At 53.0% G+C, this 60,948-nt stretch overlaps 4 protein-coding genes across 5 annotated transcripts; all 4 read right to left on the reverse strand.

Moving 5' to 3' along the window:
* Positions 1–2,165: 2,165 nt before the first annotated feature.
* On the reverse strand, positions 2,166–6,579 carry KRT14 (keratin 14). Its single transcript, XM_077853183.1, has 8 exons — positions 5,942–6,579; positions 4,625–4,707; positions 3,915–4,071; positions 3,602–3,763; positions 3,381–3,506; positions 3,069–3,289; positions 2,927–2,973; positions 2,166–2,422 (listed from the first exon to the last, which is right to left on the reverse strand). The coding sequence occupies exons 1-8, from the start codon at positions 6,494–6,496 to the stop codon at positions 2,325–2,327; spliced, it is 1,449 nt and encodes a 482-aa protein (XP_077709309.1). The 5' UTR covers positions 6,497–6,579; the 3' UTR covers positions 2,166–2,324.
* Positions 6,580–26,941: 20,362 nt separating this feature from the next.
* KRT16 (keratin 16) lies at positions 26,942–29,873 on the reverse strand. The gene is made up of 8 exons (XM_077853184.1): positions 29,262–29,873; positions 28,716–28,798; positions 28,437–28,593; positions 28,182–28,343; positions 27,965–28,090; positions 27,444–27,664; positions 27,302–27,348; positions 26,942–27,197 (listed from the first exon to the last, which is right to left on the reverse strand). The coding sequence occupies exons 1-8, from the start codon at positions 29,793–29,795 to the stop codon at positions 27,094–27,096; spliced, it is 1,434 nt and encodes a 477-aa protein (XP_077709310.1). The 5' UTR covers positions 29,796–29,873; the 3' UTR covers positions 26,942–27,093.
* A 6,315-nt stretch (positions 29,874–36,188) lies between these two features.
* On the reverse strand, positions 36,189–41,341 carry KRT17 (keratin 17). The gene is made up of 8 exons (XM_077853187.1): positions 40,772–41,341; positions 39,641–39,723; positions 39,103–39,259; positions 38,318–38,479; positions 37,607–37,732; positions 37,294–37,514; positions 37,172–37,197; positions 36,189–36,393 (listed from the first exon to the last, which is right to left on the reverse strand). The coding sequence occupies exons 1-8, from the start codon at positions 41,201–41,203 to the stop codon at positions 36,299–36,301; spliced, it is 1,302 nt and encodes a 433-aa protein (XP_077709313.1). The 5' UTR covers positions 41,204–41,341; the 3' UTR covers positions 36,189–36,298.
* A 1,800-nt stretch (positions 41,342–43,141) lies between these two features.
* Positions 43,142–54,556, reverse strand: LOC144286589 (keratin, type I cytoskeletal 42). Of its 2 annotated transcripts, none has more exons than XM_077853185.1 (10): positions 54,373–54,556; positions 50,992–51,085; positions 49,805–50,347; positions 47,470–47,552; positions 47,190–47,346; positions 45,895–46,056; positions 45,170–45,295; positions 44,689–44,909; positions 43,575–43,624; positions 43,142–43,451 (listed from the first exon to the last, which is right to left on the reverse strand). In XM_077853185.1, exons 2-10 carry the CDS (start codon positions 51,028–51,030, stop codon positions 43,354–43,356), a joined length of 1,479 nt encoding a protein of 492 aa, XP_077709311.1. In that variant the 5' UTR covers positions 51,031–51,085; positions 54,373–54,556; the 3' UTR covers positions 43,142–43,353. The 2 variants fall into 2 exon arrangements, with proteins under 2 accessions (XP_077709311.1, XP_077709312.1); XM_077853186.1 differs by having other exon boundaries at positions 49,805–49,995; positions 54,373–54,523.
* Positions 54,557–60,948: the final 6,392 nt, after the last annotated feature.

Below are 60,948 nucleotides of genomic sequence, written 5' to 3' on the forward strand. Positions count from 1 at the left end.
GAACATTCTAGACTTCAGTATTTCTCATGGATGACTGCTGATAAGCTTTGCTCTTTTTCCAGGTCCATGTGGCCTCCCAAATGTGAACAACTCCCCAGAATCCTATCACACATGAGTTCATTGGCCAGTTAGAAACACCAGTCCCTAGGGTTCAGCATCCCTAGGGATATCATGTGGCCCTCTGTACCAGGGTCCTATCATTCTTAGGGCCACAAAACCATCCCTTCCCAGTATCCAAGGAAAGTCCTTCAAACTCCCTCCTCCCTGAGTTGTCCCTTCATACCTCCAAAACTAATCATTCATCTCCAGAATGGAGCATCCTCCCCCAGAGATCACCCCAGATAAACCCTTCTTAATGCCAAAACTCAGGGGAAAAAACATCACAGAGTTTCAGGAACACAAAGCAGGCCTCTCTTCCCTGGGGTGAAGATGAGGTGAAGAGAAGAAACCAACATCATTTCATTCCAATTCCTAATAATTCACCCTCTTATTATACCATTTATAGAGCAACAACAATGTGCCAACCAGAATGCTAAACTCTTGGTCTGAGTGAGATCATTCAATCTACCATTGACCTTATGTGGTAACGGTTTTCATTTCCCATTTTGTAAAAGAGGATCTTTTCCAAATTCTTCCAGGCTAGTCAAATGTGTAAGCCACGACTCCAACCCTGGGTGTCTAATTCCAAAGTCCAGGCTTTTATATCCCTTGCCCTCAAGAACTAAGTGTTTCTTTAACCCCAGTCCCATCCTTGGCTCCCCCCTAGCAATTTCATTCACAGAGCCCAATGAATGAGCTCTTGAAATTGACACAGTGACTAGTCAACTCTTTCCTAGCTGGAGGCAATGGGCCCTACCCACCTCTGGAATCTTCACTATGCACTCAGGTGAGATCCTCTCCTTCTTCTTCCTTTTCCAGCCCCCTACAGAATGAAGACACTTTCCACCAGAGAAGTCTCCTACAACCTACAATCTGGTTCTTAATGTGCATTCACTTACTGGATTCCCATATTAATTCTAAGAAGTTGTGTTCACCATGCCTACTAGATAAGTGGGGAAAGTGAGACTCTTCAAGATCACAGAACTAACATAGAACAGAGCCAGAGTTAGAATCCAGTCAATCTGTTCCCTAAGCCTTTAAAACTGCCCTAATCATAGATGGAGAATCTCCACCCATGAGAGGTAGCTCATCCAGTATAAGTCACTGTCGTGCCCTGAGCCTGCACTGTGCCAAGCACTGTGCTAGTGGCCTTCATGCATTCTTCCAGCAAATCCTCACAAAACACCCATGAGATAGGTAGTGTCATTGTGCCCACTTTACAGACATGGAAACTGAGGCTTGGAGATGATAATGAACCTGTGCTAATGTCAACTTATAGCAGACAGGATCAGCCCCAGCTCTAGAGGCAAAAGCAGGTGGGATGGAGGGAGACAACCTCTCAGTAAAGTATGAGCTCCTACTGGGTTTGTGGACCTCCACTGACGAGCTTTAGGGGACCCATGAATCTCATGAGTTATGTGCAAATGGGTGTGTGCTTATTGGGTTGGGGGAGGAGAGAAGATCTATAACTTTCAATATATTCTCAAAGAAATCCCTGATGACCAAATTGTTTTTAAAAATCTTGGGATCCCTGGGTGGCTCAGTGGTTGAGCGCCTGCCTTAGGCCTAGGGCATGATCCTGGAGACCCGGGATCAAGTCCCATGCCGGGCTCCCTGCATGGAGCCTGCTTCTCCCTCTGCCTGTGTCTCTGCCTCTCTCTCTCTCCCTCTCTCTCTCTCTCTCTCATAAATAAATAAATAAATAAATAAATAAATAAATAAATAAAATCTTTTAAAAAAAATCTTTAACCTGCCACAGGCACTCAATAATATTGGCAAGTGAATAAATAAACTAATGAATAAATGAGTACGTGAACAAGTGAGTGAGTGAGTGAGTGAATGAATGTTCCTCCATGCCCTTGGAGACACTACAAATGACCTAGGACACACATCTATCAGTATGTTTGGAATGGTGAAAGCCATCCCAGGACCTGAGCCCAGTCCGCCTCCAGCCCTTTCTCCCAATCCCAGAGGCCACAGCCAGGTGTTTTGACAAGTTCCAAAGAGATACTTCCCCCGCTCTCTCCCCACCCCCACTCCTAACAATGACCAGGCAGAGGCGGGAGTTGTGCAACTGAGATAATAAAGCTTTATTGATTGCCAGGAGGGGACAAGGATGAGGCAGGACTCAAGTGTGGAGTGCTTGGGGGGCAAGAGAGGGGATTCCTCAGTGAGATCTGTTCCACATAGGGGAGCCTCCTAGGCCTGAGCAACGCCGAGCAGCCTCAGTTCTTGGTGCGAAGAACCTGCTCGTGGGTGGACACCACCTTGCCATCGTGCACATCCATGACCTTGGTGCGGATCTGGCGACTGGAGGAGGTCACTGGGGAAAAGGAGAGAGAGGGTGTTACCAACAGTGGATAGGCAGTGAACTATCTCCCTGCTGCTCTCTCCCCTGATTATCACTTCACTCACTGCTCTTATCCCAGCACTGATACCATCAAAACATTTTTTTCAGACTAGAGTTCCCTAAGGTCAGGGACAGAGTCTGTGTCCTCAGACTGGGCTCCTAAGAACTCAGACCAGACTGGTTCTGTCCAGATCAACCCAAGTGGACTGGTATCCACAGGAAATGGCGCGTGGGGCCCTGTCCGTGGTGCTGACCACCTAAACTGTGGGGTACCAGGTGACAGAAGTAAAAAGTGGAAGCCACTAGCTCCTAATGCTAAGGAAGATTTAGAAAAATGGCTTCATCTACTCAAGAAGGTTTATAAGGAATCCTGGATGAGAAAACTCTAGCTCAACCCCTCAAAAAGCCACCTCCCTAGACCTGCTGGGAGACAGGAGGTGATGATGAGTTCAGGCTTGAGGAGGAGGAAGGTCTTACCATCTCTGGAGGACTGAGAGCCAGAGGAGAACTGGGAGGATGAGAGGCTATGAAGACAGAAAAGGGCAAGATCATTAGACATATAGGGTAGAACAGGTGAATAGTGAGGGGGCAGGACTGGGTTAGAGGGCAGTGCACTCACTGGGCATCCTCGCCCTCCAGCAGGCGGCGGTAGGTGGCGATCTCCTGCTCCAGCCTTGTCTTCACGTCCAGCAGGATCTTGTATTCCTGGTTCTGCTGCTCCATCTCGCAGCGTAGCTGGGCCAGCTGCTCCTCCACGTTGCCAATCAGGTCCTGGATCTGGGCCAGCTGCATGCAGTAGCGGCCTTTGGTCTCCTCCAGGCTGTTCTCCAATGATGCTTTCTGTGAGGGAGGGAAAGATCAGGGATCAGTGAGGGTAGTCACTCCCTCCCTCCTAGTCCTGAGTCCAATGCAAGCCTAGCAGTTCCCCTACCATGCTGAGCTGGGACTGCAGCTCGATCTCCAGGTTCTGCACAGTGCGCCGGAGCTCGGAAATCTCGCTCTTGCCACTTTGTACCAGCTCGCTGTTGGTGGCCACCTCGCGGTTCAGCTCCTCTGTCTGCAGAAAAGAAAAGAAAAGAAAAAAAAACATTCACAGCAGAAGTTCCTGGAAAGTGGGTCTCCTGGGTCCCTTCCACCCAGGATGATACCCACCTTGCTGAAGAACCAGTCTTCGGCATCCTTGCGGTTCTTCTCTGCCATCTTCTCGTACTGGTCGCGCATCTCGTTCAGGATGCGGCTCAGGTCCACACCAGGGGCGGCGTCCATCTCCACGTTGACATCTCCGCCCACCTGGCCTCTCAGAGCGTTCATTTCCTGCACAACCAAAGCACAATCCACAGTCACGAGCCTCACTCTGGAGGCCAGTTGGGGTTCCCAAGTCAGAGGTGTTCCTGGCCTGAGCATTGCCCTCCCCCAGCTCAATTCCATCCCTTCCTCCCAGCTCATCTTCTATGCCAGCTCTCACCTCCTCGTGGTTCTTCTTCAAGTAGGCCAACTCCTCCTTCAGGGTCTCAATCTGCATCTCCAGGTCAGCTCTGGACAGAGTCAGCTCATCCAGCACCCGGCGCAGGCCATTTGTGTCGGCCTCCACGCTCATGCGCAGGTTCAGCTCGGTCTCGTACCTGGAATGACCCAAGAGAAAAAGAATGAGACACCCATCCTGGCCACATTGAAGGCTTTGTTCTCTGCCCCCTGCTGCTTCTTCCCATAGCCAGCACCCTGTGAGTGGTTTAGGGAGTCAGTCTTGAAAATAACATGGTTGAACACAGCACCCATTGATAGCTCAGATCTGAACATTCCTGGGGCCAGGGAATAAGGCAATTCCTCATGCTGTAGAATTAAGGGAGGGGAGATGCTTCTGGTCTCACAACCAATAGCACACAGGCTTCCAAATGTGACTGCCTCCTGCACTTCGAGGGCAGGTGGGGAAGTAGGGAACACTTCTCCCTAAAGCAATGGCACCCAAACCTGGCTGTGGATCAGAATCACTCAGGCAGCCTGTTAAAAATAACTGAATCAGAACTCCAAGGGTGGGGCCCAAGAACCTTGTATTTTTACAAGCACCTCAAGGGGTTTTCACGTGGCCGTCCTGGCAACTTATCAGCTCTGTTAGGGAACCCAAAAATGCCCCACCCTGGGGGGATTGGACATCCTGAAACAACACTGCAAACTCACTTGGTACGGAAGTCGTCAGCAGCCAGACGGGCATTGTCAATCTGCAGGAGGACGTTAGCATTGTCCACAGTGGCCGTGAGGATCTGCAAGTGGAAAGGATGCAGGTCATCAGACAAATGGACATCACTAGCCTGACTTTACTGCAGCCTGTGTACATCAGGCCTTTGCTTTCCTGCTCTCACCTGAGTCCCCCCTTCTCCCAAAAGCCTTTGCCACAACAGTCTAAAGGACAAATTTCAGTAGTCCAGCTTTGACCCAGGGCTTTGCTGACTCCTGGTCAGGAAAATGGATAGAAAGAGCCCTGGCCTTGGAACCCAAAGCCCTGGAGTTGTGGGTCCTGGTTCTACCACTGATGAACTGCAGGGCCTCAGTTTCCCTACCTACAGAGTAGAGGGGTGACCTAAGGTTCTCAAGACTCCCTCCCTGGTCTGAATTTTCCTCTTTAGGCACAAGCCAGCCCTGCCAGTCTTCACCCATTCCTTTCCAAGCCCACAAGAGCATGGGATCTCAGGTGGGGCTTTCCCAAAAGAGGAGACCCAAGCCAGCACAGGAGATGATAGAAGAAGAGACAGAAGAAGAACAAAGATCGAATCCTGGATTGGCTGGAGTTCACCTCCTTCATCATCTAATTTACCTAATCCACAAGAGGCATCAGAACCAGACACCAAGAAAAGCAGGATCAGTGTGTGTGTGTGGGGGGAATCCCAGGGTAAGGTTGGAGCAGGGGGTGAGGGTGGGGCTGGAATCAGGTGACACAAGTCCCCCAGTCTCCCTCCTGCACAGGGCGTGTAAAGTGGATCGCCACTGATTGTCTCTGGGGTTTTTGCGAACCCCCTGGCTGTGGGGAGGGGCCAGTGCCGGGGCTCATGGGCGGCAGCTACCACAGCCCAGACTAATGAGCTAATGAGTGGTTTGAGTGTCTAGTCTGCTCCCGTTACAGCCTTGCTCCTCCCCTGTGCTGGGGAACAGGTAGCTGCCTCCTGTATGAGCAAGTGGGCACAAGGGTTCTAGCCTCAGCACTGCCATTGATTTGCTGTGTGGCCTTGAGCAGGTCACAGCACCTCTCAAAGCTTTGACTTCTTCCTCCATGAAATGTAAAGGTAGGAATCCCTAGTCTCACATGGTCTGAGGTCTGGAGCCCAGAAGGGCATGAGCGAGGCCCGGGACCCACCAGCCCTCCCAGACGTGTCTGGAGCAGAAGGGATCTGGGTTGGAATCTGCCCTGTCTAGGAATATAAAGATGCCAGCGGCCTGAGGCATTTCTTGCTCCGGAGTGAAGTAGCTGGAATGGCAAGTCCTGCTGCCCAATCCACACACCTTGTTCCTCAGGTCCTCGATGGTCTTGAAGTAGGGGCTGTAGTCCTTGGTCTCAGCGGGCCGCTGCCTCTGGTACCAGTCACGGATCTTCACCTCCAGGTCGGTGTTGGCCTCCTCCAGGGCACGCACCTTGTCCAGGTAGGAGGCCAGGCGGTCGTTGAGGTTCTGCATGGTCACCTTCTCGCTGCCCACCAGGAGCCCGTCACCACCACCGAAGCCACCCCCAAAGCCAGCACCAAGGCCACCCCCGAAGCCAGCACCAAGGCCACCCCCGAAGCCAGCACCAAGGCCACCACCGTATCCTCCACCAAAGCCGCTACCCAGGCCCCCACCAAAGCTGCTGCTGCTGCTGAAGCCGCCGCCATAGCCGCCCCCCAGGCCGCAGGCCCCCCCGGAGGAGTAGCGGGAGGTGGAGACCGACAGGCCCCCGTAGGCACTGGGGGCCCGGCAGGCCCCTCCAGCCAGGACAGAGGACATGCGGCTGGAGCCGCCCCCGATGCCGCAGGAGCCCTTCATGGAGCTGGAGGAGGTGAACTGGCGGCTGCAGGAGGTCATGGTGCCGGGAAGGAGATGAGCGAGTGAGTGAGTGAGCGAGCGAGCAGAGGAGAGAAAGGTGCTCAGGTAAGTTGGAATAGGATGTGGGTGCTTTATACTCCTGAGTAGGGGGCGGGACTGGCACTTTCCATTCCCCTTGGCTTTCATCACTTACAGGCCAGTGCCAACTCCCCGTCAGATCCCTCCCCTCCCCCGCCTCATCACGTCTGTCATATTTTACTGGAAACTCATTGTTTGGGGTGTTTTTGGTTTCTTGTCCCGCCAGGCGTGATTCACATAGGAGGTGTGGGCCTGCAGGCTACACTTTCCCATCTGGCCCTGGGAGCCACAGCCATCAGGAGCCTGCATGCTAGGCTCGGCCAGGTGGCAGCGAGGAGGGCCTCTGCCCCGTAAACCTGATGACCTGTCAGTTTCCCATTAACGAGGTGGGCCTTTGACATCCACCTAGAGGAAGCCCATCACTCCAGGTGGTACCTGGCTGCAGAAATGCCAGCGTGGCAAGGTTACATGAGGCACAGGGATGCCCCCTCAGCAAGATCATCTATAAAGAGACCAGAAGCTCTCGGGGGTCTCTCAGATCTGACCTCTTAGGCTGTGCTGAGCAGCCTGTCACATCCCTGAAACATGCCCCACCAGGCAGGTGGCTCAGGCTTCCACCCTGACACCCCCATTAAAGGGAAATCCAGGCAGCTTTCCCCAGCCCTGGGCACAGCGTCCGAGATCTTCCACACACCTGTGGGTGGGCCCGTGGCATTGGGTGGCCAAGAGCAGGTGGCCAAGAGCAGGTGGCATCACAGGCACAGCCAGAGCCGTGGTGAAAAAGCCGAGTCAGATGGCATCCTGGCTCTGCTATGTAACCCTATGCTGCCTCAGTTTACTCATCTGTAAAGTGGGGATAAATATCATCTGCCCTGCCTAATGCAGAGTCAGCTCTGAGAATCTAAAGTGGTAGTATACGCGAAAGGGTTTTGTAAGCCAAGTGTGGCGCAAAGTCTGGTTAGCATTGTATGCTAGTCTGGGCCCAAAGACGGTGGAGCAACACCCCTGGAACAGGACAGGAAGGCCTTTTTCCTTCTAGCCCCAGGTGTCTCTCTGCAGTAGAAGAGCTGGCCCAGGCACCCTTATGAGCTGGCCCAGGGGATTTCGGGGGGGATGCAGACACTGGGAGTGGACTTGAGGGGGGATCCTGACTCCTGAAACATTGAGGTTCAGGGGACATTTCCAGGGGTCCACTTGGCTCTGCCTTGGATATTTGTATATCGGGGCCCTCAGCTGCCCCACGTCTCCCAGACAACCTCCAAAGCCACACCCCCTCCAGCCACACCCCGCCCACCCGCCAGCCAGCCCCTCAGCTCTACAGACCCCAGCAGGCATGTTGGGAGGAATGCAGTCGTGTCTGGGGCTGTCTGACGCGTCCCATCTCCCCAGACAGGCCCCGACAGCCCCCGCTGGAGGCTCCAATGCTCTTCCTAGGATCAACTGCTTCCACAAAGGAAGCAAAACCTCCTTCTCCCCCAACCCCAACTGCCACCAAAGCAGACACCAGAAAGCACCCCCTCACCAGGGCTTAGGAGCTTGGGAGACAATGCTGAGACAGACACTGGAGGCTGTGGGCTCCCCAAATCTGCCGCCCAAGGACTCTCAAGGATGTGAGTAAGTAAGGGCCCCACCTTGCCCCACCCGCCCCTGACAGACACTCTAATCTCCTTCCAGAGGATGCTCCCCCACCCCGGCCCAGCCCTACAACTTCCCCAGTGAGAGGTAGCAGGGATTTTGGCTGAGGGACAGATGCATGTGTTAGGAGGCATATTGCTGTTGGGTGGGGCAGAGGGGGCACTTACCAGAGAAAAATGCAGCATCAGGGACCTGGGGAGCAGGAGAGGGGACAGAGCCCAACACCAGCTTTCTCTGTGCTGCCCACCCCCCTATCTCCCTCCATTGCAGGAAACCATGGATAAAATCCCTAGAGCACACAGGAAAAGCTCTCCTCTTCTACCCTCTACCCTGATTCAGTGGAACCCAAAAGAGGCTTCTTCCTTGCCAGCCTCCAAGGAAAAACTAAAAGTAAAGAGGGTAGGGAACCAATGACATATGAACTCATACACACAATCTAAGAAGAGAACTTTGCCTGGGTACTTTTCTTCACCCCTACAGACCCTGGAACCCCAACATGGGATATAAGTCTGATCCCCCCCCAACCCCCTCCTGCCAGCACTCAGGATTAGAACTCTGGCCCAGATCCTGAGACTAATCCTTGCAGATATAGAACCAGGCACAAATGGTCTAGTCTGGTGCTCCCAACATTGTGAGGAGAAGTAGCTTTCGAGGGCAGTAGGGATTAATGGGCTGATGCTTGTCTGCTGGGCCCTGGACTCCTAGAAGGCTTTATGTGGACCCCAGTACCTAACCTTCAGTCCAGCTGCCCCAAGAAGGAGAGGGGAAAAGAGGAGCCTAGGGCGGTGTCTCTTGTGGTTGGTAAGTCTCCCTGCCAGCCTGCAGGAGGTGACCAATGCCAATGCAAACAGGTGAGGCAGCAGAGCCAGGCAGCCCCCCACAGAGCCTGCATTGTGTGCTGAGGATGGGCTGGGCACCAGGGGATGGGTTCCTAAAGAAGGAGGGGACCTTGTGGCATCCCAGTCCAAGGAGAGAGGCCCTGCCCCTGTCCCCAGAGCCCAGTATAATAAAAGAGACAGTCTCTGCCCTTAGGAAGCCCGCAGCCTGCAAGGAGAAAGAGGACACACATCAAAATTACTTAAGATGCGGACAAACATAAGAAAAGTGCAATCCAGGCAGTCCGGCTGGCTCAGCGGGTTAGCGCCACCTTCAGTCCAGGACATGATCCTGGAGACCCAGATCGATTCCCAGGTCGGGCTCCCTGCAGGGAGCCTGTTTCTCCCTCTGCCTGTGTCTCTGCCTCTCCCTCTCTCTCCTCTCTCTCTCTCTCTCTCTCTGTCTTTCTTTTTTTTTTTTTTTAATTTTTATTTATTTATGATAGTCACAGAGAGAGAGAGAGAGGCAGAGACACAGGCAGAGGGAGAAGCAGGCTCCATGCACCGGGAGCCCAACGTGGGATTCAATCCCGGGTCTCCAGGATCGCACCCTGGGCCAAAGGCAGGCGCTAAACCGCTGCGCCACCCAGAGATCCCTCTCTCTGTCTTTCATGAATAAATAAATAAAATCTTTAAAAAACAACAACAACAACAAAAAGTGCAATCCATATGTATTAGTTTACTGGGACTGCCGTAACAAATCACCACAAATGTTGTGGGTTAAAACAATAGAAGTATATTCTCTCACTGTTTTGGAGGTCAGAAGCCCAAAATCAAGGTGTCGTCAGGGCCACACTCCCTCTGAAGGCTCTAGGGGACAGCGCTTACTTACCTCTTCCAGCTTCTGGTGGCTCCCTGAATTCCCTGGTCTGTGGCAACAAAACTCTAAACTCTGCCTCCCCATCTTCACATGGCCCTTTATGTCTCAGTCTTTCTCTCTGTGTGTCCTTTTCTGCCTCTTTTAAGGACACTCATTGGGTTCAGCGCTCACCCTAACCCAGTGTGATCTCAATTCTCACCATAATGACATCTACAGAGACCCTATTTCTAAATAAGGTCACAAATTCCAAGGTTCCAGTGGACGTGACTTTGCAGGAGATACTGTTGTACCCACAACACGTGTGACAGACCAGGAGCTATCCACATTGCAGGGGGGGAGGTGGTGAACAGTTGGTGGAGGCATGACTGTAACAAGATGTGGGCAGGGCCAGTCTGGAAGGCTTCTAGGGGCAGCTGGTAGCTCCACGAAGAAAGGTACTAGGGGATGGGGCAGCAGAGAGACAGAATTCTCAGGAGTCCGGGCCACACTTCCCACCACCCAATTTCTCTGGGCCCTTTATACATAGAAAATTGCTCTGGGAGAGAGCCCTTTTTTATTTTTGTTTTTAAATTTTTCTTCTGAAATCATAGAAAAAGTTGCGAAAATAGTACAGAGAATTCATGTGCAACTTTCACCCAGCTTCCCCATTATGGTCATGGTACATAACCATTGTTCAATTATCAAAACAAATAAATTAACATTGACCTTAATGTCCCTTTCTGTTGTGGGATCCCATATTTCATTGGTTGTCAGGTCAGCTTGGTCTCTCCCTGCCTGTGACAGCTCCTTAGTCCATCCTTTTCTTTCATGACCTTGACAGTTTGGAAGAGGCTTAGTCAGCTATTTTGTAGAATATCCCTCAGTTTGGGTTTTCCTCATATTTTTCTCATCATCAGATTGTGGCAAGAAAACCACAGAAATTATGTGTCCTTGTCCAGTGCATCATCTCAGGTATAGTAGACGTATATGGAATGGGTCTTATTGCTGTCCATTGGCCAAGGTACTGTTTGTGGATTTCTCCATTGTAGCATTACTATTTTTCCCATTGAAATTAATAAATACCTTGAAAAGGATAGTTTGAGACTGTGCAACCATACTGTTTCTCTTCAACTTTTTTTTTTTTTTGGCACTAATTCTGCATCCATTAGCAGTGGCAAAGAGCACTTGATACCCAGTGAGCTTGAGAGTGTCATTTGCCTTGGACTCCTCAAAGAATTGTGGCTTTTAGGAAACACTTTGGGGAAGGGAGTCCAGGCCCAAGAAAGAACTCTTATTTCCTCTCTCTTCCAGCCCTAAACCCAGACTGGGCCTCCTCAAATCTTCTCTGTACCCTAAGACGCTCCCAGGCCACTGTCCTTAAAGACATACCAACTAGGGTGCCTGGGTGGCTCAGTGGTTGAGAGTCTGCCTTTGACTCAGATCGTGATCCAGGGGTCCTAGGATCGAGTCCCACATCACACTCTGCATGGAACCTGCTTCTCCCTCTGCCCACATCTCTGCCTCTCTCTCTGCATCTCTCATGAATAAATAAATAAAATCTTAAAAAGAAAAAGACATACCAACTATTTCTGTAATCATTGATGTCCAGAGTCTTTTCTTAGACCCCCACCAACCTGGAGGAAAGAAGGCAACAGTCACAGTCTTCCTCATATCACTGGTAGGAAGTCTGAGGTCCAGAGAAAGTCATAGAATTGCCTAGTTAGAGCCCTCTTAGTGATTTTCAGACCTCTGCCATGGGCTAGGCTTCTTCTCTCCTCTTATCAGAGTTCTGTATCCCTTGCCCTTCCTTCCCTGTCCCTCCACACCCTTCCCTGTCCACCCCTTTCACTTGGCCCATCCCTTTCCCCACCATGTCCCAGCCATCTGTCTGCCTATAGCAAGGGTAATGTCTCCTAGAGCTGAGGGCTGTCACTTCTAGTAATGACATACTGGAGCCTGAGCTGACCTGGAGCTCAATTTCTGCCTCCAGAAAGGCTGAGCTAGCATGGGGACAGTGAGCAGGCTGACAGGTAGGATTGCAGACACAGGAGGCTACTGGGAGCCTGGGGCACCTCCCCGAGGCCCTGAGTCCCCATTCCCCTAGAAAGGTCTGCCACCCACTTGTTTCCCAGGCCAGCCTGCCCATCTGGGCCTTGTCCTTGTGAGAGCCGCACTGACACAACAGATGGGCCAAGCCAAGTGTTTCAGTGTCCATGGCCTTGTCTGTACCTGCCAGCTGCTAAAGACAACAGGACAGAAATTGACTGTTCCACATTATAGATGCAGGAGGCTCAGAGGTTGAGGTAATTCCCAAGGTCCACAGAGAGAAAGCCATTCAGCCAGGATTCAGTCCCAGCTCTGCCTGGCTCTGAGCCTCACTTTTCAATGACATGTCCCCTTCTGATAAAAGATCCCTGAAACTCAGAGCCAAAAAGGGTCTCAGGGATCATTTAAACCAGACTCCTAACTTTACAGATAGGAACACTGAAGCCCCAAGAGGGAAAGGGTCATGTCCAAAGTCCCACAGCAGGGATTGATTTGCAAGTGTAAAATGTTTAACAAGTGCCTCCCAGAAATCTGAGGTAGGCAGGTTGAGAATATGTAGGGTGAAAAGAGCTGTGCCTATACCCCAGAATCACAATTTAGGTTGTTAAGAACATGAAATTAGGTAGCCAAAGTCCAGCAACAGACAGGTTCACTAGCCATCTATTTGCTATCTATTTAGGCAAAGTAAGACTTACCTTTTCTAGCCAATTACCCATAATGCCCACTGAAAACTGAGCTTCACCCCCAACATTCCAGTCCCGTCACCAACCCCTATGTCCCCACCCATTCTCCAGCCTCTGCCTGAATTGCCACTTCTCTCCTCTCTTCCTGCCTAAATTCTTCATGTTATTTAAGGCCAAGCTTTAGTTCAACACACAGATTTAAAATATGTGTGGCAGAAAGTAGATGAAAGATGAACTAAAGGGAAAGAGAAGAGTGGGAGGGAAGGAGAAGAGGGGGAATAGGAAGATAGTAAGGAGGGATCCCTGGGTGGCGCAGCGGTTTGGCGCCTGCCTTTGGCCCAGGGCGTGATCCTGGAGACCCGGGATCGAATCCCACATCGGGCTCCTGGTGCGTGGAGCCTGCTTCTCCCTCTGCCTGTGTCTCTGCCTCTCTCTCTTTCTCTCTGTGTGACTATCATAAATAAATAAAAATTTAAAAAAAAAAAAGGAAGATAGTAAGGAAATGTGAAAGGATGCATGGGATGGATGGATGGATGGATGGATAAGTGGATGGGTGGATGGATGGATGGATGGATGGGCCGGTAGTTGGGCAGATGGATGGATGGAAGGTTGAAAGGAAGGAAAATGGATGGAAATAGAAGAATGGAAGGTGGATAGATGGTGGGTGGAAACATGTGCAAAGGATGGATGGAAAACAGGAAAGGCAGTCATCTCACCCATCCCAGGGTGGGCAAGCATCCTATGGGAGTTCTCAACTTAGCTGAACCTTGACAATGAATAGATACTGAGCAAGAAAGGAAGTGAGGGAGGACATTCCATTTGCTCACCTGAGCAAAGACTCAGTGGCATGCAACTGAGGAAAGTGCAGTATCTAAGAGTTGCTGCTGTACACAGCTGCACTGCCTGACAAAACTGAGAACAGCGGCTGGGGATACACGTGGAGTTGAGGATCATAGACCTTATCGTAACAACACTAGGGGGACAAAGCTTCTACACAAGGGAGTGGCATTGTTAGGTGTGTTTCACAAAGGCCCTCTGGACTCCATGTGGAACATACTTTGGGAAAAGGGAAAACCAGGAAGATGTTGCCTTGCCATTATCCAAGTAAGGGACGGGGATGGCTCAGACCTCTCCTCTGCCAGGAAGCCCTACCCCATCACTTTGGATCACCTGGCTTTCCCCTTCTCAACCTTCCCACAGCCTCTGTGATGTGTCCCACCTCTCAGGAGAGCTTACCTTACTGCCTGAGAGGGTCACAAAGTATCTCTCACATAGTAGGTGCTTGGCATTCAATTTACTGTAATTGCTCCAGCCTGATGGGGGAGACACAGCCCTTGTCCTTGGGGATGTCCAACCTGATGGGGGAGGGTAAATGGGTGTAGAACTTTCTCTACTGTCTGAGGGGAGCCCAGAGCTGAGGAGCCACCAGGTGGGGTGGGTAGTACATAGAAGACTTCTTGGAAAGGGTGCGTTTGACTCAGGTTTTGAAAGAAAGAAGAGCCCTGCATGGGTGGAGTGGGGACAGGGCATTCCCAGGCAGGGGCGTGGCTGTGGGAACTCCAGTGCCAGCGGTGAGTCGAGAGGAAAGTCAGCACCTGAGCTGGAATGGCTGCGTCAGGAGTCCTGAAATATGGGCAGGGAAGGGAAAAGAAAGTGGTCCCCTTGCAGTTCCAGCCTCTCAAGTAGAAAGAAACGGACCTCCAGCAGACAGAAGTCAGGTGGCATTCTCAGTGCCGTCCTGCCCTCCCCCAGACTGAGCCATCACATGGGACTGGGGAAGGCCCAGGGCCTCCCAAATCAGTCAGATCAGGGTTCCAGGCTGAGCTCCCCCATTGACCAGCCATGTGACCTTGGACAAGTCACTGCAGCTCCCCCAGCCTATTTCCTATCAAATGGACATAGCAGTTCCCATGTCACAGGACTATTGAGAGGACCAGATTATTCATGGCAAGTGGCCAACATGGTACTTGGCACAGAGAACATGTTTGGCAAAAAGTTCTCTTAAAGTAAGCCCTAGAGCTTGACCAATGGGGGTAGGGGGTAAACTCAAATGGAGAACAGTGTCAAAACTCAGGCAACAAGAGTCAAAGAACAAAGAGGGGTCTAGGATAATGCTGGACAGTGGAGTGGCAGGAGGAGGGAGGCCTCAGGAGAGCTGCTGAGGCCAGCAGACACAGATGATGAGCTGCTGAGTCTGTGAGGGCCCAGCTAGGGTGGAGCGGATGGGAATGGGCAGGCCCGGAAGCCCTGTTGGGGAAGAGTCAGCAGGATGGTTTGGGTGTGAGGGGAGAAGGCATGGGAGCTGCTGTGAGGCCCACATTCTGAAGAGGGACTGGGAGAGAAGGGGACAAGGAAGGAGCAGTTCAGGTGTTCCAATGAGGTCTCAAGGTCAGGGAAGCCCCATTAGCCACTCAGCATCACCCAAGGCCTGGTTCTTCTCCTCCCAGCCCTGGCTATTGGTGCAATGGGGGCGACATCTGAGTGCCCACACACACGCGCACACACACGTACACACACTATTTCTATGTCACTCATTTCCAAAACAGAGAGCTGGATCAGCTTATGACAAAACACACATGTATAATAAAACTGAAAATATCCAGCAAGGGCCAAAGACAAATCAAAATTAGGTAATAAGGTATACTGATAAACATGTTTTGATTGCAAGCAATAGAAGTAACTTGAATTCGTTTCAAAAAGAGGCGATTCATTGACTCATTGTTCTCTCCCACTCTCCCCTCCTGCCCCAACACATGCACAGAAACACACGCATACACACACACACACCTGCCTTGATCTGCCTCCTGACTTCACCTGCACAGACCAGCCTCCCCCATGAGGCTGCAGCCATAGCTGAGGCAGCCCTGCACTCACCCTTCAGTCTCAAGGCCTGAGAGGAACAGCTCAAATTTGACAAATCTCAGGGAGGACTGATACGGATAGTGGCTAGAATCTTACATGACCAACCCAGCAGGCATACTAGTCCTCTATCCATGACCAAGGAAAAGAGATCTGGTATTAGAAGAAGGAAGACACAGACGTGGCTCCAATCTTTACAAGTGAAGCAGCTACCCCATGTGTGTCCACCACCAAACTATACGGAAGAGGCTGTCTGGGATGCCCAGGTGGCTCAGCAGTTAAGCATCCGCCTTCAGCCCAGGGTGTGATCCTAGAGACCCAGGATCGAGTCCCATATCGGGCTCCCTGCATGGAGCCTGCTTCTTCCTCTGCCTCTGCCTGTGTCTCTGCCTGTGTGTGTGTGTGTGTGTGTGTGTGTATGTGTGTGTCTCATGAGTAAATAAATAAAATCTTTAAAAAAAAAAAAAAAAAAGGGAGAGGCTGCCTATACCTGACATCTGTCTGGGTTTCCCAGTGGCCAAGACAAAAAGGAAAACATAATGGATATGAAACTTCACTAACAAGGAGGCCTGTCTGCCTGTCCAGAGACACAAATGTCTTCTAAGTTCTGAGAGCTGAGAAGGATCTTTCTTCAGAGATTCTGAAGGATGCAAAGAGGTTTCTATTCACTGAGTCTTGCTCTGTCAGACACTATGCTAGACCCTGAATACTGATAGTGATACTCTCATTTAATTTTATGAAGCCCTCTGGGGAAGGTGTTACTGTGTCCAACTCATAGACATAGAGAACTAAAGGTAGGGAAGCCCCATTGAGCCTCATTCCCCAAGAGCCAGGCACCTCCCAGCTGCCATTGAATATGGAGGTGTCTCAAAGGTACTGAGGTGCTCCATAAAGCCAGGTTCTCTAACACTGGCAGCATCACAGCATGCCACCTGTAAGCACCAATCTCCAGCCACTTCTCCTGGGCACTTACTGGCCAGACTTCCAACTGTCAGCACCAGAGACCTCTGCCTGAGGACCTTCTCCGGCCATCAGAGCCCATCGTGCCTGTGCACAGGGCAGGCTGTAGTGCTGGAGAGTTAACACCACTCCCCTGCCTGAGAGTTCCCTCAACCTATCAGGATGAGGGTAAATACCTCAACTCCCTTGTCCTCTGGGAGGAACTCTGAGGTTCTTATTTTTCAGTGTCCCTAAGAATTAGACTACAGTGGTTCACAGTGTTCACTTGTTTGATCATACATCCCTTATTAGCTTCCTCCCCTTCCCCATCTCACCTACCCATTCCCTAATGATGTTTCATGAGACTCCATCCAAGGGTACTTCTTGCACTTGAGTTTTTGTTTAAGGGTCTGCTTCTGGTGAAAGGGAATATAAGGGAAGGGAGAAGAAAAAGACTCCTAACTCAGGGAAACGAACTAGGGGTGGTGGAAGGGGAGGAAGGCGGGGGGTGGGGGTGAATGGGTGACGGGCACTGAGGGGGGCACTTGACGGGATGAGCACTGGATGTTATTCTGTATGTTGATAAATTGAACTCCAATAAAAAATTAATTTATTAAAAAAAAAAAGGGTCTGCTTCTGGAACCCAAACCAAGGCACCCAAGAGGGGAAATATATATGTTGTATAGAATATATTTTACTAATATATAAAATATATTATCTTATAGACATTATAATAATATAACAAATACTATAAATTGTACTAATATAAAAGATATATAGCACTTAACTTACAAATAAGAAGATTATTCTTAATTGTAAATTCCATAGATCTCCATAGAATGCTTTCATTGATTTTTGCCACCTCTTGCAACCTGTAGTGGCAATCGACAAGCAAGTATAGTTCTGACATGAATACTAGTTGAAATTTTTGTTTATGTTGAGAGGAAGATCAAAGAGAAGCAGCACAGGGATCCCTGGGTGGTGCAGTGGTTTAGCGCCTGCCTTTGGCCCAGGGCACGATCCTGGAGACCCGGGATCGAATCCCACGTCGGGCTCCCGGTGCATGGAGCCTGCTTCTCCCTCTGCCTGTGTCTCTGCCTCTCTCTCTGTGACTATCATAAATAAATAAAAAAAAAAAAGAGAAGCAGCACAGACATATGCCTTAACTTGAGCCATTCATCATTGAAACAAGTGTCTGCTTTGCTGAACCAGATTGCAGATTTGAAATACAGAAAGCAAAAAATAAAATAAAATAAAATACAGAAAGCTTACTTTCTTATAGTTTTTGCTATTAACTATGCAACAGCTAGAGACACGACACACTTTTAAGATTAATCGTCATTAGGGATCCCTGGGTGGCGCAGCGGTTTGGCGCCTGCCTTTGGCCCAGGGCGCGATCCTGGAGACCCTGGATCGAATCCCACGTCAGGCTCCCGGTGCATGGAGCCTGCTTCTCCCTCTGCCTGTGTCTCTGCCTCTCTCTCTCTCTCTCTGTGACTATCATAAATAAATGAAAATTAAAAAAATAAAATCTTAAAAAAAAAAAGATTAATCGTCATTATTTTTAACAATTTTTATTTAAATCATAAGTCTAGTTTTTCTCAAGTCTAGACAATCAATAAAACACAACAAATATGGGCCTGATTTGTAACATTTACTATTTCCACTCTGTAAATACCCTACCATCACCTAGGGGGGGAGGAGGAGGGGTCGGAGAGGGGCTGACAAAGAAGAAGTTGGCCACCATAGGCACCACCCACCCTGAGTCCAACACAACTCCTAGCCCTGAGTAACCTCTTAGTCGATGAAGGCTGAGTTCACTTCACTCTCGCAGGAACTCGCCCTCTCTGCAACCTTGATTAAGTCCAGTGAGGCCAGGAATCTGCTCATCTGAAAGATCAACATAGAGGTAGCAACTTACCTGAAAGTGTACCTACCAATTCTGATAGCTTACCTACTAGTCATGCACCCTTAAGCAGGTCGCTCAGCCTCCCTGAGTCTCAGTCTCCCCACCTGTAAAATGAGATGAGTATGGTGCAGGGACATAACAAGGAGTCTTAGCAGAAAGTGGGCAGGAAGGAGACATTTGATCCCACTCATCCTTAGGAGACAGGACACAACTGCCTGCTCCCATCCTAGCCACAAGAATCAAAGGTAATAACTGGTCCTCTTCAGGTAGATACTAATACCCTAAATTCACAGAAGAAGGAGCCGAAATTCAGGGATGAAGGGACCATACTCCAGGTTCAACCCCTGGTTGACCTCTTGCCTCATTTCACTATTCCACATTACCTTCTGCAAGGGACTACAATTTAACTTTAGGGTTTTTCCCCCCTTTTGGTTATCACTTTTGATTTATGTAGTCATATTTTTATCTAAATTAAAAGTTAATTTAAAGTCTATTGGATGGGGATCCCTGGGTGGCTCGCAGTTTAGCACCTGCCTTTGGCCCAAGGTACGGTCCTGGAGTCCTGGGATCGAGTCCCGCATCGGGCTCCCGGCATGGAGCCTGCTTCTCCCTCTGCCTATGTCTCTGCCTCTCTCTCTCTCTCTCTCTCTCTCATGAATAAATAGATAAATCTTTAAAAATAAATAAATAAAGTCTATTAGATAGTATCACATGCTACAACACAGATGAACTCTAAGGACATTACATTATGTTAAATAAGGCAGTCATGAAAAGGATTAATATTGTGTGACTCCACTCTTCAAGTACCTAAAGTAGGCAGAAGCATAGAAACAAAGTAGAAAGTTTATTAGCAAGGGCTGGGGCAAGGGAGAAAAGGGAATTGGGATATAGAGAGTATAGAGCTTAGATCTGTTGTATAATTTTGTGAATATATTTAACACTACAGAACGCAACACTTAAAAATTATTAAAATGGTAAAAAAGGAAAAAAGAATCTATTACGTGGTAATATAAAACTGACAGTCCAGGATATTGGTGTGTGCAATATAGGTTTTTTAGTTCTTTTTTTTTTAAGTTTATTTATTTTAAGTAATCTCTACACTGAATGTGGGGCCTGAACTCACAACGCCAAGATCAAAAGTTGCAGGCTCTTCTGACTGAGTCAGCCAGGCACCCATGTTTTTAACTAGGAAGTTGATGTGGGATTCAAAAAATGAACTGATTTTATGGTCTTTAAATTTTTTATTTATTTTCTTTGTTCATATATGCACAGACACAATTCTATCGTTATATATGAAAGTGGGTACACAACGTTTATAGCAGCAATGTCCACAATAGCCAAACTGTGGAAGGAGCCTCGGTGTCCATCGACAGATGAATGGGTAAAGAAGATGTGGTCTCTGTATACAATGGACTATTACTCAGCCATTAGAAACAACAAATACCCACCATTTGCTTTGACGTGGATGGAACTGGAGTTTATTATGCTGAGTGAAGTAAATCAGTCAGAGAAGGACAAACATTAAATGGTCTCATTCATTTGGGGAATATAGAAAATAGTGAAAGGGAATAAAGGGGAAAGAAGATAAATGAGTGGGAAATATCAGAGAGGGAGACAGAACATGAGAGACTCCTATCTCTGGGAAACAAACAAGGGGTGGTTTAAGGAAGGTGAGTGGGGGGGACAGGGTGACTGGGTGACAGGCACTGAGGGGGGCACTTGACAGGATGAGCACTGGGTGTTATACTGTATGTCGGCAAATCAAACTCCAATAAAAAAATATACAAAAAAAAATGAAAGTGGGTACAGTCTTTTTTTGCTTTCCTATTTTCTTGTATCTCTTCTTTCCCTCTACTATCCCCTACACCCCCTTGGCCTCCCATTCTACCCCCAAGGTAACCCATGTTAATAACATATGTACCTTTTCAAAAAAAAAAAACAGGGATCCCTGGGTGGCGCAGCGGTTTAGCGCCTGCCTTTGGCCCAGGGCGCGATCCTGGAGACCCGGGATCGAAACCCACGTCGGGCTCCCGGTGCATGGAGCCTGCTTCTCCCTCTGCCTATGTCTCTGCCTCTCTCTCTCTCTGTGACTATCATAAATAAATAAAAATTAAAAAAAAAAACATATATACCTTTTCATATTTTTGGTGCTTGTATATAGATGTACACATATGCATTTACATAAATAGGGGACAGTAAAGCTTAGTGAAACTATGTCTCTATAAACAATTAGTTCAATAATTTTGACCTAACCAGTGGGCCAAGCACCATTTTTCAACTCAATATAACTGCCAGTAAAATTAATTTACCAAATTTTCTATGTTTTTTTTTCTGAACTGATATTTTCCTCATTTATTTATTCATACACGTGAGATCAATATACTACCTGTGCTGTTCTGTATCGTGCATTTATTTCCCTTTCCCCAATACCCTGAAGAATCTCATCTTGCCAGCTGACATAGCTCCAATTTATGGATTGTGGTGGCTGCTTAACATTCCATTGTATGAGTGGATCCTTATTTACTCAGCTACATACTACCAATGAGTAATCACTTTGTTTTCCCTTTTTGGTCACTGTAAATAATGCAATAACAGATATTCTTGCACTTATGTCCTTTTACACTGGTCTCTTATTTCTATCAGTTTATTCACTTAATAATAAAGCCCTTTGATCATTTGAAAATCATCTTTGACATGTACTCACACATAATGAAGCCAGAAAGGAGCCTAAGAGAAGAAAAATTCTAGGGACAGAACCATGGATGAATGTGTTTGTTTTTTATATTTCTGTTTACATTGTCACATGATTCATATGCCAAATAAAAGCTACCTGTTTTATGTGTAACAATATAATCAGTTGTAGGACAGAAAGGGACCCCAGACTCCAGCAATGTGTTCACAGGGAGTTAAGTCAGAAATGGACTCTCTTTTCTAAATAGCTGACATCTTTACTTTAACACCCCTTGACCTGCTCAAAGCCCTGCAGGGGTCCTGGACTGTTGGGGAAAGGGAGATGCAGAGCTCCATCCACCCATGACAGTGGGCACAGAACACATCAGAGGAAGGGCCATATAAAGCACTCTCCTGTCTCAGTGTATCAGCTTTTGCAAGATCAAGCTCCCATCCTTCAACGACTCAGGAAGACGCTTTCTCTTCCATGCAGCTCATCAACACCTACCATGGTGGCTGCCTCGTGCCAACCTGCCAAGGGGCACATGGAATCCAGAGAAGTCTATCCTCAAGAAATTTGCTTCTGGGATGGCTGGGTTGCTCAGTGGGTTAAGCATCTGCCTTCTGCTCAGGTCATGATCTCAGAGTCCTGGGATCGAGCCCTGCATCCTCAGCTGCTCCTCCCTGCTCATTCACATGCTCTCTCTCAAATAAATAAAACCAGAAAGAAAGAAGAAAGAAAGAAAGAAAGAAAGAAAGAAAGAAAGAAAGAAAGAAAGAAAGCAAGCTTGTTTCTGAGAAGATTCCATGGAAACCTGAAGGAGGTAAGGTCTCTACCCCAGACCCAAGGCCTGATTCCACAAATCCTTACTGAGTATACCAAATGCACTGGGTGCTGTCTGAGGGTTGCACAGACCAGCAAAACAAAAAGCTTCATTTGTGTTGATGTCTCAGGGAGCTGTCAGAAGGTCTTAAACAACAAGCCTCAGAGGTGGGAAGGCAAACATAAGAAATGGCTTATCTCAGACACTAGGAGTGACACCATGTTTTTTATAGCCTTCAGAAACAATGGGCCCAAAGAAGGCAAAACCTGATGAGCTTACTACTCATTTATTTACATCAGCAGATACACTTTATGGGCTATCATTAATTCTCACTCCAGCCATTGTTTTAGCTCTTTATGCAATTATCTAAAACAATATTTCACAAACTTTGACACTAACTCAAGCATAAAGAATCTAAGGGTGTGTTCAAAATAAAGCTACAAGGAACATTCGGTAGCACTCAACCTCCTCATCTCAGGGCCAAGATCTTAGGAAGTTGGAAAGGCCAGACAAGAGCAAGTTGATGTCTGATTTGGGACTTGAATCTTAGCTTGGGGAAGCCAAGCAGTAAGACATTTCCAGATGGAAAAGCTAGTTCCCCCAGTGAAACAGAAACTCACATTTCTGCCTTGATAATCATCTTTTAAAAAGGAGTTTGTGTTTTGTTTCCACAGGATACAACAATGAAAGGCAGAAACACGCTTCCTGCGCTCAGGTAGTTTTATAACTAGCTAAGATACCAGACCCTTACAAATTTTTTTTCCCCTTAATTAGTTGGGCCCTCAGTTTCCCCATCTGTCAAATGGAGGCCTTTCTCATGGAGCTTCCAGAAGATTCACTGATGGGTGATACTCATCGTGAAGACTTGGGCATGGACAACTTTGTTAGTTAGAGGGCATTCTGCATCCTCTACTCTGACAACTCGTTACTGAACAACTCATAAGCATGTGTTCCAGCCCAAGAGGTTTTAGCAACCCAGGCCAGGACTCTCTCTGTGTGAGGGTCCTTTCATAAGGTCAGCTTTAAAAGTGACAGATGAATTAATTAATAAAAGAGATCTTTGAAAGATAGTACTCAAAGTTGGTGAGCAGTTTTGAAATAGGCTGGCAAAATATGTAAATTGGTACCACTTTTCTTTAAATCAATTTGACAGTGCAAGTCAAGTCCCTTTTTTTTTTTCAAGTCAAGACCCTTAAAATATTTGTTATCTTCTCACCTAGTAATTATACTTCTGGGAATCAACCCTAAGGAAATAATGTAAAATATTTGTAAAAGCTTTATGCAGAAAGATGTTATTTCTTTATTATTTTAATTTGCAACAACAAAAACCAGTAGAAACAGCATTGAAATGTATAACACTTTTAATAACACAGAGAAATGCTTCTCTTAAAATATTAATAAAAACTGAATACAAAATGATATAGTGTCATTGTAGATAGACAGATGGGTAGGTAGACAAATAGACCTATAATATATATATGAAAGAAACTCATCAAAATGTTATTAGTGGTTGCCTTTGGGTATTGGGATTTAGGGTCCAATCTGAATCATAAGCTCACTTATGGCCCAGAAGACAGGATTGTTGACCATAAGAAAGGAGACATGTTTGCTGAACAACCAACAATGATTATGCATTACAGAGTGATGAATCAGGCTTGACAGCCTTGAAAGATGAAAAATATTTTGCCATGTGAAGTAGGGACTTCATATGACACTGGAGGTTAAATGTGTCATTTATCACCACCCCTATAAGCACCCCTAAAATTAGTGTAAGATAAAACCTGTATTGGACAAAGAGAACAGGAGAAGGGATCACAGTAACAAAATTTTGGAATTTAGAAAACAAACAAAAAAGTAATTGTGGTATTTCCCAGGGAGAAGCCAGAAGCAAGCAGGACCTTGGGAAGCCTCTGGAATAGGAGGCACCAAGTACCTCTGAAAATGAGGGCAAGTGGAATAGAAATAGAAGGATAAATGGGTCAAATGTCTGTATAAAAAGCAGAGATATTTTCAGAGCTCCTTTCTACCCCAATCCTGCCTGATGCCAACCACTCCTCCTTTACCTCAGAAGAAACTAGAGGGGTACTCTGGAGAATTTACTCAGAGGGACTAAACCCTGAGGGATGAAGCACAGCTAAGTGTGGGGTAATAAACTGACTTAACTCAGATAATTGAGACTGAGACCCACTCCATCCCCTTCCCCCACATAGCTTCCTAAAACTGGTAGCTTTTTGCAAGCCAAGCAGGAAATTAGAGGCGTTTTTCTTGAGGAAGACCCTACCCAAGAGAAAATGCCTACAGATACTGACATTTGAGATCCTCCAATAAAACAGCATATTCTCCACTAGATTATTCTATAGTGAGCCTCACCAAGGGAAAAGTCCCCCTGCAGTACACACACACTCACATTCCAATCACCTTCTTAGTGACTTACTCTTAAATATTAACTGATGACCAAGAACCACAGACATTGGAGGGAAGCCTCTGGCATAAAGGAAAGAGACAGGACAAACCAGGAAAAAGGTAGCTAAGAGAAAACTGAAATAAAGCCTTAAAAAAAAAAAGTATCCGGAGCTATAGGGTACTGAAAATGTTTTAAAAATTAAATAATTAAATAATAAGGGATCCCTGGGTGGCGCAGCGGTTTGGCGCCTGCCTTTGGCCCAGGGCGCGATCCTGGAGACCCGGGATCAAATCCCACATCAGGCTCCCGGTGCATGGAGCCTGCTTCTCCCTCTGCCTGTGTCTCTGCCTCTCTCTCTGTGTGTGTGTGCCTATCATAAATAAAAAAAAAAATTAAATAATAAGATTAAGTGGTAAAGTTTAGGAAAATCTCAGGACGTCAAAAAAAAGAGAAGTTAGATGAAAAATAGAATGAACTACATAGGAAAAAGAGGAGTTCCAGAGAGAGAGAAAATGGAGGAAATGAGGAAATAAATAGAAAATTTCTTGGAAATTTTCTGAAGAACATGAATTTCTACACTGAAAGATTCTGCCAAGTGCCCAACAGAGCCAACACAGCCACACTGAGGCAGGACAAGTGATACTGCAGCCTGCAGAGAGAAAGAGAAGAGCCTAAAAGCTCTGGGGAAAGGGGTGGGAATCAGATAGCATAAAAGGTCTAGAATCAAAGCAACATTAGACTTCTCAGTAGCAAAACTGGAAGCCAGAAAATAGTGACACAATACCTTCAAAGTGCTGAGGGAAAATTATTTGCACCCTGGAATTGCATACCCAGCCAAACTATCAGTCAAGAATGAGAGTAGACTAATGATGTTTTCAGATATGAAAAGTCTATGAATCCTGTCTCAGGAAACTGCCAGAGGATGTTTTTCACTAAAATGAAGAAAGAAGAAAAAGAAAAGGGGAGACATGGGATCCAGAAAGATGGAAGCAATGCAGAAAGAAGGGATATCCAAGAGGAGAGTAAAGGAAGATTCAGGATGACAGGTGGCACAGATAGCACCAAGAACATGCTGGAGCAGGACAATGGGCTCCAGAGAAATATTCTCAAGAAGATAAAACTAATGGAATACTCAGTGATTTAACATTTTAGGAGATCTATACTTCTGGCATTGAACGAGGGAATACATTTAGGAGAGGTACATAGAAAACCTCAACAAATTCAAAAAGATATTTATTCCCAAGAAATATAATACAGTATAAAATATTTTTGACTATAAAGAATAGTTAAATTGTCATGATGTAAAAGTAACTAGTGAAATATGGATACATTGAGAGGATAGGAAGAAGAAGGGAGGGGTAATACTGTAAAAAAGAGCTGACCCTCCCTCCTCCACAGCAGGAAGTCAAGCAATTAAAAATTAAAATAGAAGGACACCTGGGTGGCTCTGATGGCTGAGCATCTTGGTTTTCAGCTCAAGTCATGATCCCAGTATCATGGGATCAATCCCCGAATTGGGCTCTGGGCTCAGTGTGGAGTCTGTTCGAGATTCACTCTCTCACTCTCCCTCTACCTCTTCCACCCCAAGACGCTCTCATAATTCTCTCTCTCTCTCCCAAAATAAATAATAAAATCTTAAAAAAAAACTAAAATTGAAAAAAACAATTAAGAAATGGTAGTATAAGCCTATGATTTAGAAATAAGGCAAATGCCAAAAGTAACAGCTAAGAGCTGAAAATGGGAGATGGGAAGAGAGGCATGTGACACAGCCTGGGGATAGCTCTTTTTCATAAAAAGGCTGATACATGAATATGATACATGAATAACTTCTGTTAATTAATTTTTTTTAATATAGAAGGCACCCATAGCAAGTGAGAGGTGTGGGACAGGATGGTTGGCTCTTGGGGGCAGAAGAGGGCAGGGTGGGAAAGCACCAAAGCAGGTTGAGACAGAGGGCTGAGCATCAGAGGAGAAAGGGAAAAGTTAACCAGAGGAGTCCTGATTGATGTCCTTGTTCTTGATCTTGACCATATTATTGCTAGAAAGGCCATCAGGCAGAAATGTGAGAAATGAACAGCAAAAGGCCTACCTAGGGGGCTGTACCCAGTTGTAGGGAGAGAGGTAGCAAGTTTGAATGCAGGGGTGGTTGTGTGGAGATAAAGAGGAGGACATGAGAGACAGATGTTTCCTAGGGAACTCCACAGTACTCAGTCCCCTGCCCAAGGGGGATGAGAAAGAAGGGTCTACTAAGGGGTGATGAGGAGCAGGTTTGGAGAAGAAACTTCAGTTCTAACCATGGAGCCCATCCCCGTGGCAGAAAGCTCTCTTTCCCACCATCCAACACAGAACTTGGGCAAGTGTAAGGTGCCAAAGGGTAAAGAGCTCAAGCCTTGGAGTCTTAGGGTTAAAATACCTAAAAAGAGAGAGTGGCATTAAAAAAAAAAGTCATGGTCTTCATAACCAGACAGACCCAGTGTGAACCATTGTCACACCTCTTACTATCTGCATGACTTTATGCAAGTTACTTAACCTCTCTGAAAGGCAGGGTTGTCTCTGTTCCAAAACAGGCCTGACCACACCCTCCTCACAGAGTGGTTGTCGACACAAGGGAGCTCCTTCCCATCCTGTGTCCCACCTCCCACACCCTCACTAGTAGAAGGTTCTTCTAGGAAGACCCTACCAGTGCTTCTGAGACATCCCAGAGGGTCCCTGGGAGACACCTTCAACCCCCTCCCACTAGTTCAAAAACAGAGATCGCACAGGTTTGCATCAACCAGAAAGTCAGCTTTATTAGCCCACCACCAGCGGAGGGGGAGGGGAGACAGCTGGAAACCGCGCTGGGAGAGCAGGGCCGTGGCCCAGGCCTTCAGGAGGTTGGGGCCGGTAGGCGGGCAGGAGGCTCTGGAACAGGCAGCTCAGTGCTTGGAGCTCTGGCCCTGGCTGAAGCTGGAAGAGCCCTGCTCCTTGAGGATGGGCCGAGTCTGGAGGCCAGAGGAGGATGAGGAGGAGGAGGAGAAGACTGTGGGAGAGAGGAGAGGGCATGAGAAGGGCTCTGGAGCTAAGAAGCCTCACAGAGGGAGGGCTGGGGGTCTCTGAGGCACCGAAGAGCCTCAGGAGCCTTACCATTGTGGGAAGAATAGGAATGGCTGGATGCTTGCTGGGAGGAGAGGCTGTGGGGGAGAAAAGGCAGAACAGTTAGATGTGCTGGGAGCAACGGTGGGGCCCCAGGTTCTGTGGGGGCAGGAGGGTAAGAGGGGGCACGCACTGGGCATCCTCGCCCTCCAGCAGGCGGCGGTAGGTGGCGATCTCCTGCTCCAGCCTTGTCTTCACATCCAGCAGCACCTGGTACTCCTGGCTCTGCTGTTCCATCTCACAGCGCAGCTGGGCCAGCTGCTCCTCCACGTTGCCGATCAGCCCCTGGATCTGGGACAGCTGCATGCAGTAGCGGCCTTTGGTCTCCTCCAGGCTGCTCTCCAGGGATGCTTTCTGTGGGTGGGAGAAAGAAAGAGTCAACAGAGGTGGTCGCTATTGTCCCCTCAGACCTCTGGGCATCTTTCCCGAGAGGTACATGGATTTTGACCCCAGCTGGACTACTGATGAGCCAGACAATGTGGAAAAAAGTTATTCTACTGTGCTGGGCCTTAATTTCTGTGTCTATGTAATGGGTATAATGATCCCTCCCATCCTGCTATGGGATAAGAGAGGCAGAACTTATTGCAGCAGGGTTACAGGGCTGTGGCCATTACTGGTGACTTGGGGACTGGGGCTGGGTGGGGTCCTTCGTACCATGCTGAGCTGGGACTGCAGTTCAATCTCCAGGCCCTGGAGCGTCCTCCGGAGCTCAGTCACCTCACTGCGGCCACTCTGCAGCAATTCGCTATTAGAGACCACTTCTTTGTTCAGTTCCTCGGTCTGCGATTGGAAAGAAGAGCAGGTGTGAGGCGTTCCTGAGCTGCTCCCCAGCTGGGAAGTCCTGCAGGAGGGCTGAGGACCTGGGCCCCACCTTGCTCAGGAACCAGGCCTCCGCGTCTCTGCGGTTCTTCTCCGCCATCTGCTCGTACTGGTCACGCATCTCGTTCAGGATGCGGCTCAGATCCACGCCAGGGGCGGCATCCATCTCCACGCTGACGTCCCCACCAGTCTGACCCCGCAGAGCAAGCATCTCCTAGGAAGGGATGGCAGGAGGTGGTCAGCTCAGCGGACCCTTTTCCTGGCCCCTGAACCAGCTTCCCACTGCCAACGCCAGCAGCAACCTCACCTCCTCATGGTTCTTCCTCAGGTAAGCCAGCTCCTCCTTCAGGCCTTCGATCTGCATCTCCAAATCAGTCCTGGACAGGGTCAGCTCATCCAGCACCCGGCGCAGGCCGTTGATGTCGGCTTCCACGCTCTGGCGCAGGGTCAGCTCGTGCTCATACCTGGCAGGACAGAAGTCAAGGCATCAGGTACCATCTGTGAGGCTTCTGAGGGAAGACCAACGACCCCACTGCTTGCCTCCCGCCCTTTACACCACATTCAGCCCACCACCATAGTTGCTCACTTGGTCCTAAAGTCATCAGCTGCCAGCCTGGCATTGTCAATCTGCAGAATGGGCTGAGCATTCTCGATGGTGGCTGTGATGATCTACAGAGAGGGTAGAAGGACAGGCCTGGTTAGTCAAGACAGCTGCTCAAGGGGGAAGAGCAGAGAGGGGAGAAAGGTATCTCCCCAAATGGGAGGGTCACCTGGCTAGCAGGTCAGGCCCTATGCTCCCCCAGCCAGCCTGGGTATCTTTTCCACCCAGATGTGAGGGACGCACCCCAGTCTCCTATCACCCCATCCTCCACCCCAGGCTGAGAGAAGCTGAGGGTACAAAGCACACTTGCAGGGAATAAGAGCCTCAGGGTTCCAGTCCCAGCTCAGAAACCTAGATGCTGAAAAGGGACCCTCTGCCACCAATTCTGAGTTGCCTTTGGCCACTTCCCCAAGGTGGGCTCAATCTTCCTGTTTGTAAAATAAAGATGCTAGAAAGTGGTTCTCTAAGAGCCACTGCAGTCGTGACCTCTCCATTCTCCACCCCCCAGTGCCGCCCACCTGGCCCACACACCTTGTTCCTCAGGTCCTCAATGGTCTTGAAGTAGGGGCTGTAGTCCTTGGCCTCACTGGGCCGCTGCCTCTGGTACCAGTCGCGGATCTTCACCTCCAGCTCAGTGTTGGCCTCCTCCAGGGCGCGTACCTTGTCCAGGTAGGAGGCCAGGCGGTCGTTGAGGTTCTGCATGGTGAGCTTCTCATTGCCAGAGAGGAGGCCGCCATCACCACCACCAAATCCAGCACCAAAGCCAGCACCGAAGCCAGCACCGAAGCCAGCACCAAGGCTACCACCGTATCCTCCACCAAAGCCGCTACCCAGGCCCCCACCAAAGCTGCTGCTGCTGCTGAAGCCGCCGCCATAGCCGCCCCCCAGGCCGCAGGCGCCCCCGGAGGAGTAGCGGGAGGTGGAGACCGACAGGCCCCCGTAGGCACTGGGGGCCCGGCAGGCCCCTCCAGCCAGGACAGAGGACATGCGGCTGGAGCCGCCCCCGATGCCGCAGGAGCCCTTCATGGAGCTGGAGGAGGTGAACTGGCGGCTGCAGGAGGTCATGGTGCCGGGAAGGAGGTGAGCGAGTGAGCAGAGAGGAGAGAAAGGTGCTCAGGAAGGCTGGGAGGATGCTGGGGCTGCTCAACTCCCAGGAACCTTTATATGCACCAGGGCAGGCGGGGCCTCCCATCTGCTGACTTGCGGGCTCCCCTCTGGATTTCATCACGCCAGGTCCCGTCCAACTCCCCACTCCGGATCAGGATTATTCAGCCCGGGGTCGACTCACTTTGCTGGGTGCTGCTTGGAGTTCCCACCCAGCTCTGGGGGTGTGGGGCCGAGAGAAAAACACACAAACGCGAGTCGGTCATGACTCAGGCTGGGCGGCAGGAATCGGGCTCTTGTTCCTGGAGCCTCAGGGGCCAGCGGGGCCTTGGCACCAGCAGCTCTGTGGCGCCTGCGTCCCCAGGCAGTGAGTCAGCCCATGAAGGACTCCCTGCCCCACGGGACAGCCAGCCTGGGGCTGTCTCGGGATGTGCTGTGGGGATCCTACCTGCCCGACTCAGGACAGCAGAGCTGGATTCATGGTCTCGCTCTGCTTTGCTCGCTGCGTGACCCGAGGTCCCTTGCTTCCCCTCTCTGGGCTTCTGATTTCCCTCGGCAAAGTGACAAAGGTTGGACTGGGTGATCTTAGAATCCTTTCTTGTTCTAAAAATCCTCTGATTCTCTTTCCCTAATTGGATCCAATCCCAGCTTCAGAGGCTGCCTTTGAGACCCCAGGTCCTCAGAAGTGTTGTGTACCAGTCAGTCACTCAGGCGTGTACCATTGGGCCAGATAGGTGACAGCTCCCCACGCTGCCCCTTACAAGCTATGTAGCATAGCAGCCAGCCCTTTAGCCCCTCTGGGCCTTGGTTTTCTCATCTGTAAAAGGGGAGGACATGCCACAGAGGAACATGTACACAGGACCCCATTTGTGCCTCTCCAGTGGTGGCTCTGCCCCTCAGCTTCCTCATCCTTCCTCTGCAGCCAGCTGCCCCCTTACCTGCCTCCCCACACCTACCTCTGCACTCTGGCACTTCCCTCCCACAACTTTGCCCTTTCCTCTGTACCCCAACACTCCTGCCTTTTGAGCAGCCCACCCCCAGTGCATATCCCTACCTAATCATGGACACCCACCATAAACTGGGGTGGGAAGGAGTCTCCATCCTGCCACTACTGCCATGTGTGACCTCTGACCCCACCACAGCCCTCTAAGTTCCCACACTGTATCCAGGGCTCTGTTCTCAAGTTTTCTTTCGAGTGTCCCCAGATGCTGGACTGCGCTTGGCAGCTTCATTCATTCAGTCAAGGGGGCGGGGGGGAAGGTGACCTCTCTTGTCACCTGCCATGCTTGGGTATTGGATAGAATGCTGTATGTGTGCCACACAATTCTGTGAGGGCCAATATTCCTGCTACAGGTTCACAGACGGGGGAACTGGTAGGTTAAGTGGGACCCCAGCCAAGCAGCGAGATGAGGCTTGAACCCCTTCCTATCTGCTGGCCCAGTCGGAGCCCTTCCCACCATCCTGAACCACCTTATCCATGTATCACCAACATGCATAATTGTCTTGAATAAACCCTGTGAACTGGGAAGGAGAGAGGGAGAACCAGAGTGAGGGGGTGATTTGCCCAAAGTCACTCAGTTTCAAATTGTGGAGGCAAGACTGGAACCCTGGGCTCAGGCCGTCTCCACTTTCCCATGATGCCTTGCAGGCTGGGACCAGTACGTCTCTTCTCTTCTACCTCCCCACAGTGCCTGAAATGAGCTCTGTCCACAGTGGGCATGACCTGGGCCTGAGGGCTAGAGGGGATCTAAACCCCCAAACAGGAGCTTCCTCGGGGTGCCCTGAGCTGGCCACGGTCCTTGCTGTGAAGTGTCTCTGTGGCCCTGAGAGGAGCCCAGAGAGGGCTTGTCCCAGCCTGAGCACTGCTGGGTGATACTACTGGAACCTAGGGACAGGAAATTCTGTCTCAGCATAACCAGAACTTTATTGCTGCCACATCGCACCCTGTCAGTCACTCAGCTTGTAGGAACAGGGCCCAGAGGTCTGAGCAGAGCTGGCGCCCAACACACACCTTCAGGGCCAGGCTTGGGAGACAGGACCCAATGCTCCCCTCTCCTAACCCCCAAAAATGGGTCCTAGAATCTTGAACAAAACCCCTGCCATCTCTGGTGTCCAGATGGGTCTGGATTTCAGTCCAACTACAGACTGACTCATCAGAACTAAAAATCACATTTGAGGCCGCCAAAGGCCACCAAGCAGAGATAGAGAAAGACTTGTCCCAGGTTGATGAGTACAGAAACAGAGGAGCAGAAACTTGAACCCAGCTCCAGTGCAGTTCCTGAGGTTCACACAGACTCTCCCAGGGGTCTCTGGGAGCTCCTCTTCCCCTGCCTCGGCATGCTCTCCACCTCCCTCCCTTCTGACTGGAGCTCTGCCCCTTGCCATCATTCCTGGAGTCGGAGTGGCCTCACGCACAGGCCCCACACTGATGGCCGCACATCTCTGAGGCTGAGAAGCTACAGGAAGTTGCCGACCAACCCATCCAACCACTCAGGCAATACGGCAGACCAAGCACCCACCACCGTGTGCCCAGCACCCGGTGCATGGGAGGTGGGGAAGATGATGACACAGTCTCTGACCTTGGAACCTACCATTTGATCCCAGAGAGAAAGCTAAGGCCTGGAATATGGCACCACGTGGCAAGAAACCCTGGGGTGCTTGGCCCAAGGAATGCAGCTGGGTGAGCATTACCCGACCCTGAGCCTCAGCAGTAAAGGAGGGAGTAATCAGGAGAGGCTCCAGCTGGGCCTCAGAAGATCTGAACCGACAGAGAAGAGCAGGGGACATTTATTCCATGCCAGCGAGGCAAACCTGCCCAAGGTTGCTGAGAGTTGGGATCGCTAGGTCTGTGGGCACAGGGCACAGAGTCCCACCAAACTGGCATCCCTCCAGGCAGTGGCTTCCTTCCCCCAACCCGGGGCCTCTTTCTTTGGTCCTTCACCCGCCCCATCTCAGGTATGAGGTCATCTCATACCTGAGTTGGCTGGGAAATATTATTGGCATGCCTCAACTTGCAGTGATTCCCCAACCTGACTGATCACCAGGATCTTCATACAGATTCCCGACCTGCTCTGACCCACAGTCTCAGCATAGCCCAGGACAAGCCTGGTCGTAGGGACATTTTATGAGCTCCCAGGAAATTCTGGTGACCAGCCAGGCTGGGAGGCAGGAGGCAGCCTGGGGGAGGAAGGAAAGGTAGGGAGACCCTAAGGAGACTGAAGGGTGAGAGGGGGCTGTTGCAGGGCCCCAGCCCCCAGTGGCAGTCCGAACCACAGGCTTCAGGGCAGGGTAAAGAAAGAGAAGATCCCCGATGGAGCCAGGACAGAGTGGCCTGGGGTCAGGCAAGCAGGAGCTAGATCTGGACTGGACACTCTGATACAAAGAACCAGACAGAGAAGCCCTCGGGGCATACTTATAAACCACCCCAATGCTGTGTGGCCAAGCCACTATGGAGTGCGGGGGGCCTGCAGGGAGGGGGCAGGCTCCCTGGGGATGAACAGGTGTCCCCAGCCCAGGCTCTGGCCCCACTATTGGTCCCAGGCTCTGGGTGAATCTGTGAGTGCCAGATGGCAGGTGGTCCTCTCATTTCACGTGTGTTTCCTGCCCCCTTTCCAAGGGTGGGGACTATCACAGCCCATCATGCTGGTCTGCACCACCCAGGGGCCCTCAGCAGAACCAGATCAAGTTCAGTTAGAGCCTTGTTCTGCGCCTGGTGGCTCCAGTCCCCCTGTTCTCCTCAACCTCCTACCCCCACCCCCACCGCACTGCATAAGGACTGAAGGAGTACTGTCAGCTTCAGCACTGTGCCCACCACCTCTAAACTGGGTCCTGCAGGGTCCCGCCAGGCCAGGGCATGTGTCTCCTCCTTCCCCCCAGGGCCAGTGCAGAAGCGCAGAGTGATGCCGTATCATGGACAGAGGGTTACCGCCGCATGGTCTCCTTATGGAAAGCACTGCCTGGTCACACTTTCAGGGTGTGGGCATGGCAGAGAAAGAGTCACAGGGCCTGGCTACTGCTGGGCCTGGCCTGGGCCTGGAAATCAGGTGTGTGTGTCCATCACATGAGAGCGGGTAAAGCAGTGCCAAGGGCGGTTATAGACCGGTTCCCTGATGGAGGTGAAATATTTTGTGCAGGCTAATGGGTGGATATGGATGAACCGTGGAGTCCCACAGCTGGGTCCCCCAGTCTGGCCACAGGCACACATCCCCAGCAACCTGGGTTGGCTTGGGGTGCCTGGACAAAAAAATTCCAGCCACCAAAATTCCCCTACACCATCCCCAAAGGGACCACAGGTCTCAGCCCCCAGTCACTACACCATCCTGTGGCTCTACCTACCCAGGTGTGGGTTGAGCACTCTTGGAAAGAGTGGGGCTTCCCCTCTCTGGGCCCAGGACCACCCCCTGGGGACTCCCATCCTTAGCAGGCAACCTCTGCCTCTACTGGCCCAGCTCTCCGCACCTGCCTTCTCTCCATCTGGCCTCCTGAGCCACCCACCCACTCACTTTGTGGACAGGACCTTCTTCCTGGGCAGAAGAGCCAAGTCCCAGCTATCTTTGGCCACGCCCATGCTGTGACCCCTCCTCACTAACGCCATCAGTAGGGATGGGCCCCCAGAATCCGCAGAGAGAGAAGGCCCCTGCCTAAGAGCCGGGGGCAGAGCAGGAGGTGAGACTCTCATCTCCTCTTCCCAGCACAACCCAGACAAGGGCTGAGTCACTGTTCCTTGGAACCTCAGTGTCCCTATCCACACAATGGGGCACCTCTTCCCAGGCCCTCCCCACTTCCTGGGACTGTCATTCCGACAAATGAGATCACTCTCTCAATGAGCCATCCTCAACCCAGGGCTGGTTCTTCTGGTTGTAGCTGGAAATGCAGTGGGGCCTGGTGGGTACAGTGCCTCCCCCTGCCCTCCATCCTTTACTGCTGCTCAGGCAGGTGGGAGACGCCAGCTGCTGGCCGAGCGGAGTCCACACTCCCAGGCTGCCCTGAGTGACTGCAGCTGCCTCTGAGACACGGGCTCTGGACTCCAGCCAGCAGTCCCTGCCAAAGGCAAGGAACTCACTGTCCTCATCGCGCCGGGATCAGGGCTGGAAGGACCATCAGCTGGGCTCATCTCCCTCCCCAGTTACTGAAGTCTCTGAGGTCCAGAGCAGGCCTGGGACCTGTCCAAAGTCCCACACCCACCTGGACACCTCATAGACCATGCTCTAACCACCACTAGTCCCGAGCCCTGCACCCCGCCAGGTCTCGCGGCTCTGGCCCATCTGAGGGTCTGATCCCCACCTTCAGTCTCCGGCACCAGGAGGGCCCTGGTCTGATTCCACAACAGAAGCCTGACCTGTCAGTGAATTGGGGTGGGAGCGCCCTTCCTCTCATTAACCCCTTCCACCCACCCTCATTTCCTGAAGAAAACCGGGAAGGCTCGCCCTGCTCTGTGGCTTCCAGATTTACTCAAAGGAAGACTTCCAGGTATTGGGGCTCCTCCTCAACTGGCCCATTGCCTGACACCAGAGTGAAAAGGGCTGGGGCCCAGAGGGTCCTGGGAGTGGCTAGGGCAGGACTGCTCCTCCCACCTTCCCCTCTCCCAGGCTACCAGGGAGGCGGTGCTTCTCCCTGCCCTACCCTGGCACAGCCCCCTTTCCACCCCATCCTGAACAACGGGCTGACCATTTGAGGAAATATCCCTGAGGTAAGTCCCACCCTTTCTCCCACACCTGCCGAGGCCCACAGCCTTCTCTAGAAGCAGAGTCTGCAACCCATAGTCCTGGGGTGAGGAAATAGAAGTACCCCTGGAAGCCCCCAAATTCCCTTGGGGGGATTCCTGAGACTCACAAAGGAACTTGAGCCCTAACCACCCAGCCTGCCTCTTCACCTTCCCTATGCTCGTGCCTTTTCCAGGAGGATCCTGACTCCCATCCTTGCCCATCCCCTGCCCCCTCTCAGAGCAATTGACTGGATGTGTCATCCTTTAGGACTCCGGCTCCCACCTGACATCTCCTCGGCCATTTATAGATGAGGAAATGAAGTTCAGCAAGGCAAAGCCACACTGCCCAAGGTAATGGACCTCCTTACCGGGCAAGAAGAGGTCACCCGAGACCTTCCCAGATATGCTGGCCCCACCCTGGTTCTGGTATTGCCTGGACCACTGTCCCAAGGATCACTGACCCTTAGGAGATACAAATGGTTCCCCAAGCTCTGCCCAGACCTACTCTTTACCACGATCCTAGATGACCCTTAACCTCCAAGTCAACAATAGTCTGTGTCCACAGACTCCTCTCCTGCCCTCATTTCCCCCAGTTCACCCATTGCTCGCTAGGGCCCACCTCAGTGGCCATAATCAGGACACATTCCATATCTGAGTCAACAAGCTTTATTGGTCAGGCGGAGGGGTATGGGAAAGGGACCAAAGCCAGGAGCTGAGGCTGCAGGGGAACTCTGAGCGGCTGACCAGGAAGGCAGAGCTCTCAGCGGGTGGTCTGGTGCACCTGCTCCCGGGAGGAGATGACCTTGCCGTCCTGGACTTCTTCCACGATGGTGCGCACCTGGCGGGTGGTCACGGCTGTACGAGACAGACACTTGGAGGTGGGCGGGGGCCAGGAGACCCTGGCTCAGCCCCCAGCCCCCCGGGTGGAACCAGCTGTTTTCTCCGCCACTGCTTGCTGTCCATGCCTCTACTCGCCTCTCAATACCACATCCAGACCTGTGTCCCTCCTGCTCTTGCCACTCCCTCTTCCATCCCATCCCTGTGCTGTTGCACCTGTGTGAATCCAGCCGCCCAGATGGGTGGTATGATCCTGACCCACTGTGTCCCTCTGTGAGGTTGGACACTTCCCAATGGAGTCTGTCTCTGGTCTCCCCCATCACCAGACTGGGATCTCCAAGACAAGAACCAGATCCACATCACCCTCATTAGATTAGATACCCAGGGCCAGGATCTTATCTTCCCCATCAGACCAGGGTCTGGAGGACAAGGAACATGTCCCTTTCTCCCATCAGACTAGAGACCCCAGGGACAGGGCTGCCTTTGTGCATCTGTAGGGTCTCAAGAACAAAGACCATGAGACCACATCCCTAATCTCCCCGTCGGAAGAGAGTCTCCAGAGCTAGGACCACATCTTCCACATCAGATTAGGATCTCTAGGTAAGGACCATCTCTCTGTCCTGCCCCCTCATCTGATTCCCCTAAATATCAACCCCCTGGACCCTAACAGGTCCTTTCCCCCACCCCTGCTAAGGATCAACCATCATTTCCTGGAGCTCCTGGGGATCCTCCCCAACAATATGCAGATGGGTTGCCAGCCCCGTGCACCCCCACCCTCAGCTACCGAGATCCTTACGTTCTTTGGGCTTGTACTGAGTCAGGCTGGGGGGAAAAAAAACAGAGAGGAGATTAGATTTGGGTCTGAGATTTCCACCCCTACCCCAGGTCCACAGCCCTGGCTCCTGACCCCCAACTCACTGGGCGTCCTCGCCCTCCAGCAGGCGGCGGTAGGTGGCGATCTCCTGCTCCAGTCTTGTCTTCACATCCAGCAGGATCTTGTACTCCTGGTTCTGCTGCTCCATCTCGCAGCGCAGTTGGGCCAGCTGCTCCTCCACACTGCCGATCAGCCCCTGGATCTGGGACAGCTGCACGCAGTAGCGGTTCTCTGTCTCAGCCAGGCTACCTTCCAGGGATGCTTTCTGCAGGAAGGCAGGAGGACCAGGGGTCACCAAGGATGCTCAGTGCCCCCTCCAGGGTCCCAGATGTGCCCCAGGCTTAGCAGCTCCCCTACCATGCTGAGCTGGGACTGCAGCTCAATCTCCAAGGCCTGCACAGTGCGCCGGAGTTCGGAAATCTCACTCTTACCGCTCTGTACCAGCTCACTGTTGGTGGCCACCTCGCGGTTCAGCTCCTCTGTCTGCAGACAGGACACAGGACAGTGCAGCATTAGCTTGGGATCTCTTCTCTGAGTCAGATGACCCCCATGGTCTCCATATGCTCGGCCCAAATGGGCATCCCAGTCTCTCCTCACTCCACATAACTCCCCTGGATGTGATCACCTTCCTGACCTCCCCTGGGCCCCTTCCCAAACTTGACTGTAGGAGCAGTGCCTTCTCACCGGCATCCCACTTCCAGAAATGAGAGAAACCTTTGAAATGATGTGAAGCTTTATCTTTAGTCCCTCCAAGTAGAAGGCCCTAAAATAGGCAACTTGAGGACCAGCCAAGATATCAACCAGTCCCCTGCTGCCAGTTCCTGACCTCGTGAAAAGTTGGAAGCTCTTGGGGTCTTTATTCCTGCGGGGGGCTCTCCTCCCACCCCTAGATCCCAACTCTGGCCAAGCTCCTAGCCTATTGATGCAATGGGTGACCCTGGTCCCCTGGGATCCATGTGGCTCACTGAGGATAGAGCACCCCAAGATGCCAGGTACTAGGCATAAGCCAGGACTCGGTCTTTGCTCCCCACCCCCTGGGAGAGGCCTCTGGCCTGCTGCAGCCTCTACCTTGCTGAAGAACCAGTCCTCGGCGTCCTTGCGGTTCTTCTCTGCCATTTTCTCGTACTGGTCACGCATCTCAGACAGGATGCGGCTCAGGTCCACACCGGGGGCTGCATCCATCTCCACGTTGATCTCACCACCCACCTGGCCTCGCAGGGCATTCATCTCCTGTGGGGGGAGAGGGTTGTGGGTGTGGGCACTCGGCCTGTCCTGATCTCTTACTTCCAAACCTTCCCAGGCAAGCTCTCCAGACCCCTCCCAAGGAGCTCTCCTTCATTCTGCCTATCCTCTACCCTCTGCCCCTCCTGCTGACTCTTGTTCATCTGCTCTGTATGGGCTCTGTCCCTACCATCAGACTGGGGGTTCTCTGAGGACAGGTTCTATGTCTCCTCCATGAGACCAAGGGTTCTCCAAAGATAAAATCTAATTTTTAGGCCTGTACCCTTAAAATATCCCCTCTAATTCCCAAATTCCCACATAGGGTCCAGGTTCAAAGGCTTGAGTTGAAGCAAAGAGACCTCCTCACCTATCCCTTGTCCTCATGAGGGAGGCCAGGATGGGCAGAAGAGGCCTCTGCAGACGCTGGGAGGATCCCCAGAAGCAGGTAAGCAAGATGGTACTTGGAGGAGGCTACCTTACATGGGGATCATGGCTCCGCAGACAGGGCAGCCCCATAAGGCAACAGCCCTGGAGCACCTGCTCTGTGCTCTTCCCATGGTCTCAGGCTTGGCAAAGCCCCAGAGTCCTGTGACCCCCTGCAGCCTCTATGACCTGCTGCCCTACCACCTCACCTCCTCATGGTTCTTCCGCAGGTAAGCCAGCTCCTCCTTGAGGTTCTCAATCTGCATCTCCAGGTCAGCTCTGGACAGGGTCAGCTCATCCAGCACCCTGCGCAGGCCGTTGGTGTCAGCCTCCACGCTCACCCGCAGAGCCTGCTCCGTCTCAAACCTGCAAAAGGAACCAGAGACTTAGTCTTGATGCTTGGTGGTGCAGGTCCATGTCCTGGCCAAGGCTCTAAGAGCTTGTGAGGGTTGATAGGGGCAGAGGGGTGGAGTGGAACCAAACTGTAGCCCCAGGGCCATAGGACCATGTAAGGCAAAGCCCCACCACCACTCTTGGCTTCCTGCTTCTCTCTCTTATGCCCCCTGCCTCTCTCTCCTCCTTCTCCCTGCCTAAGCCCAGTGACCTTCAGAATTTACTGCATTTGCCACATCTGTGACTAAGAGGTGGACTCCTCCACCCCCAGCTCCTGACCCTTCCCACAGCAACTGTGGTCCTAGTGTGAGGAGGGGTGCCCCAGTTCCCCCCAGCCCACTGGCTAGGGCTCACTTGGTACGGAAGTCATCAGCAGCCAGGCGGGCATTGTCGATCTGCAGCAGGATATTGGCATTGTCCACAGTGGCCGTGAGGATCTGGGGAGAACAGGAGAGTGGTAAGGTCATTGGTGGGGAGGAGCTCAGCCGGGACCAGGGTTATGAGATGGATCTTCTTGCCCGGAGGCCAGGATGTGGCTGCCTTCTCCAGGAAGGCTTCTTTCCTGCCCAGCCTCTCACCTTTACTGGGCAGCAATTATTGGCAGAGGCGGGGCCAGCAGGAGTCTGATAGGCGAAAACTTGCCTCTCCTCCTCCCGGACCCTGCCTCCCCCCACATGGACCCCCTTGCTGGGGTTTGCCCTCAATCAGAACAGGTGGACAGACGGGAGTGCCCAACGAGGGAGACAAGAATGGTCCCTGGGGCAGTAGATGTCCCAGAATCCCAAAAAGTGGAGGAGAGGTAAACAATCCCCTCATTTTACAGTTGGGGAGATGGTGCCTAAGAGGCTCCCTCAGAAGGGGCCCTACAAGACCCCTCACCAAAGAAGAGTTCCAAATCAGAAGTCATGACCCTGGCTAGGCCTCAACCCCAGACTCCAGCAGGCAGCTCTGCCCTTAGAGGTTTGCTGAGTCCTATTCTTGAGGGGGGCAGTGGGAGGGATGGGGAAGCCAGAAAAATCACCAAATAAGGCACACAGAGGAATTTCCGAGGTCCCGCCCCCTCTCTCCACCTCCTCCTCCAGCAGGTGCCATCAGGAACTCACTAGCTGCCTTCACCCCACCATGGCCCAAAATACCCCCCTTGCTTCAAGAAGAGAAGTACCCACGTATCCAGCAGCCCCCGGAGCCCAGACTCTACATGCATCCACGCATCTTATCCAATTACCTGAGGTGGTGGCAGTAAGCCCCACAATGGGGAAACCAAGGCTCAAAGCAGTTCCACGAGGCCTGCTTTTCCCTGGTCCAGCTGCTGCCCCTCAAAGGGGAACATGCCACACAGTGGCTCCAAGGTGGGCTCCCTGAGACCAAGGCTCCCTGAGACCCTGTGACAGCCATCCAGGCTGACTCTGGGCCACAGTCAAGGGGAGGAGATGGAGAAGGAAAAGTCATACGCCCTACAGGCCTTGCCCCACCAGCAGGCCCTACCTTGTTCTTCAGGTCCTCAATAGTCTGGTAGTAGTGGCTGTAGTCGCGGGCAGGCCCCGGGGCCTGCTTCTGGTACCAGTCGCGGATCTTCACCTCCAGCTCGGTATTGGCCTCCTCCAGGGCGCGCACCTTGTCCAGGTAGGAGGCCAGGCGGTCATTGAGGTTCTGCATGGTGGCCTTCTCCCCGCCCGCCAGCAGCCCATCAACACCTCCAAAGCTGCCACCGTAAGCACTGCCAGAGCCGAAGTTGTAGCAGCTAGAATAGCCACTGCCCCCCAGGACACTGCCCAGGCCCCCAGCAGACCCCAGCCTGCAGGAGCCGGCACCCAGGCTGCCAGACAGCCGGCAGGAGGTGCGGGACGAGCCGCCCCCCAGCCCCGAGGAGCCCTTGATGGAGCTGGAGGAGGTGAACTGGCGGATAGTGGTGGTCATGGTGGCAGCAGCGGGCAGCAGGCAGGCACAGAGCGAGAGGGCTGGTGAGGAGGGAGACCCAAGGTGCGTGCTGCTGCCGGGGCTCGCCCGCGTCCTTTATAGGCCGCCAAGTGGGCGTAGCGATTACAACAGGATCGCTCCTCTGTTTCCATTCCCCTGAGCTTTCATCACTGCTGGCCGCCAGCCAGCTCCCAGGTGGCTGTGGGCCCCCTCCCCTCCCACCATCGGGGCTGTGCCTCCCTTCTCCGAACCCTCGTGCTGGGTGTCTGCAGACGCATGTGCGTGTCTCTGGTCTCAAGCCTGTCATCTGTGATTCAGGCAGGCCCTCCAGCTATGCTTTCCCATGACCTAATACGGAGAAGAGGAGAGATAGGACGTCACCGTCACCAGGCCCTCCCAGGCAGCTGCCACCCCAGCTCAGCCCACCTGGCCCCTGTGTCTGGTGGGGAAACTGGTTGGGGAACCAGGTAGCCCCCAGCCTGAGGGTGCTCTCCTCCACCACACATACACACACACACACACACACACACACACACAGACTGAGACCCTGTCCCACCTTGGAAACTGGACCTAAATCCACTGGGCTCATCATACAATACAATGACCCTCAATTTACCACCCCATTTTACAGATAAGGAAACTGAGGCTCAGAGAGGGACAGTGCCCCACTGCCCCACCTAACTGCAGAACTGGGCTGGCAGGGTTCCTGCATCCTTTGTCCCCATTATTCCACAGCACCCACACTCCTCCCAGGGCCCCAGCACACTGCTCCCACTCTCTGCAGAACCCTGATACCAAGGAAGTACTCCAGGAGCTGTGATTCCACCTGGCCGGTTTTCTGACACTGACCCCCATCCCTGGAAACCCTGGTGACCCAGGCTCCTCTCTAATCTCCCCCCACCATCCTCCTGTAGGGAAGTATCCTGGACCAGGGTGGGCAAAGAAGAGCTTGGCTATAGATGGGACATGACAGCCTGGCAGGAGAGCATCCTGGTAAAAGGGGACTGGAAAAAACGGGGAGGGCCATGTCGCCCATCACCCGTCTTAGTCCTCCTATGCCAGAAGAGGCCTCAGGGTGAGGTGAGGGGCATATACTCAAGTCTGAGCCCGCTGGAAATGTAGAGGACACTGTCTAAGGGTCTTCCTGGGAACCCCCAGCCAGCATTCCCCCCCATCCCCCATCTCCCGCAGAGGCCCACACCAGGTCCCTGATGAGGCCCTTCAAGACTGGCCCTGTGCCACCCACAGCCCCACCCTTCCCTGCCCACCTGGGTCCCAGGGTCCCGACAGGCCTGCTGGATAGAATGTGCTCATGTCTTAGAATGCGGATGGCTTCCACTTCCCAGACAGGCCCAGACAGCCCCAGCCAGCAGCTGAGAGAGATTCCCCAACAGCCCAGGAGCTGCCAAGCCACCAAAGCAAACAGGACGCCCCCCACGCTCACATGCACAGGAGCAACCCCGCCCCACACACATCCTGACCGGGACGAGCTGGTTTCCGGGGCTGGCAGCTGTGCCACTGCCACCCCCTCTCATCCATCAACACCTTGGACCACACCTTTGGAAAACCCCCTGTTCAGCCCCTCTCCCTCTGATCTTAAACCCAGACCTACCCCAGGCTGAGGCAGGGAGTTCCCTGTAACAGGTGTGGCTCCCCTGAAAGTCTATGGGGCCCTCCTAGGGACCAATCCATGGGGACCCACAGGGACCCACAGGCTGATTCTTGGAAACTGTCCCAGCTTGATGGGCTCTCCCAACCCTCTGCCCTCGATCTGCTGCCTTCTCTTTTGCCTTCCCAGGAGTCCCAGGCCTGGATGATGTGGGCAGAATGGACCGGCAGCTGACAAGTGGCACCCAAACACTTAACAAGCTGTCCTCCTCCCCAATCCCTCAGCACACACTGCCCTAAGCCAATGATCAGACCAAATTACACAAGGCATTGAACTTCAGGCAAAGCTTTAATAGCAGTTACTAGGGCAATTCCAGGAGGCCCCCTCAGTGAGGGGCTGCAGGAACCAGTTACAGAAAGGCAACAGCTCTTGGGTGGTGGCCCAGATGGGCACTCAGGGTGCGGCAGTAGCATGCTGGGAGCCCAAGGCGATGGCTGCCCCATGACCCTCAAGGCCAGGCTGTCACAGGTCAGAAGGGGCTTCAGTGGGTGGAGCGGTGGACCTGCTCGCGGGAGGAGACCACCTTGCCGTCCTGAACTTCTTCCATGATGGTGCGCACCTGGCGGGTGGTCACTGTGGCTGTGGGAGGACGAGGGGGGCCACAGAGAACCTCAGGCTGGAGCCCCTCCCCTAGTCCCCCCACCACAGAAGGGTCTTCAGTCTCTCCCCATTCCCTCTGGGCCAGATGGGGCAGGCTCTTACCTTCCCGGGTGGGCTGTGAAATCAGGGAAGAGGAGTACTGGGTGGCCAGACTGCAGGGAGGGAAAGGGGGACCCGTCAGTTCAGGGGTGCTGGCACGGAGCCTGGCCCCCTGGGGGAGGAGCAGCTAGGGAGGCCTGGGACCATGGGAGAGAGGTCCCCAGCAAACCAGAGAGAACTCACAGCTGAGAATACATGGAAAAGATTAGCAACCACAAGGGTCAAATGTCAAGGCCCAGTAGGCAGGACTAAGGAAAGGGGACACCCCAAAAGAGGGCCCAGAGGTACTTTGTGGCTAACCATGGATTTACAAGGAGAAGCTGAGTAAGTGGTTTTTCCATATCCCAAAGGGCCCAACAGATAGACTCTATTAAAGCAGGAAGGACTGTGGTTAGACTATACATGGACCTCACTATCGTCAGGGAGCAAAAAGCTGGGGTGGGTGACTTAGCATGGAGACTCCAGGACATTCTCAGCCACTTTACCCTAGGGCCCTGATCTACCTGCCCAGCTCCACCCACCTTTCTCTTAATCCCGGATAATGGCATCACCAACCACACAGTCATCAAAACCAGAAACCCAGGGTCATCGTTCTCCACTACTTCATGTGCTCACTCAACATGTATTGCATGCTGCCAGCGAGCCACGCTTGCTCCCACGCTCAGACAGCTAGCCCTGCTGTTTTTAACTATAACACATCCTCTTCACACACCACCTTCCTTTCCCTGCCTTCCACCCCTGCCTTACAGTAGGGCTGCTCTGGCCTGACTCCCCCCTCCAGCCTCCTGACAGGTCTCCCTGACCCCACTGGAGCCCCTCTGATGCAGCCAGAGTGAATGTTCTAAGACATCTTGATGATAGAAACTCTCCTCTGTGCAAAATCCCTCCGTGGCTCCCCACTTTCCACACAATCTAGTCTAGATGCTTTAATTTGGCCTTCAGTGTTCCTCAGCAGTGGGACCAGCCAGTGTTCTCAGTTCCACCTCCTGCAAACCTCTACACCTCCTGTCCTCCTACACCTCCTACACCATTTGTGCTGTCCCCTCAGTACAAATGTCCCTGTCTGGATGCAGTGGCTCCAGCGGAACCAAGCATGTGCCCCAGTGCCCCCACTCACTGGGCATCCTCGCCCTCCAGCAGGCGGCGGTAGGTGGCAATCTCCTGCTCCAGCCGCGTCTTCACATCCAGCAGGACCTGGTACTCTTGGTTCTGGCGCTCCATGTCACAGCGGAGCTCACCCAGCTGCTGCTCGATGCTGCTAATGAGCCCCTGCAACTGGGCCAGCTGGGCTCCATAGCGGGCCTCGGTCTCCGCCAGGCTGCCCTCCAGCGAGGCTTTCTGCGGGCCAGAGTAGAGGTGGCTGGGTGAGACCAAGCTGGGGCCCTTCTCCAGGGCAAGGACCCAGAAGGAGGACTCACCGGTGTGGGGTCATGGGTACTGCTGGTGCCATGGGGCAGGGTGGGGCCCGTGTCACTGAGTGTGAATGACAGGCTGGGGGTGGGTGGGAATTCGAGTTTTCCAAGTGGAAGTCTGCTAGGCTGAGCCCACCCTGGGGTGACAGGTACAGGCCGGGGTTGGGGGTTGGGTCAAGGCCCTACCATGCTGAGCTGAGACTGCAGCTCAATCTCCAGATTCTGCACAGAGCGGCGGAGCTCCGTGATCTCCGTCCTGCTGCTCTGCAGAGCCTCGGTGTTGGTGGCCACCTCCCGGTTCAGCTCCTCCGTCTGAAAAGCAGGGTGGGCCACAGGGGCTTGAGAAGGCTTGCAGAGGTGCGGCAGAGGACAGGGTCTGCCCCTGAGCCCTGACCTGCTGGATCCAATTCCCACCCCACTCCACCCCCTGCCTCTCCCTGGCCTTTGTGGGGCTACAGACTCACCTGCACACAGACACCCTCTCTGCCCACCCTAGAACTTAGCAGATGCACCTTGCTTTGCATCCCATACTCCTACCGAGCACGGCTCAAAGACAGGTTCAATTCTCTTTGTGCCTGTCACCATCCTGGGCGCTGTAGCTACTCAGTGTGAATCTACTACAGGCATGAATTATTCATCCAAACACACACACACCTACAAATGTGCTGGGAGAAGCCCTACACAGGGATGACGAGATCTGGATCTGTTCCCCCAGCTGCAGTATGGCTTGTGTGAGCCTGAGGCCTCCCTGAGCCTCACATCATGCATCAGACATGAGCAGTAGGTCCAACTGGTTTCCAAAGGTCCTTCCAGCTGGGACTGCCTGTAGATCTACAAGTTTTCCAGCCCATACCCAACACCCAGCACATGCATGCACACATGTGCACACTTGCTCACCCACGGCCACCCACCTTGCTAAAGAACCAGTCCTCGGCATCCTTGCGGTTCTTCTCTGCCATCTTCTCATACTGGTCGCGCATCTCATTCAGGATGCGGCTCAGGTCCACACCAGGGGCGGCGTCCATCTCCACGCTGACATCCCCACCCACCTGGCCTCGCAGGGCATTCATTTCCTAGGTAAGAGGAGAGCAGGAGCTCACCAAGGCCATTGGGGGAGAGACCCCAGGGCCTGCCTTCTCAGCCTCAGGGAGACAGGCACAGATGGCAGACAGACACAAACAGCTCAATGGCTCCTCCCCTTGAAGATGGAGGCAGATGTGATCTTGTCTCAAACACACAGGGTTGTGAATATGGACCATCTCCCTCAACGTGTCCTCGGGGATGGACTTTGCCCAGTTCCAATGTATGCGAGGCAAAGAGAGATGGCAACTCCGCAACATGTCAGGGGATGAGCCAGGACAGCCTTGCTCACCACCCTGACTGCCTGCTTTATCCCCCACCACCAACCACACAGTATGGGCACAGGGGAAGCAGCCCCATGTTGGTATCAGCGAGGAGCCAAACCTCATTAGGAAATGTTAATCTGCTGGGGGGATGCAATCCCTATGACCAGCCTCAAAGCCAAGTGGAGATATCTTCTGGGTTCCTGCTACTCTAAGATTAGGTTCCCCTAATCTCAGGCCAGCCCAAAGGTCAGCTGAGAAGGAAGCTGCTGTCCCCCTATAGGGCCTGGGATCCCCATCCTTGGGTTGAGTCTTAGGGTCCCCAGGGCCCCAAGACCCTCTGAAAAAGGGAGGTGGGAGGGGGGGCAAAGTGGTGGCCTGGGTGTGGATATGGGTCAGGTAGACCTGTGTGGCTTTGGATAAATCTCTGAACCTCTCTGAGCTTGTTTCTTCACCAGTAAAGGGAGGACAGAGCTCCCTACCCCCAGCGCCACTGGATCAGCTGAGATAATTGCCATGAATCACTTGTAATGTGCTGAGCAGATTTTGGTTGTTGTTATGACTATCACTATTACAATTAATTAGAGTAATTAGCATGCATGTTCTTAGGCTGATTTGCTCATTAGATAGTTAACTGCCACCACTCAAGAGGCTGTGCCTCAAGGGACAAGGGAAATATCTCTGAGGGGAGAGAGCCCTCCAGGCTTCATGCAGGCCCCTCCAAGGGTCTCTCAGGATCAGAACCAGGAACGCACCAGAGATGGGAACTGGATTGAGAGTATGGCCCTGGCCCAAGAAGATTTGAGGATCCCAGCCTTGCTCCTTGTAGGAGTTTCTCCTGCATTCCCCAGGGTCAGCCTCACCTCCTCATGGTTCTTCCGCAGGTAAGCCAGCTCCTCCTTGAGGCTCTCGATCTGCATCTCCAGATCAGCTCTGGCCAAGGTCAGCTCGTCCAGCACCCGGCGCAGGCCATTGGTGTCAGCCTCCACGCTCATGCGCAGGTTCAGCTCTGTCTCATACCTGGAAAGGGTGGAGGCATGAGCCAAGGAGTACCCCAGGACACCCCCTTGTACACACAGAGAGCTCTGATGTGCACAGACCCACCACCAGGCCCCAGGGGCAGACCTGGAGGCCCAGACTCACTTGGTGCGGAAGTCATCAGCTGCCAGGCGGGCGTTGTCGATTTGTAGCACCAGGCTAGCGTTGTCAATGGTGGCCGCCAGGATCTGGGGGGCATAGTGGGCTAGATAAACAAGCACTATGGGAAAGCCCTGCAATGCCCTCCTTGCAGCCCTTTGGAGAGTAGACCAGACAGAGGAGGTGAGGGTCCTTCCTTGCAGTCTCCCCCTCTGAGCACCCTGCTGGAGGGCTCCCAGAATGATGGGGGCACAAAGCCTAGCCACAGGTAATCATAAGGCCAGGAGATAGACCCACACATATTCACCCCTCTACTGGCCAAGCTGCATGGACTTCACACTCTCCTCCCCAACTAAATTGACCTCAAGGCTCAGTTGCCACCTCCTCCAGGAAGCGCTCCTTGACTCTGGATCCCTCCTTCCAGTCACACCTCCTCCCTGCCCATCTCTTTCACAACACTTCTCACAACTGTGATTTTTCCATGAGTTATTTGGTTATTTCCTCCAATGGACTCTGAGCTCCAGGAGGTCAAGGTCATTCTCTTCAGAATCCCTAGCCTTGAGCAAAGTACTTGGCCCACAGTCAGCCCCCAGGAAACATTAGTTTAATTAAGCAATTAAATTATTCATTTATTTATTTATAAGATTATGACCAGCCCCACCTCAAGCCTTTAACAAAGTTTCCTCCCCCCCCCCCCCCCCCCCCCCGCAGGATCATCTCAGAGGTTTAAATGAGAACAGGGAATGGGCTCTGGAGGGAGCAGAGGGTTGGGTATTATTACTACTACTGTCATTGTTTTTGTGAGAAATGCCTAGAGAGGGTCTACTCAAGTGCCATGTGGGTGGGAGGACACGAAGGCCCCCAAATGCCACCCAGAGGCAGGAGAGAGGAGGACTCCGTGGAGGTGGCAGACGAGCTAGGAAACCTCTGGATGTTTTTAAGGCTCCAGGCAGACACACAGAACCATATAAGAGGAGACAGCCCCAGCAGGGAAAAGCAGCCGCAATAGCATCATTCTGGGCCTCTGAGCCCCCTTGAGGGCCCTGTGAAGTGACCCTGGGTCAGGCCCTATTTCTAGAGCAAGCCCAAGGGCCAGTTTGTTACCCATCCCTGGCCTCGGTGGCCTACAGACCGGCCTCCCAGTCACTTCCCTGCTCAGGAGGCTGATTGGGCCTAGCAAGGGGCCCTTGTGCAAACCCCCGAGGGATGCAATGACTCAGAAGGGCAGAGGCCTGATGCGGTGCACTGGGGGTTGGTGGTGAGGAGCTGGCTGACCCCAAAGCTTGGAACGTTGACTCACCAGGGCTCCCCTGGGTTCCCCACTGCCCAGACCAAGCCCATTATCTGATCTGGCACTCCCACTAGCTCGGCTTCCAGGGGGCAATTGCAGGAATTCCCTTCCTGGCTGAGGTCCCGGGCAGGAACGGGCAAAGCCCCTCACAGGGCAGCACCAGACCTGGTTTTCCACCAGAAGACAGCAGGCCCCAGCGTGGCCTCCCCTAAACAGCTCCACATTTCTTTGAGGTCTCACATACCTCTGGGGGCTACAGCCCCCCGAGGACCCTCCAAGGGCAAGGCCTGTGTAGAAGACCCAGATGCCTCATGCACAGAAGCCCAAGGCCATGTTCTCAGAGGTCATGAGCATGTGGGCATGTGTTGTGTTCTCCTTCGGACTTAGAGTAATTCCTGCCCTTGGGAGCTTCCAGTCTGAGTAGGAATACATAGCTCCTTCCCTCTGGGACCCTCAGAGTCACCATCACGGAGAGACTGAGGATGACCCACAGTGAAACCAGCTGTGAGAATATGCCAGACTCCGTGAAACCAGCGCAGTGAACAGGGCATTGACTGAACCACAGAATGTTGAAGGGACCTCAAGATCTGGGGATAGAAAGCAAGTGCCACCCATTCAGGAGGGCTCCCTGGAGGAGGTGGGACAGGCAGAGAGCCACAACCAGAGACAAATGGAATAGTGAGAAGGAGACGGCCAGCTTCATCTCCCAGCAGCCACACCAAACTCCCCCACCTCTGTGCCTGAGCCCACAGTGTTCTCTGTACCAGGAATGCTGTCTGCTGCCTTCAAAGCTCTGAAGCCTTCCCCACCCACTCCTCCATCACTCACCCACAAATACTTCCCCCCCCACAAAGGGAGAACTCCAGTCTCCCTGCATGGGATGCCCTCCAGGTTTGGCACCTTGGCACAGGGCTGGGTTCCTGAGCGAGTAAGAGTGAATGAATGAATGAAGACCCAGGGCAGAGAAGAAATGTACCAAAAGGTCCAAAGTTGGGAGGGCACTAAGTAAGGACAGAGGGCAGAGGGCAGGGAACTGCCTGGCCCACACACCTTGTTCCGCAGCTCCTCGATGGTCTTGAAAAAGTGGCTGTAGTCGCGGGCGGGCCCGGGCCCCTGCTTCTTGTACCAGTCATGGATCTTCACCTCCAGGTCGGCGTTGGCCTCCTCCAGGGCGCGCACCTTGTCCAGGTAGGAGGCCAGGCGGTCGTTGAGGTTCTGCATGGTCTCCTTCTCGCTGCCCCCTAGCAGGGCGTCCGAGGAGCTGAAGCCGGAGCCGAAGCCCACGCCGAAGCCCGCTCCAAAGCCGGAGCCGAAGCCAGAGCCGAAGCCCCCACCCAGGCTGCAGGTGTAGCCGCCACCGTAGCCACCCCCCAAGCCCGCCGAGAAGCGGGACGAGGTGACCGACATGGTGCCACAGCTGCCGACTCCCAGGAGGCTGGGGGCCCTGCAGGCGCCCCCTACACGAACTGAGGACATCCGAGAGAAGCCCCCTCCGGGCCCGCACAGGCCCTTGACGGAGCCGGAGGTTGAGAACTGGCGGATGCTGGTGGTGGTAGCAGCCATGGTGTCCACGAGTCGGGAGCAGGGTCTGGTCTGGACAGAGACCCCGGGCAGCCCTTTATAGCCAGGCTAAAGGGAGGCTGGGCCCCCGGCCCTTGAAGTCAGAGCCAAAACCCAGCCATGTAATTTGCTTCGGTACCAGCCGCCCAGGGCCCGGGGCTCAGGCTGGACATGCTGAGTGCATCCCCGGGGACCCCTCCCCTGCCTGATCTGGGCCGGGGCAGGTGGCCTCTTAGCAGCCCATTGTCTGTTCAGAAACAAAGGTGGTGTTGGAGCCGCAGCCCCAGGGTAGGGTGAACCTCCATCCTCAGCCACAATTAAGCAGCTGAGCTCATTCTTGGGGGCAGTCCGGAGAACCCAGCCCTGGGAGCCAGACGGGGCCTGGAACAAGGCTCCACAGGCCTGGAGCCCCGAGGCTGGTCTGACCCCCCAACCAGCATTCCTGGGCCCCAGGGAGAGAGGGTGGAGAGATTCAGGGTGACACCCTCTCCCAGGTACAACATGGCCCTGCGAGGGCCCCCCAGGCTGAGGGGGATCTTCCAGCTGAAGAGTCCACAGCTGTGGGAGGGGACACAGCTCCTGGCCTGGGGGATCGGGATCTAAGCGGAACAGACATTTCTTCTGGCCCGAGGGAGCTTTGGATGCAAATTGCCAGGAAGTCAATTTACAAGTCTCACCTTCCTCATTTGTAAAATGGGGTAATTCCTGTCTCCCATGGTCTTTGATGGAATCTAGAGAGGCGGTGCCATCAGTGAAATTGAGGTCAGAGGTCTGAAGCCAGAGGGGAAAAAATGAAGCAGAGAGTTAGGGTGACCACTTCTGTTCATGCCCCCAGAGCAAAGGAAAGCCACTCCTGAGGGCCCCCCTGGAGGAGGAGAAGCAGGGTGCCTCCCCTAGCTAGTGTGCTGCGCCCCAGGGAAGGGCCGCCCCAGTGAGGAAGCTGCATCCCACATCCTGGCAGCTGGCACCCGCCCGCCGCCCAACAAGAGATTACAGCCTAATCTCCTCGGCGCTAACGATTTAGGTGCTGCCAGGACACTGGCGTCTGCACCGGGCCTGTCTGAATGGGGAGCTCCCAGGGGCGCCCAGGGCCTGAGGGACAGGCAGGTGAGGGCGAACCTGGAGCCCATGCGGGTGGCCTGGGCTCTCAGCCCACACACGGGGACAGGGTGGGAATCAGGGTTTCCTCGTAAGCCAGGTTGCTGTGCTGAGGCTAGACTTCCAGAAGGACGTCTTGCTTAGAAAGTGGGGGGGCCTCTCAGGTGAAGATGTCTCCTCTCTGGGGAAGTGGGAACAGCTCAAGCTATCTGGGAGAAAGGGGACGAACCCCAACCTAACCCTACTCTGGCCCTGCCTGTGAATTCTGGGGGCTCCCAGTGTGGCTAGGGTGGGAGGATTGAGAGGGGGCTCGAAGCCAAGGTACAGGAGCCAGGTCAGACCAGCAGGGTTCTCACATGAGGATAGACATCAGGGAGGAATTCCTGGCCATCCAGGACCTCGGGAGGACCCAGGGTCACCTGAGTGGGCCAGAGACAGGCCCTGTACCAGCCCATCGCCCTCTCACAGGAGGACACGCAAAGCAGACCCTTCCCTTCCCCACGGGAACCACACTCCCAGGGATCCCCGTCTTCCAGGAGCCGACTGACCTGTCCCCTCCAGGCAGGCCTCTCTAGGCTGAGCGTCTGCCTTCCACACAGAACCTGGAGCACAGCCAGGGGCTCTGCATGCCTCTCCCTGGAGCCCACAGCTCTGCCCTCACCCTACCTCCAAAGCTCCCAGATCTTAGGCTCAAGCCCCAGTGTCAGGGGGCAGAGAGTTCATGAACCTCCCTTCTTCCCTGCCAAATCACCAAGGCCCCACCTACCATCACCACCACCTGGGCCCCTCAAGCTCCCTCACCCCTGACATCAGACTGCATGCCAGAGTCTGGGCTTGTCTCCCCACACTGGTGACTCCCAGGCCTTTTGTCTCGCTCTTTGGAGAGAGATCCACCATCTACGGATCCCCCAAGGGCATCCCAACCCAGGAAGGCCTCACAGGCTGAGTGAAAGGGCAGAGTTAGACCCCAGGGAAGCCTCCCTGACACTTTGCAGGACCTGACTATCCCTGGCCAAGGAGACCTACACAGCTCAGGGACAGCCCTCGCCACACCTTCCCAGCAGTGCTGAGAGGAAACTGAGGCACACAACACTTGAGTGGCAGGCGGGCAGGCAGGCAGGGCCAGGTGGGGTGGCCCGGCATTAGCAACAGAGCCAGGCCCGGAGCCAGGGCCCCAGCAGCTCCCACTCTCCCTGCGAGAGGGGAGGAAGGTCGGACAGGAGCCAGCCAGAGGGCTGCACAGAGGTCCTCTCGGCCATGACGCCTCCTGCCCAGGCTTGCCTTCCACCCCCGGCAGGGAGAGGCCCCTGGCAGCCAAGCACCAGGCCCACAGCCCCCGCAGTCATCAGCAGCTTGGCCCACATGGAGGATGAGAAGAAAAGGAGGAAGAGCTCCAGCCCCAGAGGTTGCTGGGAGTCAAGCACAGTGCGGGAGGGGACCAGACGAGGAAGTCAGGGAGTGGCTGGGATCACCCCCAGGGTCCCCAGGGCCGTCAGGCCAGCCTGAGGCTTGCCTAAGCCCACAGGCCCTGGGTCTCGTCTCCAGAGGTTGCTGAGAAGCCAGTGTGCTCACTGGTGGAGTAGACACAGGCCTTGCCTCCGATCTGAGCAGGACCAGGGGGTGGGGAGAGCGTCCCTGGAACCACCCCTGTGATATCACCCCTGTGATATTGATGGAAGGCTCAGAGTGTGGAGTAACTGGGGGCCCCAGTACACAGTTGATGTCTAATAAATGCATGTTAAGGAGCCCCTGGCTGTCTCAGTTGGAAGAGCCTGCAACTCTGATCTCAGGGCCATGAGTTCAAGTCTCATATTGGGTGTAGAGATTACTTAAATAAACAAATAAACTTTTAAAAAAAATAGATGCCGGGGCTGCCCGGGTGGCTCAGCGATTTAGGGCCGCCTGAGGCCCAAGGTGTGATCCTGGAGACCCCGGATCGAGTCCCATGTTGGGCTCCCTGCATGGAGCCTGCTCCTCCCTCTGCCTGTGTCTCTGCCTCTCTCTGTCTCTCTGTGTGTGTCCCTGATGAATAAATAAATAAAATCTTAAAAAAAAAATAGATGCCTATTAATACTGACCAAGGTCATGCCACATCATCCCAGCTGACCTTGGCTCTACGGCTCACCCCCCAGGCATTAACTGTCACCCCCTAGGACAGTGCCCACCCCCCACCCCACCCAGAACCCGGGGCACAGCCTGGACGAGGCAGGAGCTCTAAAGTGCTTGCTGGACCATGACTGGGGTGGAGACGGGCCCAGAGAGGAAACACATGGCTATCTCCCACTCTCCACCGAGGGAAAGGGTCCATATCAGGTAAGGTGGAGGAAGTGAGAGGCCCAGGAGTCCGGGGGGGGGGGGGGCTCCCCACTGGGACCTTGGCTGAACTGAGGAAGAAAGGGCCCTAAATCCTTCAGGGGTCCCAAAGAGCTTGATGCTACCCGCAGACACCTGCTACTAGGTACCTATCTGCTCCTTTCCACATACCACAGACCCTGAGCCCTTCTCACCCCTCCTGTGTGGGAACCTTGCCTGGGATGGGAGCAGCAGGGCCATGAAGGAGCCCACGGGTCCCCTGCCTGGCCAGCATGCCCTCAGAAGGGCCTCCATGCCCAGCCACACCTGCCCTCGGGTGGAAGCCTCCTCTTCCTCTACCATTTCCTCAGCCTCTGTCCTGAGGCCCAAGGCCCACCCCACCCAGATCCACCCACTGAGGACTTTTGTGGAGCTCTAAAGAGAGCCTCTCCCCTCCACCCCAGGGGCTGTGGGAGTATGGAACATTCTTGGGACTCCTGATTCTCCTCCCAGTTAGGGGAGTTGGAGGCAGGGGTCCCCCAGTGTCCCTTTACACATCAGGGGCCTCTGAGTACGCTCTCCTCAGGGACAACAGACTCAGCCACCTCCCTCTGACTGGTTTCCAGGAACCATCAGCCTGGGGGGGACCCAACGCATAGGGTACGTACAGCGCCCAGAACACCGCACCGTTCCAGGAGAGCCACATCAGCTGTCCGGGGCCCCTCCCCCAAAAGGACCCAGAGCCCTTAGGGGTCCAGACAGGACCCAGGTAGGAAGACAGGGCAAGGGAGGAGGGCAGGGAACCAGCGGGAATGGGTGGAGAGGAAGTCTGGGCCTGAGGGAGGCATGTGTGGGAACTCTTGCTGCTTCCCACAGCCTAGAAGGCTCCAGCCTGACAGGACCGACTTCTCTCCTCTGCCCTTCTCACCCTCCTCCTTCCCGTTCCTCCCTCCCTGTCCCTCTCTCCTCTTCTCCCTCCCTCTTTCTAACCCCACCTTCCCTGGCCTGAGGGCAGCAGCCTCTTGGGTTCCCCTTTCAGGCCTGGGGCTCACACCCTCTCCCCATTTTATCTTACAAACTGGCTGAGGTGGCCCTAGAATCTGAGGGAAGAGAAGTCAGATCCTGAAGGGACCTGTCCAGGCTCCTTCCCCGCCTTCCCAGACCCTCAGGCCCTGCCCCACCTGCCCACTCTGTTCTTCCCCCGGCTGGCCAGTTACTCCCTATCAATCCACACCCATTTGTACTTAATCTTTAATGCTCCTAGAGTGATCTCCAGGGGCAAGTGTGGGCCAGTCTCCCAGGGAGAGGCTTTGTCTCTCCCCTCAGACTGGACACTTCCTCGCAACAACAGCTGTGTCTCCCCCATCAGACTGGGAGCTCAGTTGGGTTGGGGACTGTGCCTCCCCGTGTGAGCCCAGGGATGCTCTGAGCGTGGCCTGGCTCCTTCTTCCTTCACGTAACAAGGCTGGCAGGATGAGGGGCAATGTCTCTTGGCTCTCTGTCTCTGTGCCGACCACCCAGTCCACCACACTGTGACCCTGACCAACAAGGGGGGGAGGAGCAGTGGGGGGAGTGGGGTGGAAGATGACCTTGGTAGGAGGGAGGGAGGGAGGCTCATAGAAAAAGGAACAGGAGAAAATCAAGGAGGAGAATGGGGAGGATCATGGAGGAGGACAGGGAGGATCAAGGAGGACCAAAAAGGAGGGAGAATCACAGAGATGGATGTTGAGGACCAAGGGAGGGAGAATGAGGGGGAGGAGGATCACAGAGGAAGATCAGGGAGAAGAAACAAGGAGGAAGAAGAGGAAGCCCAGGGGAGGCAGGACCAGGGAGGAGGATCAGGGAGGAGGAGGAGGACCAAAGGAGAGAAGAAGAGGAAAAGAGGCTCAGGGAGGACGAGGTAGAGGACCAGGGGAAGGAGAATGAGGGGAGGAGGACCACAGAGGAGGATAAGGAGGATCAGAGAGGAGGATGAGGGGAGGAGGATCAGGAAAGAGGAAGTGGAGGACCACGGCAGGGAGGATGAAGGAAGGAGAGCTCAGGGAGAGGAAGAGCAGGAAAGAATCATGGAATGGCAGATAAAAGGCAGGCAGGAGGAGGTAGAAGGGGGCCTTCGATCCCAACTGAGGAGGTCACACTGGGAAGGTAGGGCATCTGTCCTTTCCAAGGGCAAAACAGGAGGACAGAGCAGGAGCAGACCTGTGCAGAGGCCTGGGCTCCATGGAATACTTTGTCCACCAACACCCCCCGACCTCCGCCCCTGGCCTCCCACCAGCTCCTCTCCACCAAGGCCTGCCTGGCCCCTGAAGCTGCCCCAACCTGCTGGCCAGAAGCCAGCTCCCTCTGCTGAACTTAGCCTGCTGTGCTGCCTCAGCACCTGGGGCCCTGAAGCCTTGTTATTTAACATTTCAGGGGTGACGCATTTCCCCAGCAAGGTGTTACCAGGGAGGAACCACATCTCCTAATCTGTCAGGTCCCCGGGGTCAGGCACATATTATCTGTGATCAGAAGCCCAAATCCAAGGGCCTGAGGTCTCTGAAGATTCTGTGTAGCCTTGGGCAACTCACATCCCCTCCCCCAACCTCAGCTCCCTCCATCGTCTATAAAATGAGGCCACAAGTCTTCCATGACATACTCGTGAGGCTGAAATGAGGTATACGTCACGGCAGCTGGCACTGTGCCTCGTTCCTACTGGGGATTCAGTAAAGCCTCGATGACTCCAAAGCTGGCTGGTGAAGCCTCCCAGCAGTGGGATGTGATCCTTCCCTCCTTGTCCCGAGTAGAATAATGTACCCCAAGCAAGTCCACATCCTAATCCCCCAGAACCTGGGAATATACACAGAACATGCCAAAGGGACTTGGCGGATATGGTTAAGCAACTTGCAATGGGGAGATCATTCTGAATGACCTGGCTGAGACTACACTATCACCACAAGGGTCATTCATTATAAGAGGGAGGCAGGAGGGTCAGAGTCAGAGATGTGACAACAGAAGTGAAGGTCAGAGGGAAGAGGCCATGAGCCAGGGAATGTGGGCAGCCACTAAAAGTGGGAAAAGGGGGATCCTTGGGTGGCTCAGCAGTTTAGCGCCTGCCTTCAGCCCAGGGCGTAATCCTGGAGTCCCGGGATCGAGTCCCATGTCGGGCTCCCTGCAGGGAGCCTGCTTCTCTCTCTGCCTGTGTCTCTGCCTCTCTCTGAGTCTCTCATGAATAAATAAATAAAATCTTAAAAAAAAAAAAAAAAACAAGTGGGAAAAGGCAAGGAACAGATTCTCTCCTAGAGCCTCCAGAAGGAGCACAGCCCTACTGACAACTTGTAGGACCCATTCCGGACCTCCGACTTCCAGAACCTTAAGATAACAAATGCGTGTTACTTTTCACCCCTAAGTCCTGGTGATGTGTTAGAACAGCACTAGGGAACTAATCATTCCCCTAGCCATTCTAGCACCAACATGTACTAGCCACTCTCACTTGTGTTAGAATTATTTGGGGGTAGACCTGTTCCCTTTCTAGAATTATAATCCTTCACGGCCAAAAGATGGCTCTCTGTTCATCCCCGGGCCCAATACGAGTTCTAACACAGCACTCTGTATACACCATAGGTACCCAGTTGCTGCTTGCTGAATGGAGGCAGGCAGTAAGAGCCCAAGCTTGGAATTCACTCAGCACCATTGACTGCATTCATTGTGCGGCAGTCACCGGGCTGGGTGCTGAGAATTCAACACTGAGTCAGCCAAGCCCTGCCCTTCATGAGCGCAGGCCAGTGATGGAGAGACAGATGCACAAACAGCCCATCGCGGCACAGTGGTGCTTGTGTGCTGATAAAGGTATGTGTGTACAAGCACCTTGGGAGGAGCAGAAGGAAGCGACTCATCCAGACCAGGCCGCTGAAGACAGTTTCACTGGGAGGGACAACAAAGCTGGGTTTCAAAGCCAGGGCAGGGCTTTGCAGGTAGAGAGGACAAGGGGAGAAATCATCCAGGCGCAGGTGGGAACGCACCTGATGTGGCGGGGAGCACCAGGAGGCCACAGCTGCAGCCAGGAAGGTGCCATAGGAATAGGAAGGAAGACAGACCTTGTAAGGAAACGCCTTTGTTCAACCACTCTTAGTGGAGCCCCTACTGTGTGCCAGACATTGTCCTAGACTCGGGGTTGGGGGGGGGGGGTATGATGATCAGCACAAGACACAACATCTTTGCTCTTTGGAGCCGACATTCTAGCGAGAGACATGGGCAGTCATCAAACCAGAGAATGTATGTTCTCTAGGGAAACACAAAGGCGGTATGAGAGTTGCAGGAGGCCAAGGAGGGCCTCTTCTAGGTGACAGTCAAGCAGGAAACTGAATTAGGGAAGGAGGAAGGAGCCAGTCATGTACAGGAAAGGCCGTCTAGGCCAAGATAAGAGCTAGTGCAAAAGCCCTGAGGCTAGATCAAGGTGTACCTCTTTGGGGACTGGAGAGAAGAGCCAGTGTGGCTAGGGTGGGTGAGCAAGGGAGAAAATGGAGCTACCTAACGCCAGAAAAGGACAGAGCCAACCCCACAGAGCAGTGGTTCTCATTCCCTGATACATCAGAGCAGGGCCCAGTGGGTACTCATGAGAGATGGGTGGGCTGAGAGCCTGGTAGGCCAGGCCAGGGCACATTCTCATCAGTTTCTGGTTAGTTTGCTTTACCACAGTCTTCCCAGAGTCCTTAACAAGCTAAAGTGCATTGTGACTGTCCAAGGAGGGCGGGGAGGTAAAGCGCTAAGCATTTCTCAAACTTCTTCACCCAGGAAGAGCGGATGGTGCTGGGGTTCCGTGGAACCCACTTTGGGAATCTCTGGGCCAATTCCTAGCGCACGTAAGTGAGAGAGATGACTAGAACGAAGGCTGGAAAGGAAGATCAGCATGAGAGGCACACTAAAAAGTTTGGACTTCATCCTGCAGCATTAGAGAGTCTTCCAAGCTTCATTGTCCTCTGTTTTATTTTTATTGTGTCTTTTTATAGAGATTTTAATCCTATAAAAGGAGTAGTATCAATCTTGTCAATGCCTCAGTTTCCCAGTTAATCATGTCTCTCGGAGAGCCACCCCAGTCTATTTAATGCCTCATGACTATGAGCTGTAACTTATTTACTCCTGCCCCTGCCAACCACCTCTCTGGTCACCAGGAATTTCTTTTGCTTTTACACACAACAGTGAAATCAACCTCCCTGAACGTACAACAGGGTGAACTTTTGCAAATACCTCCATGAGGGCAATTTTAGCAGTGGGATTACCAGGTTAGAGGGTAAACCCATCACTTACTTGGATAGCCACCCCCAAACTGTCTTCCCAGAGGGAACTGAAATGAGAGACAGGGTTTGCTTGCAGATGCTCTGGCCCCCTCCACCCAAGATGGTAGCAGGAGACAGAAGGAATAAGAGTGACAGCACAAGGACAATTGTCAAACTCAGTGATGGACAAAGGGTCATTGGTTTGGCTCATCACCCTACTTTTGTGTATATTTCAAATGTTCCACAGTAAAAAATAAATAAATAAAATAAAATAAAATAAAAGGCCCCTTGGTAAAGTTCTACAAATTCTCACTCCCGCCAGCCACGTTGAGAGCATTTCCTCACACGTCCACCAGCACTGCGTCTCATCAAGGTTTGAAGCTCTATTTGTTGCTATTGTTTTTCTGATTTTTGTCTTTTTGATGGTTGAAGTCCTCACTTGCTCCAGCTGCCATTTCTTTAATCCTAAGATTGGGAGTCATCCTTCCCTATATTTTTTGGTCCCCCCTTATTTTCCTTCTTTCTTACCAACAGACTGTACCTACTCTTTACTTATTTTTTTTTTCTGTGGGGTCTCTTCCTCCCCATCTTATGTGAGCTTTTGGCAAATGTGGGAATGAGACCTTTGGCACATGAGCTGCAAAGGGGTTTTCCTACTTGGCTCGTAGTCTTCCAACTTTGTTGACAGTGTCTTTTTCCAAACAGGCGATTTCCCTCAGATCACATTTGATCACTGCGTCTTGGATGCGTCTAGGTATCAGGTAGTCTGAAGCAGGGGCTTGCTTTGGGGGCAGTGTGAAAGCTCGGTGGGGGCAAGGGTCAGCTCTGGGGCTAAAGTGATGGCTGCTGAGGGTGAGGACAGGCCCCGTGGCCAATGGGGAGGCAGGCCCAAGTGGGGGAGGCAGCAGGATGACTCTGCACTTTCTGAGTAGAGTGGGTGGGAGGGTAATGCTGCTGCTGAGGCACCCAGTCAGAGGGAAAAGCAAGGTTCAGAGGAAGAAAACAATTCCCTGCTCTCTGAGCATTTACCAGCCTGTGTGGTCACACCTATTTACCTGTCTCCTCCTCTAGACACAGGCGGGGACCCTCCCCTGCCTCCTTCTTCTCTCTGTCCCCAGGAACAGAAACAGCATGTGGTGCTTGATAACTATAGACATTAATGAATAAATGAATGAGCTGAGTGCCAGGTGCCTCTGCCCCGGAGCAGAAGGAGACACTCACAACTCAAGGGACTTATTTCCGTAATGCACCTCCCTGCCCCCCAAGGAGCTGATGGGGTTGGCCACCCCTCATCTGAGCCAGCCAGACCTGGCTGTGCCCACCAGCCCGTGCCAAAAGAGAAGGGGCTGCATCTGGTCCTAGGACTCTAGAATCCACCGGCTCCTTGGATATGACCTGCTGAGGGCCCTCGCCGGACACCAAGCCAGGAAGTCCTCCACCTGGAGATGAACCAGGGAAGCAGGAAGACTGCAGAGGCAGAGCCCTGGAGCTAGAACCGTTGAGAACCTTCTAGAAAGACTGGCTGGCCCCTGCAGACCAAAGTGGTCCAGAGGAAGACCTCCAGGGCCCACGAGACCGGCCAGTCACGTTTCTGGGCGTGGTTTCCAGCTCCCCACGAGGATACCCTGTCCGGGGCTGCAGACACAGCGCCTGACCCAGGAGCAGGGGGCGGGGAGAAAGAGGACACTGTGGCTCCCACGTCCTAAGGCCATCTACTCTCACCCCTACGCTCGGTAGCTCCCAAAGGGGAAGCCGGAATGCTTAGTCGGGACTCTCGGGACTCCAGGCCCAGGGCTTTCCAAGAACCATCCGGATTAAACCCCGGCGCCGTCGGGAGCTCGGGCCGGAGCCTCAAATCTGTACCGGGAGCGCCCTCTGCCGGCCGCCCTGGGTCGCGCGCCTCCGCCCCGCAGTCCTGGGGGTGCGGCCGCGGCTGGAGGAGGGCCTGGGGCGTCCTCCACCTCGCCATCCTCGGCTCCTCCCTTTCCAGTT

This window comes from Canis aureus, chromosome 16, assembly GCF_053574225.1.
Source record: "Canis aureus isolate CA01 chromosome 16, VMU_Caureus_v.1.0, whole genome shotgun sequence".
NCBI classification, from domain to species: Eukaryota; Metazoa; Chordata; class Mammalia; order Carnivora; family Canidae; genus Canis; species Canis aureus.

Excerpts from the sequence above, each read along its gene's own strand:
- KRT14 (XM_077853183.1), bottom strand. The coding sequence starts at position 6,496 with ATGACCTCCTGCAGCCGCCAGTTCACCTCCTCCAGCTCCATGAAGGGC. Across the intron at positions 4,708-5,941 it reads TCGAGGACCTGAGGAACAAG|ATCCTCACGGCCACTGTGGA; the intron begins GTGTGTGGATTG and ends TTCCACTTGCAG. Across the intron at positions 4,072-4,624 it reads GCTGACGACTTCCGTACCAA|GTACGAGACCGAGCTGAACC; the intron begins GTGAGTTTGCAG and ends GGGTCATTCCAG.
- KRT16 (XM_077853184.1), bottom strand. The coding sequence starts at position 29,795 with ATGACCTCCTGCAGCCGCCAGTTCACCTCCTCCAGCTCCATGAAGGGC. Across the intron at positions 27,665-27,964 it reads TGCAGTCCCAGCTCAGCATG|AAAGCATCCCTGGAGAGCAG; the intron begins GTACGAAGGACC and ends TCCCACCCACAG. Across the intron at positions 27,198-27,301 it reads TTCCTATTCTTCCCACAATG|TCTTCTCCTCCTCCTCCTCA; the intron begins GTAAGGCTCCTG and ends TCTCTCCCACAG.
- LOC144286589 (XM_077853185.1), bottom strand. The coding sequence starts at position 51,030 with ATGGGAGACAGGAATTACCCCATTTTACAAATGAGGAAG. Across the intron at positions 47,553-49,804 it reads TCGAGGAGCTGCGGAACAAG|ATCCTGGCGGCCACCATTGA; the intron begins GTGTGTGGGCCA and ends TATGCCCCCCAG. Across the intron at positions 46,057-47,189 it reads TGCGGAAGAACCATGAGGAG|GAAATGAATGCCCTGCGAGG; the intron begins GTGAGGCTGACC and ends CCTCTTACCTAG.
- KRT17 (XM_077853187.1), bottom strand. The coding sequence starts at position 41,203 with ATGACCACCACTATCCGCCAGTTCACCTCCTCCAGCTCCATCAAGGGC. Across the intron at positions 39,724-40,771 it reads TTGAGGACCTGAAGAACAAG|ATCCTCACGGCCACTGTGGA; the intron begins GTAGGGCCTGCT and ends TGTTCTCCCCAG. Across the intron at positions 37,515-37,606 it reads TGCAGTCCCAGCTCAGCATG|AAAGCATCCCTGGAAGGTAG; the intron begins GTAGGGGAGCTG and ends GCCTTCCTGCAG.